Here is a 67,993-nt window from a genome sequence, read left to right as displayed (position 1 = left end):
GCGGTACCAGCGGAGCCCACGGTACTGCACTGGCATTGGTCTTCTGGCACTCCGGACAGGCAGCACACCATCTTTCTACCTCCTTTTTGATGCCTGGCCAGAAGAATCGGTCCATTATCCGGCTTAAGGTCTTGTCACGACACAGGTGACCTGCCCCAGCCAAATCAGATGAGAGCCTATGATCCTTAATATTAGATAGATAGTTTTCACTAGCGAACACCCGGCCGGGCGATGTCCAGGCTGCCCGCAACGTCACCGTGGTTTTTCCAGGGGACCACACACTGCCGGGGGAGAGAGAAAAAGAAGGAGCTAAGGAGGCAGATTTGTTTTTGGGACAGGCAAGGCGAGAAGGGGAAGTGGGTCGGGGAGAAACATGTTTAGGTGTGGTGTTTGGCAACATGCTGGTATCCAGGACAGTCGGGTCAGAGGGGGTCTTGGGAATGGAAGGGAGGGTGCCCGCCGTCGGGCATCAGAAGGTGGCATCGTCCCGGGCAATGATGGTTCTCTGCCAGCCTGGTGCCAGCCTTCGGGTTGGACGTGGGAGATGGCAGATGAACTGCTCCAAGGCCACCAGGTCGGCAACTTCTGTGGCTTGAGCCAGCGGTGGCAGGCACCGGGAGCCAGGTTCGAACCGGAGGCTTCTGAGCTTTCGGCGCTGGCCGTCCGACGTCAGACCGACCCGGTCCAGGACACTGTCCCTCAGTCTATTGTAGTCTAGGGCATCCTCGGGACGAAGCACTCGGGTGGCAGGGGAGCCAGGTGTACCGCCCACTCCGACTCCGGCCAGTCGCAACACCGGGCAGTGCGCTTGAAGATGGTAAGAAAAGCCTCCGGGTCATGAAGTGAGCACTGACTCCGGTGGTACACGATCCCACAACCTTTGAATGACCACTGCCCTTTTCACTAAAAGTCCAACGCGCTATCCATTGCGCCACAGAGGACGCCTAATGATGATGGGGCATCTCAGTGTGCTTGTACAAGTAGCATTTACAGATGTGTTTTTTTAATCGCTCTCTCTGATATAGAGACGAAAGGAAATGATGGGTTCTTCTTTTAGATAATACGACTCATGTTGACTTGACTGTGAGGGGAAGTTTTTGTCAGGCACACTGTCTGTGTCTGTCTGGCTGTCTGTGTGTGTCTGTGCTTGTGTGTGTGTGTCTCTGTGTGTGATGTGGGACAGTGCCCTGTCTGAGTGCCAAATATATTATATTCCCACCATTGTTGCAGCAAGATTGTGTAACCCATATATGAATTTAAGCTTTGTGTATGGCTCCGGAGAGGACAGGTACAGTAGTTCTGTGCAGGTGATTTTTAGAAAAACATTTTCATCCAAGGACATAGAAAGAACATAATGTAAGACACAGGAGACGTGTGTGTTAAAGTTTGAGGTACCTCATTACCATCATCTAGTTGCCCAGAAACCAAAGGGAGTCCTCTTGTATATGATAGCAAGTTCTTTAGAAAAACTTTAGATGTGTCTTGCCCAGTGACCATCTCCGGAGCGCTTCGTTGTAGCTCAATAAACTTTTTTGGTATTATTTCAGTTAAATCAGGTCCTGATTATTCCTTGTCCGCCTGTTTATTGAGGGAGTAAAATTTGTCCCTATTAGTGCGTCTGTGTCTGTGTCTCTGTGTGTGTGTGTCTGTGGAGGGTTGACATTTTTGATATCCATAACATCAGAGCAGATGAGCTGAAAATGTTTCTCATTATGCACACTGGGCACACTATATTGAATAGCGATAACACTACACACATATGAACACCAAATTATTGCTGAATCTTTAGTTATGCTAACTCTGAAAATGATAAAATGATCATCTGAAACACACAACAATAAAGCAACGAACATCATTCCACAAAGCAAAGCGAGCACATACAAGGATACTGTAAATTGTAACTGTACGCATACACTAATGTACAAGCACAATGACCATGAACTCAGACCCAATTCTTGGTGGGGGGGGTTTAAGACTAGAAAAATCACTGGTGCCATCACTGGTATACATTGATTACAGATCGGGCCCTTTGTTCAGTGTGGCCACTGCTACCTACCTACATACCAGATGAGGCTGGTGCATAGAGGTGCGAGAGAGCAGTTCTGGATCAAACACACCTGCTGCTGCGCTCTGCTCTCCAATGCGCACTGCAGGTCAGTCTCAGGACCAGACAGTGCGCAGTAAGTTGACCATTGAAATACTCTTGCTGTGCTGGATTTTATTTCTGCTATGACACTGACAATTTGATGAATGGTGATAGCTAGTTTAGGGTTACCATACATCAGAGGAGGCTGGTCCACAGAGGCAGAGGAGGTTGCTCCTCCTCTATCTTTGAGTGTTTAGCTGTTACTGTTTCTTCAGTTATATTTGTACTATATTACCTTGTTATAGTGTTAAAATGTATTTTCATTTAATAGTGTGGTTTTTCAAAGTAAATACTTTTTATATACATTAATCATATTAACTAAAACAAATATGATATTCTTTTTAGTAAAAATAATACTAATCGTTAATGTTATTTATTGTTTGTTATTGATTGTTAAAAAAATATGTTTTAGCTCACAAGTTTTTGTGTTCTTTTCTTGGTAAAGCATTTTAGCACCTTTTTGCCATGTATTGAACAAATAAGTGCTGTTTTTTATTTGACCTATTTGTATATATTTGCACAGTATATAATGTTACATAAGGGTCCAGGGATTGAATGTTACACTCTTAACATACAGTGTTAAAGATGCATTCTAGTGATGTTGGGGGGAGTTGTGTACCCATTCTCTCCAGTCAGGCATTTTCTTTATTTTTGCATATTAAGGGGACCCTATTTTGTTCACTAATACCATTCCCTCTTGCACTGAACACATGCTCAAGGAATGTGTCCATATTGAAGCACTTTTGGGGGTGAGGCGGGTGGAAAAGTTGTCTGTATTGTCTTGTGTTCATGGCAAGAAGGCATCACCGTTGTCTATTGTGTTCATTTTAAAATACATTTGTCACTAGCAAATGGTAGCAAATATGGTGGTACATTAATGCTGGATTGTTATGAATAGTCCAGCTTATCCTTGTAATTTGCTTCAATCTTGACTTACAAACTGAGTTTTTAAAACCAATTTTAAAAGCATGCCCCCAGACCCCCCTAGCAGACCTCTCTGTAATAATCATGGCCTCCTTATGGCCCCCGCCCCATTTTCAAAATCCTAGAATCAGTGAAATGATTTTTGTCCTGTTTTTCATGTTGTACAGAATTGATTTCTTATTATCATGGTTGTACAGTAAACTGTCCAATTTATTAATTCGGGACCGTTTAGCCTGGAGCTTAGGCTTACTCAAATCTTCCTCTTGAAAGTGGCGACTGCAGACGATAGTATGAGGGGTTATGCTGAACTGCTCACACCAAATATTTTGTATCCACTTTTTGAGAGTATCTTCCATGGTAGGGAAAGTATGAAAAGAAAGCTCAACACGCAGTTGAACTAGAGGAAGCCTCACGCAGCGGGACATCTGATACCCCACTCCCCCGCTGTTATTGTGAAAATGGTGCGGTCGAAACACTTGGCCAGTCAGATGTGCGGAACACACTGATGTGCATTTTGCAGCTCAGCAAAGCGGAAACTGACTAGCGAGTCAAAATGCCTCACCAAAGGCAAAAATCAGGGGACAGAGAGGAAAAGGAATCGAAAGAAGCAGAGAGGCAATGGCCACATTTCTTGCAAAGCATGAACACCAGGTATGATAGGCGAAGCTGAACATGGCAAAAGTGAGGAGCTGGTAGACTCGCAAATAAAACGTCAGCTAGAAAGCTTAACCTTTAAATAACGTTAGCACATTCACTTCACTAGATAAGACAAAAAAACACTGCTTCACTGGCCATGAGAAGGGCTGTGTACTAACCCGGTATTAAACGGGCCCCGGTGCTAAATGATTAAAGACTGTAGTATTGATGAGCTCCGACGTTACGGTTCTTTTGAACGTGTCGGTGTCATTGGAAATCACGCAGCTGCAGCCGCTGCTCTGCTCTGTCGGACTGACACACACACACACACACACACACACACACACTATGGCAGGGATGGCGAACCCGTAATGCAACGTCTGAATTTCAGTGTGAATACATACACAATAAAATAGCACCCTTCCCAGTAGCTAGAAATACCACGCATTAGGCTGCTATGGGTTAGATCATGGGTTTTCAAACCGGTCCTGGAGTACCCCCTGCCCTGCTGGTTTTTGTTCCAATTTAGGTTTTAATTACTTAATTGAATGGTATATTGCTTTGTTAGGTCAATTAAGGATTCAATTAAGCAATTTAAGACCTCAGTTGCAGTGAACATTTTGTCAGGGTTCACATCGCAAAAAGTGAGACAAATTCACCTCCATTTGCGATGTATTTTCTTCATCGATTCGCTGATTCTGCGATGCATTAAAATACGTTTTTCCGTCCCAAATCAAGCATCGAAAATGCGTATAAGCAATGCTGAGGTACCTCCCCTTTAAGATACGCGTATTTTTTTATTTTTATTGTGACGCCCGAGAGGCGGCCCGCACTCCGTGCCCTGTTACACGAATCCCGTCCCTCATTGGCCAGCGGGTCTGTCACTCATACAGGGCAGGGCTGTAGCTTTCCAATTACACCAGACACGCCCATATCCGAGTACTTGGCTGCGCTGCGGGTTTGTGTGAGAACAAATAATCACCACTTTTGATAATTGGTAGACCAATTTAAGTTGCTAATCAAGCAACTCGTGTTGCTAAGCAAAATTATATTTGATTAGCATAACTACTATGCAAATTTGAGACAACAAAATGTACGCTGCAGTTGGAACAAAAACCAGCAGGGCAGGGGGTACTCCAGGACCGGTTTGAAAACCACTGGGTTAGACGATTGCACTGACTCCTTTTTTCACACGCAAAATTACATCGAGAGCAACAGACATGGACGGTCACTACTACTGAGTTCAGGCAATAATTACTATGCATGCTATTTAAAGTCGTTCACATTGTCTGGCAAACCCAGCGGATTGTACATCACGCATCACACTCCCCTCACACAGACGCACACAAAGAAAGATATAGAGAGACACAGAGAGAGACAGATAGAGAGAGAGAGAGCGCTACAGTAATTAACGGAGCACAAGAGGTGGCCGCCGAGGCCACACAAAACACGACAAAGTCAGCACAGTTTCCAAATCGACCCTATTATTTAAAATATATTCAAACTCGGCATTTACGTTTTCAAAGGAGCACAATCTGCCGGTTGTCGTGGTTGGATCGATCCATAATAATGCTAACAATGTTCCAATTTCCCAACTTACATAGCTAGCTAGCGTTAACTAATTTGACTCAGATCAGTGTAATGTGTGATGCGCTGCATCACTACACTGCATGCTCACGCAGCAATGACGCAGTGACACAAATGGAACTGGCTGGCACTTATTCTGCTCGGTGATATTCTTGGTTGTTCCATGGTGGTGCTAAAGTGGGGCTGTAGCCTAACCAAGCCATACCCCGCCGCCACCCCTGACGCTGTGCAAGATTTCTATGAGGGCAATTATTGCTGTGAGTGACCTAGACAGATGTCATCATGGGCAGACTCTCTCTATATATATTTTTTTTCACAATAATTCATATTGTCTTGTGCATCATAATAATTGTAACCAGGTGGCTGATGTGTACACTCTACCCTTGGCTAAATTACTGACCATGCCACTCGTTTCGCCCAAATAGTTTTAGATATAATGCGCACAACTCAGGTTTCCCCCTACAAGATCTTTTTAATCAAATAAAAGTAAGCAGAGACCGGAATAAATTGTACAAAATGTTTAACAGTTTATTACAAGCAAAAATCCAAGAATAAAAGCAGGATATGCAATAAACGATTCAATAATTATTCATCTTAAATGCCACAGGCGAACTGGGGTTAGTGAAGTAAAATAAACAAATAAACCACACTACAAACCAAACTCTAAATGTGAAAACAAATCGTGATCATTGTAACAACTCAACTCCAAAAAAGAAACCATTCAAATAAGAAACCCCAACTACCCGTTCACCAAGTGGCAATTAGACAGATGACTTTTAAAACTATTGTACGTTACAAATCATAATATAACAATAGTTTAAAGATGGATAAAAACAAAGAAAAAAATACATAAAATCCATTGTCAGCATGATTAAACAAAAGTTACCTAAAATGCAGTTTAAATCCAGTTACCTCGGGGAGGACAGGTATGCAGAGCAGCTTCCTTCATCCAAATCCTGTCACAGAAAGTTAGATGCGTTGGGAGCTGTGAACACAGGTGGGACTTGATAGGGGTGGGACACTTTCCTGGTTTTCTTCTATTTTTACCCCTGTCAGAGATCCCAGTTTAATACTAATGTCTAATCAGATTAATCTGTGTCCCAGTCTCCCTCTTTCATATGATATGCAAGTATTACTGATGTAACAAATATCATTTTATTTTCTAGAAAGGGGTGAGGTGACACATTAGCTGACTAAAGTAGGTAGAAACTTTTTTTTTTTAATCTATGTACTATTTGTCAATAGTGAAGTCATGCTGGATTCCAAGACGTGTCTCAGGCTGCCCTCTGACAGAGAAGGACCTTATTAAGGGCATGTGTTGTGTGCAGGGTATTGTTATTGTTGTATTGCTATGACCAGCAGTACATATTGTGATATTGTGGAGCAGTGTAGCACAGTCACTCAGAGATGGCTCACACTCTGGGCCCTCATTCACCACAGCCCAACACTATAATGGGGATCCCAGACTGACGGGTAGTGGCAAAATAAATCAGTTTTCTGTTGGTCTCAGTGTAGGATGTTGTTAATATACACTGCACTGCTGGGTTTACAGGTCACAGTGAGTGTCTCTCCTGGCTGAACAGATTTCACTGATGGAGTCTGAGTCACAGTATACTGTCCGCTGGATTCTGGAAACGAAGAATACAAATAATGCTTACATATATATGTAATATACATGAAAACAATCTGATTTGGTCTATGAGTTTGATGTGTGCCTGTTTAGATATTACAAAGAAATACATACAAAATGGAAATAATAAAATCAAAATAATTCCCACCCTGAGTGCAGAGTGTCCAGATGAACATGGTGATGAAAGTCATTGTTGATGTGTATTGTGTTGGCATGAAGGGCAGCTGTCGGTCATGAAGTGTTAAACTCACAGGCTGTAAACACTCCCAGAGCACTGAAGCATGTGCTGCCGGTGCCAAGTGTCTCGTTGTCGGACCTGCTGCATGGATTCCCCAGATCACCGCTACCTGTCACCCCTGTCTCAAGTTTTGTGGTTTCCCTTCTAATAATTTCATTCTTTTCTTTCTTCAAATGTACTTAAACCAAGGAGTACAGTTTTTGAACCATTCAAGACGATTTTATTAATTTTCCTTTTTAAAAAAAAACTGGTGGTTCAGTTAATTTGCTACAGAAATTCGATACCCTCTCAGTAATGTTGTGTAGATTGCTAAATGGAGAGTCTTTGACAGCATAAACATATTAACTGTGTAGTGGTGCACCTCAACAGCTTAACAAGCTTTCCATTTCCATTTTCAAAATAAGAAGCAGAATGTGCTCACAGGGCTCCCCAATTATTGACATTTGAGGCCAGAGGAGTAAATTGATGCACATTGAATGTCATATTTTTTTCTCCATAAAGGATCTGAACACAAATTACAAATTCTACAAGGATAAGGGCAGCAAAATGAGTATCCCGCGTATCAATTTCACTTTCTAACAATATATGCATTGGTTGCACAAGCAGAGCAAATTGAGCATTATTTAAGAAGCATCTTTCAATCACAAAGGCAACATGTTCCCTATGACCCACTGGGCTTTGGAAAGCTGTTCCTCTGCTCTATATCAGACCTCCGGATCATTTGTTTGTTGCTAATTGATTGGTTTAAGCCCCAGGTGTGTACAATCCCCCAGGAAATTATATACTAGGCTGCAATTTAGTGCGTATCCTCCACTTGTGTTGCAATCTGACCCAAAGGGCAACACCTTTGAGTTACTAACTTAATCCTGTACCAATGTTTACATATTAGATAACTTTCACCATCTGCTGTCAGAGAAACAATGCACTATGTTTGGCAAAGCACTACGCTATGTACAGAACACACTTATTCCTGGGTAGCTGCTGCCATGCTGGAACAGGCTGGCACACAAAATCAGGCGCCTGCAAAACAGTTTATATGTTATTGCTCAACTGTCATAAATTGTAGAATACATGATCTCGATAAAAGCTCAGACATTTATCACACAGGGCAAGCCAGCTAAGCGATGAAAGGAACCATAACCATTTAATGTGCCTTTTCACAATTGCTGGCGCTCTGTGCCACGATCAGCCGTGTTCAGCCAGCATTAATGACACAGGCCGCTTGTCTAGAACGGCAACATGAATTGAGCACCATCAGAGTAAACAGACAGTCGCAGTGCGGGGGCTTCTGTAGACTTTCACAATTATCCGAATTTACTTTTCTCACTTGAATTCTGTGCTCTCTATATTATCGCTGGATCCAGGGGACTGGGGACAGTGCTGGCTCAGTACCGGTACACTGTGTGTGTGTGTGTGTGTGTGTGTGTGTGTGTGTGTGTGTGTGGGGTGGCGGGGGGGGCGTGCTGGGCATCCCAGGTGCTGCTGTCTTAGACCGAGGTGGAGCCCGAGTGGTAGTCTGACGTCACCTTCTCTGTGGCACTCGTCACTTCCTTAGTTATTGTCATCATCGCCGCTGCTGGGGAAACTCTCCACTTTAAAAGTGTCATTGTCCTCACCATACCTGGAGAAATAAAATAAAACGGTTCAGAATGGTTACTGGAAATCAGGGTGTGTGCCCTGCGCTGAAACCAAACACAAGAAAGGACGAGAGTGAAAAGGAAGAAAGGGAAATAAGGAGAGAGAAACGCTCACCTGCACCACAGCTCACCAGGGTCGACCCATAGTGAGCGCCCAACAAACCAAATGGCCCATCCCTAGCTCCATAATATCACTATCTATATCATATATGTTTGCTTATATATTGACTTAAATACGGTGTTGCTTATTTATGGTGTATGCAACTGTGTTAAAGGATTTATGTACAAGGTTTCTTCAGTTTAATCCAGTACCCCCCCCCCTATACCAAATGGCCCGTCCCTAACTGCACAATATCACTCTATACGTTTACTTGTATTTTAACGTAGCTTATTTATGGTCTATGCAACTGTATTTAAGGATTGATACACACGTTTTCTTGTCTTTTGGCTTTGTTTTAGGATTATACTCACGTTTAATGATGCTCTGGTCACTCCACAGACTGCCTCTGTTGTCTGCTGCAAGTGGTACATTCGATTACATCTTGACGTGCGCTAGTAGCGATCGTTTCCAGTACATTTCTATATAAAATACTACCGGAGTTAGGCTGGAGGACACAAACCGAACGCAACCGCTGGCACATTGTCAGTTGCACGCATTCGTGAAACTAGCGCACCGAATAGCGCACCGAGGAAAAATCTGAGGATTTAAATCGTAACAGCTGTAAAACGTAAGATAATATGCACTAGCCACACGGACTAGTTCTAGAGAATCTGTACTGGCCCGCAGCGAGCTGCACTAGCCATTGGCAAGCGGGCTCGCGTTAAGATCGACCCCTGTAGTAGAACAGTGTGTCTCTATGGTTACCTATGTAGAAGCCCCAGTATAGACCAGTGTGTCTCTGGTCTATTAGATGGACTGTATTATAGAGTTAGACTTATAATTGTCACATTGTGCCAAATGTTGTGTCAAACGTAGTGAGAAGTCTGTTAATTATACAGTAGTCAAGCTGGCTTGCATTAGTCAGTCACTAGTCAGTGGGAACTGTTTCTCTTTGGGTCTAGTCCAGTATGGTCCTGCCTATGACTAGTCTATTGTTGAATGGATTGTTGTTTTAATGAGGGCTGAGATTCTAGTCCAGTTGATGTTCTACTCTCAGACTTTTGATTTTAAAATTTACTTTTCACGTTGTGCCTCAGAATGCTCAGGAGTATATGAATCAGATGTGAATTGATAATGAAACAATGATTGGTAAAAATCGATGAAGATCGATGGTTCCATGTTTATGAAATGTTTTGATTCTTGAAGGCAATGTCACTCAATGTGTGTGACTTCTTAATAATGAGTATTACAGTTCAGGCCAAATGGCAGCTGGAATTTGAATACTCTGTATTTCATGTGTTTTAAGTGGTATTGTTCAAATACAGCACATTTAGAAGCCTGAATGATGCAGCAAATTGACAAAACATTGAGTGACAGTGAGTGCAAATTAAATAAGAAATAACAAAGTTTGTTACAGTTTTAAATAATACAAATTGACAATATTTTCAACAATTTTCTTTTCCTGACACACTGGTCTATACTGGGTCTACTACATAGGTAACCATGGAGACACACTGGTCTATACTGGGGCTACTACATAGGTAACTATAGAGACACACTAGTCTATACTGGGGCTACTACATAGGTAACCATGGAGACACACTGGTCTATACTGGGGCCACTACATAGGTAACCATAGAGACACACTGGTCTATATGGGGCTACTACATAGGTAACCCAGGGCTCTACAGTGTGAGCGTTATGCTCGAATTTGTGAGTGAAAATAATGTTGTGCGAGTGTGAAATACAATTTGGGCGCACAGTGCGTATACAATATTTGAACTCTATAAGTAAATACTACATTGACAGGATTTTGATAATAATTATATCTTACACTAATCATTATTACGTTAGAAAATGTGGGAAATGTAGTTCGGTTGTGGATTGTCGCAATTAACCGAGAAGGCAATGAAAACTACAAGAACCGTGAATGACGTTCATGACCCAGTGCTGCAGCGGTACATTTGGTACGACATCCAATCACCTACCATCTGGCGTTAGCCGCCTCGTCATTAAAACACACTTACAGATACAGTAGTACTCAGCGACAGCGGGGCTGCCAATGACTTAGCGATAAAGTTGATTAAAATCGAATAAAATCTTAAAATGTAATTAATCGTCGATTACTTGGGTCTACCTGGGGCGCAGCTACTAGAAAAAACCTTGAGAGAGGCAACAGCTTCACCCGTGGAAAGTAAAGGAGCACTTTACATTGAATTTACACTGGAGAGTTTGCTGCAACATGTGCACGGGTGAACTCACACGGTGCGGGCACAATGACACAGAAAACTGAAGAGACGCACTGGAGCCGATGGCAGGATGGAGACATTCAGCTGGTACATTTCTGGACCGAAAACTTGTCCATTAAGGATGGCACAGTGGACCCGTTTAAACCATACAAGTACTCAACCTTTCTGTTACTTGAGTTACACCTAGTTTCTTTCTTACGGTGGCCCTGAAGTGCAACTGCTGAAAAAATAAAACAGCAGCTGCGAGATTTGCAGTGGCTGTGAGATTTGGAAGTGCTGAAAAATGTATTTTGTAATAATTATCTGAATCTCAGCCAATGAGTTCCTCATCCACCTAACAGACACTCATACAAGACAGTGTCCTAGTCCTGCGCTCTTGTTGGGAAGGATATATCACAAGAACCATCTTAAATTACCCACTGTTCTAAAACTTACTATATAAGGACCTACCTCGCTCTCCTTGTTTGTTGGGTAGAAAGATTGTGGTGGTTTTGACTGTGTTAATATATATATATATTTTAAGGATTGCTTGCGTTTTTGATTTGGACTCTTACTGAGAACCCTAATTTTGTGATTGAACCTGGACTGGCTGAGGACCCACTGCCTACTGATTTGGACAAACACTTTCACAATGTCAGAGAAGCCTTTGTGTTTGATCACTTTGTAAACTTAAGTGATGGTAACAAAGAAGGAAACCTGGACCCCACCGGACCTCACTTTCGCAGCCCCCCAGCTCCCCCGGACCTCACTTCATCAGCATCAGGTCTATACTGGGGCTTCTACATAGGTAACCATATGTAACGAGGAGTTAGTAAATGTCCTGCTGTTGTAGGGGTTCTAAGCTAGATATCTTGGATGGATGAGAAACTAAAGGATCTAAGTTCGTGCCCCCAACACAGTTTGTCCCTATACCCCCCAAATTTGAGGTATGTGCCCATCCTGCGTTATATATTTTTTTACATACCGAAGTATAGCTGTGACCTAATTTGGCAAAGTAGGGTTCAAGATTTAAATTCACAATGGCTACCTGAACTAACAGTAATGGGGCACACAAAAAGTAAACAGAGAGGATAACTAAACTATTCCTACCCTCCCGAATCTTACAGGACAGGCGAGACACCCCTACACCAAGATACTTATACAATAGAAAAACTCAGGTGCAGGTGCACCCTGCGCTATCCTTTGCCCGAGCTTTGTCCAGGAAATCTCACTGTAGTCATCTTAGTTCAACACGGGCTCTCCTTAACTGCGTGTCACACGGGTCCAGTTCACTTTGCACCTAGAACAGTCTCTTCTAAAAAAAAACTTGAAAAGAAACACAATTCCAGGCCAGTGTTCAAAAACAAAGTTCATTGTTTTCATATAAAAAACATGTTTATTTCCTCTGCACACTACACAGCTCCAATTTGCACACTCAACTAATCATGGCGACTACTCTTCCCGAACTACAGCCCACCCTTTTTCTCGAGAAAGCTACATTCCGATTGGACAGCAGGTTAGGCGATTCAGTAATTCAGTTGGTTTGCGAAGCCATCCATTGCATTAGACCTCTCTGGTGTTCTTAATGTAACAATACCGTATTCTGAACAAAGTAGTATCCCTTACAGTATCCCCCCTGTTGAAAACCTGCAGAATTAATACAGGTTATATATCAAAACATTCAAGGCAATTTCAGGATACCTTTTAAGGGGTCTGTGATCTATAATGACAATACACTGCATATTTTTTGTAAATACCCATCTATTAAGCTTACTGGAAGTGTACCCTTGTTATATCTCTAGGAGCGTCTCACAACAGGGGAATCCTCCCTCTCTAGCTCTAGATCATCCAAGGGTTCTGGTTCCTGCCCATCTAGAATTCCCTCTGTGTGTTTGTGACTCTACACACAGAGACGCACTGTTCTGTACTGGGGCTTCTATATAGCTAACCATAGAGACACACTGGTCTATACTGGGATTAGGTAACCATAGAGACACACTGTTCTATACTGGGGCTTCTACATAGGTAACCATAGAGACACTGTTCTATACTGGGGCTTCTACATAGGTAACCATTAGTAATATTACGTATTAGTCCTTTTATTCCCTGGAAGATAGCACTTCACAGCATTTGATCATGCTTCTTGTGTTACTAATACTTGTATTATTGATTGATTTCCCCCTTGCTCCCTTTCCTGTGACCTTACATCTTGACAGCACTTAGCTTTTACGTTCCAGGATGTATGACCTCACTTACTGTACTTACCTGTGTAAATTGGAAGTTGTAAAATGTATTATATTTTGAATTGCTTTGTACAATGTACATTTGTATTTGTAATATTTGATGCCTTAACTGTATTCTTGCAATTTGTATAGCACTGGATAAGGGCATCTGCCAAGAAATAATAATAATAATAATAATAATAATAATAATAATAATAATAATAATAATAATAATAATAATAACAATAATAATAATAGCCATAGAGACACACTGGTCTGTACTGGGACAAGGTAACCATAGAGACACTGGTCTATACTGAACTGATGCTGGTCATGAAATGTACCCTGTGATGAGGTGTGCGTGATGGTAAAGCAGTAGCTCTTTTGGAGTATCAGGGCTCATAGTGTTGCATTTTTGCGGAGTTCTTCAACACAGGTTTGTATTTCACTATCATGTTTACTTTAAATAGCTCAGAGAAATGTCCTTTATTTAGAGCTTCTCTGAGACCCCTGATTGGAATTCACTGCTTTGTGCAGTACATCAGAATGTCAGTCACAGCTTTAATCACAATTCCTCTCAAATAAGCCTTCCTGGAATCCCGATTTAACCAATTAAAAATGTTTCTGTGTGGCTTTGTCTGTAACCTTCGGATGGACAGTACCAGTTGCTTGCTTCATGTTTTGAACGGCTCTGATTCAAATGCTTAAAATCTTTAAAACCATTTTTAGTGAATGTTTCTTCGGTGTGGGAATCAGAACGAATGCCTGCATATCTACAGATAATTGCATTTCTGGCTATGCTGTATTCCATCCAGCGATACTTCTCATACCACCGCTGTGATGAAAAACTTTGGGATTTAACACAAATTAAAGCAAATGCCTGCAATTTTGGCCGTGTAGGTGACTCATCTATTCCTTATAAATCCGAGGGACAGTAAAATGTTTCCTTACCGAATTCAACACTGGCCTGTGGATGCAAAGCAGTGCTTATATTGGTTTCTTCCGATGCAGTTGGTGATTTATCAGGTTGTGTAATGTGCTGTTCTGATAGTTCTCTTCTCGTCTTTTGAAATAATTCAACAAATAATTTTGTTTCACCATTTGTAGGAACTCCGTTCACAACTACATTTGTTCAGTTGTCATGGTGTGATGCACTACGTAAAAAAACATTTACCACAGCCAGTTATAACCTGCTTGTGCATAACTTAGCCAAAATGTAACCATTAGACTTGAAAAGAACCAGCCCCCATGCTTTGGAATAAAGCCTGTGATTTTCCGAAACACGTTATTGCTTCAGAATCTTGTATTTATAATGTTTTTTTAACACGCGGGAGAAATTTTACACTCTCTGATTGGGTGGACCTGAGAGGTAAGTAGGTGGGCCATGGCCCACCCAGGCCCACCCAGGCCCACCCATGGCTACGCTCCTGTTGTGGCCCAGTTGCTTATTTGACACCCAGACGTACGGCCCACTGATTAATTTAGGTTGCCTTTATTAAAGAGTCTAAAGACGGCTGTCCGGTTCTGAACTTGGACCTGAAGTATTGTGTATTATGAGTATCGCGTGTCTTCAAAGCATGCAGGGAAAATGTACAATGACTCGAGATCGTCACCCTTGAACTCCCTCACTACTTTTGTTCTCTGAAAGTAGCTGATAGAAACTTGCACACAACTAGTTATTCAGAGATAACATTACCACTTTAAACGATTTTTCAATTGGGCTATAGTGGCTGTTATAATGGGGTTTTAGATTTCCTAACATTGACTGGGAAAGCCCAGTTGAGACTACAGAAGCAGTAGTAGAAATGTTTTAGAGGGCAAACGACTGCTTTCTACCTCAATTAGTCAGGGAACCAACCAGAGAGAGCACATGCTATTTGATATTTTCAAACGACCAATGGTGAACTGCAGTCACAATATGGTTAGCTTTGAGGCATACTTTCACAAAACAAGGACCTACACTCAGTAGAGCCTATTACTAAAAATGAAGCCACATTTCTTAAAATCATAAATGTAACCGCTACACTGTAAAAATTATTTGTTGACGCAACGTGACTTAGTCAAGTCATCTTGTTGCTTTGACTCAGTTTAGCAAACATGAAGTGTTAAGTTCACTCACTGTTGAAATAACATGCAGTAAATTGAGCCAACGTACTCTATCAATTAATAAGCATTTAGAATTTTTAGTTAAGTCAACTGAAAAACATATTAATTGAACTTAATTTTTCAAGTTTTCACAACTATAAACCAAGTCTAATTGACAAAATAGTCATTCTTCCTCAACTTTCATTACTTACAGTGAGGGAAAAAAGTATTTGATCCCCTGCTGATTTTGTACGTTTGCCCACTGACAAAGAAATGATCAGTCTATAATTTTAATGGTAGGTGTATTTTAACAGTGAGAGACAGAATAACAACAAAAAAATCCAGAAAAACTCATTTCAAAAAAGTTATAAATTGATTTGCATGTTAATTAGGGAAAGAAGTATTTGATCTCCTATCAATCAGCAAGATTTCTGGCTCCCAGGTGTCTTTTATACAGGTAATGAGCTGACATTAGGAGCGCTCCTAAATCTCAGCTCGTTACCTGTATAAAAGACACCTGTCCACAGAAGCAATCAATCAATCAGATTCCAAACTCTCCACCATGGCCAAGACCAAAGAGCTGTCCAAGGATGTCAGGGACAAGATTGTAGACCTACACAAGGCTGGAATGGGCTACAAGACCATCGCCAAGCAGCTTGGTGAGAAGGTGACAACAGTTGGTGCGATTATTCGCAAATGGAAGAAACACAAAATAACTGTCAGTCTTCCTCGGTCTGGGGCTCCATGCAAGATCTCACCTCGTGGAGTTTCAATGATCATGAGAACGGTGAGGAATCAGCCCAGAACTACACGGGAGGATCTTGTTAATGATCTCAAGGCAGCTGGGACCATAGTCACCAAGAAAACAATTGGTAACACACTACGCCATGAAGGACTGAAATCCTGCAGCGCCCGCAAGGTCCCCCTTCTCAAGAAAGCACATGTACAGGCCCGTCTAAAGTTTGCCAATGAACATCTGAATGATTCAGAGGAGAACTGGGTGAAAGTGTTGTGGTCAGATGAGACCAAAATCGAGCTCTTTGGCATCAACTCAACTCGCCGTGTTTGGAGGAGGAGCAATGCTGCCTATGACCTCAAGAACACCATCCCCACCATCAAACATGGAGTTGGAAACATTATGCTTTGGGGGTGTTTTTCTGCTAAGGGGACAGGACAACTGCACCGCATCAAAGGGATAATGGACGGGGCCATGTACCGTCAAATCTTGGGTGAGAACCTCCTTCCCTCAGCCAGGGCATTGAAAATGGGTTGTGGATGGGTATTCCAGCATGACAATGACCCAAAACACACAGGAGTGGCTCAAAAAGAAGCACATTAAGGTCAAGGAGTGGCCTAGCCAGTCTCCAGACCTTAATCCCATAGAAAATCTGTGGAGGGAGCTGAAGGTTCGAGTTGCCAAACGTCAGCCTCGAAACCTTAATGACTTGGAGAGGATCTGCAAAGAGGAGTGGGACAAAATCCCTCCTGAGATGTGTGCAAACCTGGTGGCCAACTACAAGAAACGTCTGACCTCTGTGATTGCCAACAAGGGTTTTGCCACCAAGTACTAAGTCGAAGGGGTCAAATACTTATTTCCCTCATTAACATGCAAATCAATTTATAACTTTTGAAATGCATTTTTCTGGATTTTTTTGTTGTTATTCTGTCTCTCACTGCTAAAATACACCTACCATTAAAACTATAGACTGATCATTTATTTGTCAGTGGGCAAACGTACAAAATCAGCAGGGGATCAAATACTTTTTTCCCCCACTGTAAGTAATGAAAGTTGAGGAAGAATGACTATTAATTTCATTATTTGCAATCCACAAAGTCCATCTATAATCATTCAAACGCGGGCTACTTCATCTTTTCTTGCATGATCAGCAACTTTATCCCATGCTAATTAATACACAAAATGTCTCAACTCCGGTAAAGTAGTATGTCATCATGACGTGATGGTTTTGGCACATGCGCATTACACAAAACGTTCATAGAACATATGTTTTGTGGTTACCTGAGCACGTTATTTAAAGTTTTACAATTCTGTTCAAGTTGAGGTTGTTGTAACTCATCTTATTGTGTGGTGAGACACTGCAATTTCACAGAACATGATTTTACTTGTCCAATTTCCAAAACGAGCTCTCTTCAATCTCCGTTTCAAATCCATGTTGATTTGCGGGTAATCACTGTATCCACTCAATCTTACTACAGTTGTAAGAAAACACCTGTAATGCTGTACAAATGCATGTGTTTTTCAAGCACATGAAAGATTGTAGACAGGTAGAGATCGCCACTTGAGTGCCAGACTGACTCTATTGTAAAGGGAAGGCAGGATTATGTGTTATATTTGAGTTATTATGTATTTAAATGACCAGTCAAAATAACCCGATTTTGGCTATTCTAGGTAAATGTGTTTATAACTTATTTATTTTCATGTTTATGCAGCTAAAACGCTGTAGGCATGTTTAATACATATAGTTAGGAATAGTCACGAATGGGTATATGCGCAGTGTATTTTGGAACACAGTATAATTCAAATTTGAATAACCAAAACAAATTGACCGGCTCTGCGCTTGTAGTGTTAAATGTGGGTGTCATATCGTGGGCCGCACTTCCATGTGTGACGGGCCGCAGGTCGAGAACCACTGCCCTATTCAGAACAGGTTGGTCAGATAGGACCAGAACCAGTGCAGACCCAAAGAACAGAGGACGAGCGTTAGGCAGACAAACCCCAGGGCCCCAGGGCCACAGGTTAGTGCTTTCCTGGAGGTCTTTAGCTCCCCTGTATAATGGACCATTCCAGAGGGATTCCCCTTTGCAGTCAATATCATCAGCTCAGCAGTTTGCCAATACAGATCCCTGGGGAGGTGGGGGCTCAAATCCAGGACCAGGGTTAGCCACCCCTAGCATAAAGCAAAACATTACATGTGTTTAAATGGTTGAAGTCAATCCAGTGATTAATGAATTGATGTATTTATTGAGGTGGCTGTGACAGAGTGGCTATAGAGACTATTGCGCTCCTTCACAGCAGCGTCTCTGTTGCTTATATTAAGTTATACTAAGGTATGCTGAGCTGACGATATTGAGGTTTTTACTAAAGAAAAAACAGATAACATGCCACAGGTTAACAACCAGTCCAGTCAAACCCTAAGAGAGATCAGGATAAATGAGGAGGAGGTAGTAAAGGGACTAGCAGAATTAAAAACAAACAAATCACCTGGGCCAGATGGTATATTTCCAACAGTACGTAAAGAAATTATGGAAATGATTGTATTAATTATTTCTAAATAGCACTGGTTTCACTGTTTTTGAATGTTTTGATGTTTTTTTTATTTGTCAAATGCATTGACCGTTATTGTTCTTTTAAATGCATCAGATTGTTTTGATAGTTTTTTTTTGTTTGTTGTTTTTTACATTTCAGTTATTTTGACAATTTTTTCACCATTGCATAAATTAAATAGTCTAAAATGTGCTTTTTATTATTTTGTCTTGCTTTTCAAAGACAAAATCAATTACAAAACTACAATTAAAAAATATGTATTTAAGACTGAACATTAAACACTGTGCCAACAAAGCACAATAAATAAAATAAAATAAAATAGATAAATTTATATCTGGCCATCTTTGAGCCCCCCTTCTTGAATAGCCTACTGTGAAAGCCGGACACAAATAACGGGGAGAGAGAGAGGGAGAGTCTCCGGTTTCGGTTGTGTCCGGGCTTTATTTTGTTCAGGTATGTCAAAAAAGGGCGGAGATACAAAACAAAAACAAAATCAAAAGCAAAAGCAAAAAGTGTCCACAATCGGGGTGCTCCGGGCAGACAGGGGTAATAGACTCAGTCCACCTTCTTGTCGGTTAGCTGCTTCCGTCGGGGAGGGAGAGGGATTAAATAAACAGGGCACAGCCCACTTTATAGCGAGACACTCCTTTTCAATGGTGCTATATTTACGCTCCTGGGCGATAATTGTTTGCTTAGATAGAGGACGGGGTGTTCCTGACCCCCAACACTCTGGGACAGGACCGTGCCCACTCCAACTTCTCAGGCGTCGGTCTGTAGAATGAAAGGGAGAGAGAAGTCAAGGCATTTAAAAAAAGGGTGTTGGCAGAGGCGGTCCTTAATCGCCTGGAAAGCCACCTGGCACTGCTCCGTCCACTGGACCGTATCTGGAGCACCTTTTCGCATCAGTTCGGTCAGGGGGTAAGCCAGGGTGGCAAAGTCCGGCAGAAACTGGCGATAATACCCGGAAAACCCCAAAAACTGCCGAACTTCCTTTTTGGACTTAGGAGGCGGACAGGAGGCAATAGCGGTCACCTTGTCAACGACTGGCCGTACCTGCCCCCCTCCTAAGAGGTACCCCAGATACTTGGTCTCCCTCCTCCCAACTGTTCACTTGCCCGGGTTTTCCGTGAGCAGCGCCCAGCCGATCCAGCAACTCATCCACACGGGGCATCGGATAGGCATCAAACCTAGACACTGCATTGAGCTCCCTATAATCAACGCAGAATCTAGTGCTGCCGTCAGGCTTTGGCACCAAGACTATAGGGCTACACCATTCCGATTGTGACTTTTCAATGACTCCCAGCTCCAACATCTTCTGCACCTCTTCATTGACAGCCTACTTTTTGTAATAGGGGGTGCGATAGGGTTTGACACGCACGCAGTGGTCCAGTGCTGTGTGGATGTGGTGTTCAATGAGAGGTGTGAGCACGGGTCGGTGAGAAAAGACATGCTGGAAGCGGCACAATAAAGAGCAAACGTGCTGTTTCTGGGCGTTTGTTAAATGGGCGTTTGTTAAATTGAGTTCAGTGCGAACCTCAGAAACAGTGGCTTCAGACTCTTTATTGTGGGGGGAACTAAAAGCACCCAATGCTTCCTGCTCTCGCCACTTCTTCAGCATGTTCAGATGATAGATCTGCTTTTACCTCCGACGATCTGGGCGACACACCTCATAATCAACATCCCCTAAGCGGCGTGTGACCAAAAAGGGTCCCTGCCACTTAGCCAGCAGTTTAGATGTTGAATTTGGGAATAACACCAGTACCTTGTCCTTGGGTGAACGATCGTAACCGGGCTCTCCTGTTGTACATGCGCTGTTGTCGCTCCTGGGCCTGTAAAAGATGCAACTGTGCAAGTTTCCCCAGTGCCGATAGCCGATCTCTCAGGTCCAGGATGTGCTGTACCATAGAGGTCTGGGAGGGGGCGGTCGCCTCCCAGTCCTCCTTTATTAAGTCGAGGATGCCCCTCAGCCGCCTCCCGTACAGCAGCTCGAAGGGAGAGAAGCCAGTGGACGTCTGTGGCACCTTGCGTACAGCGAACAGCAGGGGTGGCAATAACTTGTCCCAGTCCCAAGCGTCTGTGCTCACAAACTTACAGATCATGTTCTTTAGGGTTTTATTAAAGAGCTCCACTAGGGCGTCTGTCTGGGGATGATAGATTGAGGTCCTGATGGACTTTATCCCCAGCAGCCTACAGAGGTCTCGCATCACGCGTGACATGAATGGAGAGCCCTGATCTGTCAGGATTTCCTTTGGGATCCCCACCCGAGTGAAGACCTTAAACAGCTCCTCGGCGATCCTAGTCGCTAACATTGTCCGTAGACGAATTGCCTCCAGGTACCGAGTGGCATAGTCTACTATGACCAGCACAAATTGATACCCCGCGGAGCTTTTCTCCAACGGACCGATCAAATCCATCCCAATGCGCTCAAATGGTATCTCCATGAGAGGCAGCGGTACCAGCGGAGCCCACGGTACTGCACTGGCATTGGTCTTCTGGCACTCCGGACAGGCAGCACACCATCTTTCTACCTCCTTTTTGATGCCTGGCCAGAAGAATCGGTCCATTATCCGGCTTAAGGTCTTGTCACGACACAGGTGACCTGCCCCAGCCAAATCAGATGAGAGCCTATGATCCTTAATATTAGATAGATAGTTTTCACTAGCGAACACCCGGCCGGGCGATGTCCAGGCTGCCCGCAACGTCACCGTGGTTTTTCCAGGGGACCACACACTGCCGGGGGAGAGAGAAAAAGAAGGAGCTAAGGAGGCAGATTTGTTTTTGGGACAGGCAAGGCGAGAAGGGGAAGTGGGTCGGGGAGAAACATGTTTAGGTGTGGTGTTTGGCAACATGCTGGTATCCAGGACAGTCGGGTCAGAGGGGGTCTTGGGAATGGAAGGGAGGGTGCCCGCCGTCGGGCATCAGAAGGTGGCATCGTCCCGGGCAATGATGGTTCTCTGCCAGCCTGGTGCCAGCCTTCAGGTTGGATGTGGGAGATGGCAGATGAACTGCTCCAAGGCCACCAGGTCGGCAACTTCCGTGGCTTGAGCCAGCGGTGGCAGGCACCGGGAGCCAGGTTCGAACCGGAGGCTTCTGAGCTTTCGGCGCTGGCCGTCCGACGTCAGACCGACCCGGTCCAGGACACTGTCCCTCAGACTTTTGTAGTCTAGGGCATCCTCGGGACGAAGCACTCGGGTGGCAGGGGAGCCAGGCGTACCGCCCACTCCGACTCCGGCCAGTCGCAACACCGGGCAGTGCGCTTGAAGATGGTAAGAAAAGCCTCCGGGTCATGAAGTGAGCACTGACTCCGGTGGTACTCGATCCCACAACCTTTGAATGACCACTGCCCTTTTCACTAAAAGTCCAACGCGCTATCCATTGCGCCACAGAGCATGCCTACTGATGATGGGGCATCTCAGCGTGCTTGTACAAGTAGCATTTACAGATGTGTTTTTTTAATCGCTCTCTCTGATATAGAGACGAAAGGAAATGATGGGTTCTTCTTTTAGATAATACGACTCATGTTGACTTGACTGTGAGGGAAAGTTTTTGTCAGGCACACTGTCTGTGTGTTTGTCTGTCTATCTGTGGCTGTCTGTGTGTCTGTGGCAGTCTGTGCTTGTGGCTGTCTGTGTGTGTGTCTGTGGCTGGACCGATGGGGCTGATTGGAAACATCATCGACCTGGGTTTCTCTTCATCACAGATACATCTTTCGCTGCCCACATGCCCAAATTGCTTTTCAGCTGGATCACAGCCTCGCCCCAGGTGGGCAAAACCTCCAAAAGTGGTACAAACTCATCCACGTATTCCAGTGTTTCCGAGAAAGCTTGGCATAGTGAGTGAGAAAGTCAACCCTGACAGTGTGGCGACAGATGAGAAGCCACGGAATTGATGCACTCTGTGATGTCATAGAAGTCAGCTGTGAGAGAGTTCTGAGATGTCATCGCTGAACTGGCAGTGAAGGGAGAGGGAGAGGAAGGCAAAGCATGTACATGGCTTCTCTCGCTGACTGGGCAAGATTGGATTAATGAGAGAGTGCAAGGACGGAAATGCAGTTGTTTTCTCGAAGAGTGTAGAAGAGTTTTCTGGTCTCCTGATGGAGGCGTGGGTTCAAATACCACTTCTGACAGACTGATTTATAGCATGACCAATGCTAGGAATTGCAAAAGTGTTCTTTTACTTTCTGACATTAAGCTGTTGGTCAGCTCGACTCGGTTGCATAAGTGTTGAAAGTCACGGATTCCCGCAATTCTGTGGCCGCATTCTCAAGGCTATCTTCTATAATACACCTCTCAAAAAAATAAGGGAACAAGTAATCATCACAGCATAACACCAAGTCAATTACACTTCAGGCATATCAATCTGTACAGTTAAGAATCCAAAGCGGTGGTGAATCACTCTCTCCTTTTTTGGTGCAAATTAAAGTGACAGCAGGTGCACCGGAGAGAGGCAACTGCAAGACAACCCCAAAAAGGGAATGTTTTTGCAGGTGGTGGCCACAGACGATTGCTCTCTCCTTATCCTTCCTGACTGATTCTTCTCTAGTTTTGCCTTTTGCTAGTGTCCTTGTCACTACTGGTATTATGAGGCGCTCCCTGCAGCCCATTCAGGTTGCACAGGTAGTCCAGCTCCTCCAGTATGGCACATCCAATCGTGCCGTCTGAAGAAAGTTTGCTGTGTCTCCCAGTACAGTCTCAAAAGCATGGAGGTGGGAGAGTTACGAATTATGCAATGTACGGTGAAGATCTTGAGGTTTCCTAGACTTCGATCACGGAGATCCGATGTGTGATTTAAGAGTTCCCGCAGTTTTCTTGATCAGTATATAATCTCCCGGTGGACATATACATCCTCTCAGAATGGCCGAGTGGTCTAATTTGCCAGACTTAAGGTGTTGTTCCCTTGAAGAGTGTAGAAGGGTTTTCTGGTCTCCTGATGGAGGCGTGGGTTCAAATCCCACTCCTGACAGATTGATTTATAGCATCACCAATGCTAGGAATTGCAAAAGTGTTCTTTTCACACTTGTGTCTAATGCATTTTGCAGACAAATTACATAAACATGAGGAAATGCCTGGCAGAGAGACTCCTTTTGATGGCCGGTTAGCTCAGTTGGTTAGAGCGTGGTGCTAATAACGCCAAGGTCTTGGGTTCGATCCCCACATCGGCCAAGACCGATCGTAGGTGCTCATCCGTCTAGTTCGAGTCCTGTTTTTTGAATGTTTGACATGAAACTCCCTGAAGGCAAGCGTAGTAGTGCACTTAAGCAGTGGTAGGATCCACAAGACTTCATCAAGCCGTGTCAAAGTCGGCCATCTACATGCACACGGGAAAATGTCCTTTCGCCGCTTTGCTTTTCTCAGAACACTTCATTTGCATTCTGTCCTCTGATAGTTTCAACTCGTGGGCTCCTGCCAATTCCTTATTACACAGACTTGGAGAGGGAAGCAATGCCAGTGGCTTCAAGAATCAACGCAAGTTTCATGAATGGCACATCTAAGCCATGGTGCCAACCAGACATTGAGCTGTTGGTCAGCTCGACTCGGTTGCATAAGTGTTGAAAGTCACGGATTCCCGCAATTCTGTGGCCGCATTCTCAAGGCTATCTTCTAAAATACACCTCTCAAAAAAATAAGGGAACAAGTAATCATCACAGCATAATACCAAGTCAGTTACAGTTCAGGCATATTAATCTGTACAGTTAGGAAGCCTAAGCGGTTGTGAATCACTGTCTCTTGTTTTGGTGCAAATGAAAGTGACAGCAGGTGCACCGGAGATAGGCAACAGCAAGACAACCCCAAAAAGGGAATGGTTTTGCAGGTGGTGGCCACAGACGATTGCTCTCTCCTTATCCTTCCTGACTGATTCTTCTCTAGTTTTGCCTTTTGCTAGTGTCCTTGTCACTACTGGAATTATGAGGTGCTCCCTGCAGCCCATTCAGGTTGCACAGGTAGTCCAGCTCCTCCAGTATGGCACATCCATACGTGCTGTCTGAAGAAAGTTTGCTGTGTCTCCCAGTACAGTCTCAAAAGCATGGAGGTGGGAGAGTTACGAATTATGCAATGTACGGTGAAGATCTTGAGGTTTCCTAGATTTTGATCACGGAGATCCGATGTGTGATTTAAGTGTTCCCGCAGTTTTCTTGATCAGTATATAATCTCGCGGTGGACGTATACATCCTCTCAGAATGGCCGAGTGGTCTAATTTGCCAGACTTAAGGTGTTGTTCCCTTGAAGAGTGTAGAAGGGTTTTCTGGTCTCCTGATGGAGGCGTGGGTTCAAATCCCACTCCTGACAGATAGATTTATAGCATCACCAATGCTAGGAATTGCAAAAGTGTTCTTTTCACACTTGTGTGTAATGCATTTTGCAGCCAAATTACATAAACATGAGGAAATGCCTGGCAGAGAGACTCCTTTTGATGGCCGGTTAGCTCAGTTGGTTAGAGCGTGGTGCTAATAACGCCAAGGTCTTGGGTTCGATCCCCACATCGGCCAAGACCGATCTTAGGTGCTCATCCGTCTAGTTCGAGTCCTGTTTTTTGAATGTTTGACATGAAACTCCCTGAAGGCAAGCGTAGTAGTGCACTTAAGCAGTGGTAGGATCCACAAGACTTCATCAAGCCGTGTCAAAGTCGGCCATCTACATGCACACGGGAAAATGTCCTTTCGCCGCTTTGCTTTTCTCAGAACACTTCATTTGCATTCTGTCCTCTGATAGTTTCAACTCGTGGGCTCCTGCCAATTCCTTATTACACAGACTTGGAGAGGGAAGCAATGCCAGTGGCTTCAAGAATCAACGCAAGTTTCATGAATGGCACATCTAAGCCATGGTGCCAACCAGACATTGAGCTGTTGGTCACCTCGACTCGGTTGCATAAGTGTTGAAAGTCACGGATTCCCGCAATTCTGTGGCCGCATTCTCAAGGCTATCTTCTATAATACACCTCTCAAAAAAATAAGGGAACAAGTAATCATCACAGCATAATACCAAGTCAGTTACAGTTCAGGCATATTAATCTGTACAGTTAGGAAGCCTAAGCGGTTGTGAATCACTGTCTCTTGTTTTGGTGCAAATGAAAGTGACAGCAGGTGCACCGGAGATAGGCAACAGCAAGACAACCCCAAAAAGGGAATGGTTTTGCAGGTGGTGGCCACAGACGATTGCTCTCTCCTTATCCTTCCTGACTGATTCTTCTCTAGTTTTGCCTTTTGCTAGTGTCCTTGTCACTACTGGAATTATGAGGTGCTCCCTGCAGCCCATTCAGGTTGCACAGGTAGTCCAGCTCCTCCAGTATGGCACATCCATACGTGCCGTCTGAAGAAAGTTTGCTGTGTCTCCCAGTACAGTCTCAAAAGCATGGAGGTGGGAGAGTTACGAATTATGCAATGTACGGTGAAGATCTTGAGGTTTCCTAGACTTCGATCACGGAGATCCGATGTGTGATTTAAGAGTTCCCGCAGTTTTCTTGATCAGTATATAATCTCCCGGTGGACGTATACATCCTCTCAGAATGGCCGAGTGGTCTAATTTGCCAGACTTAAGGTGTTGTTCCCTTGAATAGTGTAGAAGGGTTTTCTGGTCTCCTGATGGAGGCGTGGGTTCAAATCCCACTCCTGACAGATTGATTTATAGCATCACCAATGCTAGGAATTGCAAAAGTGTTCTTTTCACACTTGTGTGTAATGCATTTTGCAGCCAAATTACATAAACATGAGGAAATGCCTGGCAGAGAGACTCCTTTTGATGGCCGGTTAGCTCAGTTGGTTAGAGCGTGGTGCTAATAACGCCAAGGTCTTGGGTTCGATCCCCACATCGGCCAAGACCGATCGTAGGTGCTCATCCGTCTAGTTCGAGTCCTGTTTTTTGAATGTTTGACATGAAACTCCATGAAGGCAAGCGTAGTAGTGCACTTAAGCAGTGGTAGGATCCACAAGACTTCATAAAGCACTGTCAAAGTCGGCCATCTACATGCACACGGGAAAATGTCCTTTCGCCGCTTTGCTTTTCTCAGAACACTTCATTTCCATTCTGTCCTGTGATAGTTTCAACTCGTCGGCTCCTGCCAATTCCTTATTACACAGACTTGGAGAGGGAAGCAATGCCAGTGGCTTCAAGAATCAACGCAAGTTTCATGAATGGCACATCTAAGCCATGGTGCCAACCAGACATTGAGCTGTTGGTCAGCTCGACTCGGTTGCATAAGTGTTGAAAGTCACGGATTCCCGCAATTCTGTGGCCGCATTCTCAAGGCTATCTTCTATAATACACCTCTCAAAAAAATAAGGGAACAAGTAATCATCACAGCATAACACCAAGTCAATTACACTTCAGGCATATCAATCTGTACAGTTAAGAATCCAAAGCGGTGGTGAATCACTCTCTCCTTTTTTGGTGCAAATTAAAGTGACAGCAGGTGCACCGGAGAGAGGCAACTGCAAGACAACCCCAAAAAGGGAATGTTTTTGCAGGTGGTGGCCACAGACGATTGCTCTCTCCTTATCCTTCCTGACTGATTCTTCTCTAGTTTTGCCTTTTGCTAGTGTCCTTGTCACTACTGGTATTATGAGGCGCTCCCTGCAGCCCATTCAGGTTGCACAGGTAGTCCAGCTCCTCCAGTATGGCACATCCAATCGTGCCGTCTGAAGAAAGTTTGCTGTGTCTCCCAGTACAGTCTCAAAAGCATGGAGGTGGGAGAGTTACGAATTATGCAATGTACGGTGAAGATCTTGAGGTTTCCTAGACTTCGATCACGGAGATCCGATGTGTGATTTAAGAGTTCCCGCAGTTTTCTTGATCAGTATATAATCTCCCGGTGGACGTATACATCCTCTCAGAATGGCCGAGTGGTCTAATTTGCCAGACTTAAGGTGTTGTTCCCTTGAAGAGTGTAGAAGGGTTTTCTGGTCTCCTGATGGAGGCGTGGGTTCAAATCCCACTCCTGACAGATTGATTTATAGCATCACCAATGCTAGGAATTGCAAAAGTGTTCTTTTCACACTTGTGTCTAATGCATTTTGCAGACAAATTACATAAACATGAGGAAATGCCTGGCAGAGAGACTCCTTTTGATGGCCGGTTAGCTCAGTTGGTTAGAGCGTGGTGCTAATAACGCCAAGGTCTTGGGTTCGATCCCCACATCGGCCAAGACCGATCGTAGGTGCTCATCCGTCTAGTTCGAGTCCTGTTTTTTGAATGTTTGACATGAAACTCCCTGAAGGCAAGCGTAGTAGTGCACTTAAGCAGTGGTAGGATCCACAAGACTTCATCAAGCCGTGTCAAAGTCGGCCATCTACATGCACACGGGAAAATGTCCTTTCGCCGCTTTGCTTTTCTCAGAACACTTCATTTGCATTCTGTCCTCTGATAGTTTCAACTCGTGGGCTCCTGCCAATTCCTTATTACACAGACTTGGAGAGGGAAGCAATGCCAGTGGCTTCAAGAATCAACGCAAGTTTCATGAATGGCACATCTAAGCCATGGTGCCAACCAGACATTGAGCTGTTGGTCAGCTCGACTCGGTTGCATAAGTGTTGAAAGTCACGGATTCCCGCAATTCTGTGGCCGCATTCTCAAGGCTATCTTCTAAAATACACCTCTCAAAAAAATAAGGGAACAAGTAATCATCACAGCATAATACCAAGTCAGTTACAGTTCAGGCATATTAATCTGTACAGTTAGGAAGCCTAAGCGGTTGTGAATCACTGTCTCTTGTTTTGGTGCAAATGAAAGTGACAGCAGGTGCACCGGAGATAGGCAACAGCAAGACAACCCCAAAAAGGGAATGGTTTTGCAGGTGGTGGCCACAGACGATTGCTCTCTCCTTATCCTTCCTGACTGATTCTTCTCTAGTTTTGCCTTTTGCTAGTGTCCTTGTCACTACTGGAATTATGAGGTGCTCCCTGCAGCCCATTCAGGTTGCACAGGTAGTCCAGCTCCTCCAGTATGGCACATCCATACGTGCTGTCTGAAGAAAGTTTGCTGTGTCTCCCAGTACAGTCTCAAAAGCATGGAGGTGGGAGAGTTACGAATTATGCAATGTACGGTGAAGATCTTGAGGTTTCCTAGATTTTGATCACGGAGATCCGATGTGTGATTTAAGTGTTCCCGCAGTTTTCTTGATCAGTATATAATCTCGCGGTGGACGTATACATCCTCTCAGAATGGCCGAGTGGTCTAATTTGCCAGACTTAAGGTGTTGTTCCCTTGAAGAGTGTAGAAGGGTTTTCTGGTCTCCTGATGGAGGCGTGGGTTCAAATCCCACTCCTGACAGATAGATTTATAGCATCACCAATGCTAGGAATTGCAAAAGTGTTCTTTTCACACTTGTGTGTAATGCATTTTGCAGCCAAATTACATAAACATGAGGAAATGCCTGGCAGAGAGACTCCTTTTGATGGCCGGTTAGCTCAGTTGGTTAGAGCGTGGTGCTAATAACGCCAAGGTCTTGGGTTCGATCCCCACATCGGCCAAGACCGATCTTAGGTGCTCATCCGTCTAGTTCGAGTCCTGTTTTTTGAATGTTTGACATGAAACTCCCTGAAGGCAAGCGTAGTAGTGCACTTAAGCAGTGGTAGGATCCACAAGACTTCATCAAGCCGTGTCAAAGTCGGCCATCTACATGCACACGGGAAAATGTCCTTTCCCCGCTTTGCTTTTCTCAGAACACTTCATTTGCATTCTGTCCTCTGATAGTTTCAACTCGTGGGCTCCTGCCAATTCCTTATTACACAGACTTGGAGAGGGAAGCAATGCCAGTGGCTTCAAGAATCAACGCAAGTTTCATGAATGGCACATCTAAGCCATGGTGCCAACCAGACATTGAGCTGTTGGTCACCTCGACTCGGTTGCATAAGTGTTGAAAGTCACGGATTCCCGCAATTCTGTGGCCGCATTCTCAAGGCTATCTTCTATAATACACCTCTCAAAAAAATAAGGGAACAAGTAATCATCACAGCATAATACCAAGTCAGTTACAGTTCAGGCATATTAATCTGTACAGTTAGGAAGCCTAAGCGGTTGTGAATCACTGTCTCTTGTTTTGGTGCAAATGAAAGTGACAGCAGGTGCACCGGAGATAGGCAACAGCAAGACAACCCCAAAAAGGGAATGGTTTTGCAGGTAGTGGCCACAGACGATTGCTCTCTCCTTATCCTTCCTGACTGATTCTTCTCTAGTTTTGCCTTTTGCTAGTGTCCTTGTCACTACTGGAATTATGAGGTGCTCCTTGCAGCCCATTCAGGTTGCACAGGTAGTCCAGCTCCTCCAGTATGGCACATCCATACGTGCTGTCTGAAGAAAGTTTGCTGTGTCTCCCAGTACAGTCTCAAAAGCATGGAGGTGGGAGAGTTACGAATTATGCAATGTACGGTGAAGATCTTGAGGTTTCCTAGATTTTGATCACGGAGATCCGATGTGTGATTTAAGTGTTCCCGCAGTTTTCTTGATCAGTATATAATCTCGCGGTGGACGTATACATCCTCTCAGAATGGCCGAGTGGTCTAATTTGCCAGACTTAAGGTGTTGTTCCCTTGAAGAGTGTAGAAGGGTTTTCTGGTCTCCTGATGGAGGCGTGGGTTCAAATCCCACTCCTGACAGATAGATTTATAGCATCACCAATGCTAGGAATTGCAAAAGTGTTCTTTTCACACTTGTGTGTAATGCATTTTGCAGCCAAATTACATAAACATGAGGAAATGCCTGGCAGAGAGACTCCTTTTGATGGCCGGTTAGCTCAGTTGGTTAGAGCGTGGTGCTAATAACGCCAAGGTCTTGGGTTCGATCCCCACATCGGCCAAGACCGATCGTAGGTGCTCATCCGTCTAGTTCGAGTCCTGTTTTTTGAATGTTTGACATGAAACTCCCTGAAGGCAAGCGTAGTAGTGCACTTAAGCAGTGGTAGGATCCACAAGACTTCATCAAGCCGTGTCAAAGTCGGCCATCTACATGCACACGGGAAAATGTCCTTTCGCCGCTTTGCTTTTCTCAGAACACTTCATTTGCATTCTGTCCTCTGATAGTTTCAACTCGTGGGCTCCTGCCAATTCCTTATTACACAGACTTGGAGAGGGAAGCAATGCCAGTGGCTTCAAGAATCAACGCAAGTTTCATGAATGGCACATCTAAGCCATGGTGCCAACCAGACATTGAGCTGTTGGTCACCTCGACTCGGTTGCATAAGTGTTGAAAGTCACGGATTCCCGCAATTCTGTGGCCGCATTCTCAAGGCTATCTTCTATAATACACCTCTCAAAAAAATAAGGGAACAAGTAATCATCACAGCATAATACCAAGTCAGTTACAGTTCAGGCATATTAATCTGTACAGTTAGGAAGCCTAAGCGGTTGTGAATCACTGTCTCTTGTTTTGGTGCAAATGAAAGTGACAGCAGGTGCACCGGAGATAGGCAACAGCAAGACAACCCCAAAAAGGGAATGGTTTTGCAGGTAGTGGCCACAGACGATTGCTCTCTCCTTATGCTTCCTGACTGATTCTTCTCTAGTTTTGCCTTTTGCTAGTGTCCTTGTCACTACTGGAATTATGAGGTGCTCCTTGCAGCCCATTCAGGTTGCACAGGTAGTCCAGCTCCTCCAGTATGGCACATTCATCCGTGCTATCAGAAGAACCAGAAGGACCAGTATCTGCTTTTTTGTGCGAGGAGGAACAGGAGGAGCATTGCCTGAGCCCTCCAAAATGACCTCCAGCAGTCTACTGGTGTGCATGTTTCTGACTAAACTGTCAGAAACAGACTCTATGAGGGTGGCACGAGGGCCCGTCATCCTCTAGTGGGACCTGTGCTCACAGCCCAGCACCGTGCAGCTCGATTGGTATTCGTGAAAGAGTGTGGAGGCACCGTGGTGAACGTTATTCTGTCTGCAACATCATCCAGCATGATCGGTTTGGCTGCTGGTTTGGAGAGAAACACAAAGTGCCCTCTGTGTATTCACTATGCAACCATCAACAACTCTGACCTGGTCATATATATGTCCCAGGGCATCATCCTGTGTCTGGTCCATAGCGAAATCGGAAACCCGGTTGAAGGCGGGATCCAGTGCCGGGCCTTCCACTGGAAGAAGGAGAGAGGAGGTGAGTCCCAGAACTCGTTCCTTCCCCTGGGTCCAACAGGGTACTGTTGGCTGCTACACGACTGGAGTCAGAGGGAAGGCTGTCCCTGCCCCTCTCATCACCTGCAGTCACTAATGGTGATCGGTCCCCAGAGACATGTCCCAATTGTGCCCCAGCCAAATCAGACAATGAGAGCCTAGGATCTTTAATATTGGACAGAAATTCAGAGCCTCTGGGTCGTCCTCCGGTCCCATCTTTGGAATCTGCAGACCTGCCCAAGCCGGGTTTGCTGCGGTAAACAGCAGGGTTAGGTGCAGGAGCTGGTACTTGAAGTTGCTGGACAAGCGTCTCGAGAGTTTATTGTTTTTGAGCCTGCAGCTTCACCACTGGGGCCAACAACTGTTCCACTGGAGACGCCTCCATAGCTGTCCTTCCGGGTACAGAGTTCAGGGTAAGTATGTCACAAAGCTTCCCCACATTGGCCACCAAATGTAAATGCCGGACACAATAAACGGAGAGAGTCTCGGGTTCCGGCGGTGTCCGAGCTTTATTGGGGTTCACAATAGTCCAACAGAAAAAAACACAAAAAGGGGAAAACAAGGCAAAACCAGCACACAAAACATCCACACAAACAGGGTGCTCCGGGCAGTCACAATAAAGTCTCCCTCGGGGAAGGAGAGGGATTAAATAGATGAAGCACACCTGCCAATGACGTCACAGTCGCCTCAGTGATCATTGCCTGCAGCCGTGAGCTCACAAGCTGTCTGCGAAGCAGCGGACAACACGGCTGCAACACATGAGCACCTAATTAGTGTGCGTCATCAGCAGCCATGCCGTGACAGACAGCGTCCTGCCAAAATCACAATAAGATGTATAAAAGTACAGAAAAACAAAATGTAATAAACTAAAAATGATCTTTAATACATAGAATTAAAGAAAATAGGTTTAGTGTTTACAGATTCCTTTTTGGAAATACAATGACATGCATTACAAATGAGTATTTACATTTTATTTACAGCTGGTGCTCATGTGTCACTGTGCCCCTCAGGCTGTGGCAGCCGGTGACATATTGGGCAGCCAGGGAGGCTGTGTGTCCCTCCTCCAGGAGGACTGACCATTTTTATTTTTTCTCAGTTTTGTCAAAGGTAGGGTGGCATTCATTATTTTGTTAAGGAATGTGTCCCTTATTTTGGGCATATTTATTGCATTGCAGGAGGAAGTGCAACTCTCTCTCTCTGTCTCTTTCTCTCTCTGTGTGCGTCCGTCTGTCACTGGAGGCGTTTGTCGTCCCCGTCCAGTGACACCCTCTTAACTCCCCCGGCCCCCTGGAGCGTGACCTACAGCCGAAGGGAGCGCCTGAGGGCTGGTTGGAAGCATCTTGGACTCGGGTTCCTCTTCATCACCAGAAGGGGGAGCCGGAGTAGATTCCTGCAGAGATTGACACTTGTTTTTTTGTTTCAGCAGAAACAGTGCGGAGGCGACCCAAATCCTGCTGGGGGGAGGTGTTTAAAAAAAAAAAGTTTTATCTTCTTCATAATGACATTATCCTTCAAGAAAAGACAAAGGGCATCAGATGATCAATACGTTAATACATCTCTTATAATCTCTCTTTAAAATACCAACTATTACAATGTTAACCATACATAAACAAAACAACCTATGCTTTTGTTTTTAATGTTGCTAGATCTCACAGTGATAAAATAAGGAAGATATGGTTTAACCAAAAAAGTTGATAAAACATTTCTTGGCAGAGCGCAAACAGAGGACATGTAAATAGGCTGACATTAAATTAAAGATAAGATTCTAAATAAGCTATCTTTTCTCTTCAGTCATGATGAGGAAAAAATGATAACTTGAATAATTTCATTCAGAATGACAAAGTTGCTCAATGTAAGCGCATTTTTCAGAGTAACGTTAGCACAGCTTCCTACAAATTGTCTGATAGATAAGATTAAAAAAGAAATCAGCTATCGGCTATGTTACAAATGAGAATTATACTATTAATATTGTACATTTATGATCATTATGTTTGTAGTTTGGATATGTCGATAATATATTTGACAGTAAATGGGTTTTATACGGTGTGTCCAAAAAAACTAAACAAAAACCCATCCCAATTTGCGTTACGTGATCGGGACCACTCCGTGGACCACAGTGCCGAGGTCCGGACCACTCAGTCGCTGTGGTCCAGACCTTGGACCAAAAAATGTTACAACCCCTACTGCTCCGCTGTGTCAGTTGTTTCTGTAACTGAATCACAAAACTGGGTTTTGATGTGCTCCCCACGTGCGTGTTTACAACGTCACTGAAGAAAAAAAACATCGAATCTGGAACACTGACGAGAATTGGAAGAAGCCGTGGCTGTGGCTAACTGTCTGTGAGTAGTATAGATGGCAGCATCACTTATTTTGAGAGCCGGAAGTCCCGCCCTCCCTATGTACCTTTGAACTGGAACTCCTCTCTCCTTCCCAGCACCCCCCTGGGTTACTCTTTGACCCTCCCTCCTTATGTACCATTGAACCGGAACTCCTCTCTCCTTCCCAGCACCCCCCTGGGTTTTGTAAGGTCATAGGTCATCTGGTAAGATGGTAGCCATTTTGTTAGGGTGACATCCATCATGGTGAATGTCCAAGGGCACCTCACACTGCTGGTGTGGAGGTGTAATGTTTAATAGCATAAACTGTGTTTTTAAGGTTATATTGTTTTATGATACTGTTTAAGTAAATAAAAAGAGAATAAGAAAAGTTTTAAATACATATATATATTTAAAGTTATATTGTTTTATGCTACTATTTTAGTAAATAAAAAGAGAATAAAAGTTTTAAATACAGATATATATATATAATCAATAGGTTATATTGTTTTATGATACTGTTTTAGTAAATAAAAAGAGTATAAGAAAAGAAAAGTTTTATATTTTATTTTAGGTTATAATGTTTTATGATTTGTTTTAGTAAATTAAAAAATAAGAAAAATAAAAGTTGTATATACACTCACCTAAAGGATTATTAGGAACACCATACTAATACTGTGTTTGACTCCCTTTCGCCTTCAGAACTGCCTTAATTCTATGTGGCATTGATTCAACAAGGTGCTGAAAGCATTCATTAGAAATGTTGGCCCATATTGATAGGATAGCATCTTGCAGTTGATGGAGATTTGTGGGATGCACATCCAGGGCACGAAGCTCCCGTTCCACCACATCCCAAAGATGCTCTATTGGGTTGAGATCTGGTGACTGTGGGGGCCAGTTTAGTACAGTGAACTCATTGTCATGTTCAAGAAACCAATTTGAAATGATTCAACCTTTGTGACATGGTGCATTATCCTGCTGGAAGTAGCCATCAGAGGATGGGTACATGGTGGTCATAAAGGGATGGACATGGTCAGAAACAATGCTCAGGTAGGCCGTGGCATTTAAACGATGCCCAATTGGCACTAAGGGGCCTAAAGTGTGCCAAGAAAACATCCCCCACACCATTACACCACCACCAGCAGCCTGCACAGTGGTAACAAGGCATGATGGATCCATGTTCTCATTCTGTTTACGCCAAATTCTGACTCTACCATCTGAATGTCTCAACAGAAATCGAGACTCATCAGACCAGGCAACATTTTTCCAGTCTTCAACTGTCCAATTTTGGTGAGCTTGTGCAAATTGTAGCCTCTTTTTCCTATTTGTAGTGGAGATGAGTGGTACCCGGTGGGGTCTTCTGCTGTTGTAGCCCATCCGCCTCAAGGTTGTACGTGTTGTGGCTTCACAAATGCTTTGCTGCATACCTCGGTTGTAACGAGTGGTTATTTCAGTCAAAGTTGCTCTTCTATCAGCTTGAATCAGCCCATTCTCCTCTGACCTCTAGCATCAACAAGGCATTTTCGCCCCCACAGGACTGCCGCATACTGGATGTTTTTCCCTTTTCACACCATTCTTTGTAAACCCTAGAAATGGTTGTGCGTGAAAATCCCAGTAACTGAGCAGATTGTGAAATACTCAGACCGGCCCGTCTGGCACCAACAACCATGCCACGCTCAAAATTGCTTAAATCACCTTTCTTTCCCATTCAGACATTCAGTTTGGAGTTCAGGAGATTGTCTTGACCAGGACCACACCCCTAAATGCATTGAAGCAACTGCCATGTGATTGGTTGGTTAGATAATTGCATTAATGAGAAATTGAACAGGTGTTCCTAATAATCCTTTAGGTGAGTGTATATATATATATATATATATACAAGGTTATATTGTATACATTTGAGAAAAATAAAAGTTGTAAATACACATATATATTTTATTTTAGATTATGTTTGATTATACTGTTTTAGTAAATTAAAAAATAAGAAAAATAAACGTTTTATATATATTTAAGGTTACACTGTTTTATGATACTGTTTTAGTAAATTAAAAAGAAAAATTAATATTTACCCAGAGTGGGATTTGAACCCACATGTGTTTTTAGTTTATATGTTTTATGATTAGGGTTAGGATGATACTGTGTTTGCAAAATAAAAAGGTAAGAAAAAATCGATTAAGAAATGTATAGACTTACATATATTGCATGTCATTACATATATATTTAAGCAAACACAGATAAACACACATACCTATATCTCTTTAGTTTATATTTATCAATAGACAATAGAGAACAACAGTGAAATATATAGAATTATATCTGTTCATTTTGACCAGCACTGTACTTATTATATTTGTTACATTAGTGAATGCTCAAACGTAGCCTTAACATGTATCATATTTAAGAATATACTGCATTTCATTCCATTACACACACACACACACACAAACATATATATATCTTGTTAGGTTTTATTTATCAATAGACACTAAAGACATGCACACCACTTTTCTTAGAGAGACACAGTGAAGCACTATTTGTGAATACTCATATGTAATAAATAATATATGTATATATGATTTGTTTGTGCTCAAATGTATAGAATTAATAAAATACACACACACACACACACAATGGTGACTTTTATTGTGGCAAACAAGCATTTTACAACATGGAACATAGTCAGAAGTAGAAAAAGATACTCCATGAAATGTTGTATAGATACTTGTAATCATTAATTTCTGGTTCACAACACCAACATTGGACAGAAACAAACACGGACCTGTACGGAGTAATGTCATTTCCAGCATATTCCATATATATTCTATTCAGTCTTTCACTCTTGGCTTCTTTTTCAAAGTTATACCAGGTTCTGGCGACAAAGTACATCAGGTATCTATTGTAAATAAAGTGAGAAACACTTAAGTTTCTATTCCTTTGGAAATACCTTATTTTTCAAACCTACAAATACATGGTGACAACTGCAAGCATGACACACATACAAAACACAGAAATAGGGACCACACTGCAAGGATATAATAAGCACAAATGGTATTTTACTGCAAATTTTAAGTTTTGTAAAATTATTTATGTAACTTCTAGGAGTAATCTGCAAACTACATAGTGAAAATGCAGTCAGTCTTCAGGAAACACACACAGCAGACTGAAATAAGCACAACGTCATATTTATATGAACCAAAAGTGCATTCTACTAAACCCTGAAACTCTGAAAAATCACTACAAACTCTATGTTTTGTAAAATGGCTTATTTCACAGACACAGAAACAAATAGGCTCACCCTCAACATATTCCAACACTTACAAAAATTATGATGTAAACTTAAAGGTTTACCAGTAGTACAGGGGTATTATTAATCTATTCATGCAACTTTTAGACACTTGTCTAATACAGAGCTAACAACTGCATTGATAGCGGGTAGCAGGGCTTTGACAATGCTGTGCGGTGGGGTTTAAAATTACTTTGTAGGCCAGGGCTTTAAAACCTTACCCCATTGTAACATTTTCAAATTAGCCTCCAACCCCTAAAATACTAAGACATGTTTTTTGTATCATATGTATCATGTTGTTATACTATGTACATTAATGTGGTTTATAATTTTGATTTAATTTGACATAATTTTATCATATTTTTAATTACAAATTCATATATATAAATAACAAATACTATATAGTAATAATAATGCAAAAACATATTAAGCAATCATATTTTTACTTACAGAATAATATATTTAAAATAACAATATAATAATGTAATAATAATAATAATAATAATAATAATAATAATAATAATAATAATAATAATAATAATTTAAAAACATATTAAACAAAACTCACCCTGACTTTGTCACAACCTCAGGATGGGGAACCTCTGCTGTAGACCCTCATCCACTCTGTCAACAGTTTGTAGGTGACATGTGCAGAAACATGAAAACTCAGTCTTGGTGGGGTGTTTCTGTCCAGTGGTCTGATCTGATACAACTTTCTACTACATTTCATATTCTATTAAAATATAACAAATTAGTAGTTCATAAAAAAGTGCTCCTGCTACTCTTATGAGTGTCTCTACAGCCCCTCATTGCTCCCTTGCATTACAGAGCATGACACGTGCTCTTCACATTGAAATTCACATTCATGTTGATGTAGGACTCGTCAACACAAAACTGTACAAAAATACATGAAATACATAAACAATACAAACATTAAGAACAGAAACCACTTTCAATCTGACATTTCACAGTATAGAAATTAAATAAGTTTGAATTACCTCATGGTTTTCCTCAGGCTCGGAGCCAGGCCCCATGTTGCCATCAGTGTCAGAAGCTGAGCGCTCTGTGTAAGATTCAGAATAACGTTCAGCTGTGTGCGGTGGAGAGGGGAAATGGAGATGCAGAGCAGGCAGAGTGTCTGTGAGACGGGTTTCTGTCCTGCTTGTCCTGCAGAGCCTCTCTTATCTGAAATGGCACTGGACACAACCAAAGCAGCAACGTCCCACAGGCAACAGGTCCTTAAGAGAGAACACTGTCAAATTTAACATTCAATAAAAGTCCACAGTTTTGACCATTTTCAGTTGAATTAATCCTCCGCATCAAATGCATTGAGACCATACACAGCTTTCAGATGCCTTGTACTTTAAGATATGTTGTATATTTAGGCTACCCTGTTATTGCTTGAATAAAATGTTATTTTATGAGAGCAGTAAGAAAAAGGGGGAACAAAGATATATAATTCAATTAATAATTTTAAGCACTCTTGCTATTAGAAATAACTAAGATGAAGGCCTAAACTGGCTATCTAGTAACTGTTTAAAAATAAATGGTTTTCCGTGAGTGTGCTAAAGAAATGAACTTCTCATTTCTGTCATTACAGTGAACTAACTGGAATACGTACAGCATACACCTAACAATTGCTAAGAATTAAATGCTTTTCTTTATGAAATGTAAGATTAGTGCTCAAAATAATTAGACATCTATATTTCTAACTGGGCTTGATTATGTTGACTGTTTATGGCTGTGCTTTGCCATTAATTCCAGTTTTCACCTTGTTCTCTATGGGTTGGTTTCAGAGCATGATTAGCACTAGTTTAAGTACATTACTCAGAATATGTCACTCACCATTGTTTGGTATACAAAATGATTTAGCCTGAAGGACAATAAAGCATTGGTATATAGTACTATACTAGGCTAGCAAAAGTAATTTACCCATGTACATAAACAACCTACAGTCTGAATTCAACCTTCTTGGCTCTGACTCACATGTACCAACTTTTAAAATCTCAATTTGACTTACTAGTAAAAGTTACAAAGTGAGAGGGATTTAACCATAGACAAAGAACGATAGGTTGCATATGCAACCCCGGTTATCTGAGAAAAGAAGGACTGCCCAAGGGGGAGGGGTTTTCAGCGTGCATCGCTGGAACGCATCGAAGACTTTTGTCTATCAAAGCTGCCATTGGCCCTTGTGCCCGTCACTCAAACAGGACCCTTCCACTTCCTGTTTGTATAAAAGGTGACGTCTGCACAAGGACTTCCTCTTTTTGCCGGGAGCTTGAACTCCCGCGCGAGCTTGCAACCCTTGGGCAGTGCTTGTTTTCTCAGATAACCGGGGTTTCATACGCAACCTATCGTTATCTTTCGAGTCAGAAGCACTGCCCAAGGGGGAGGTGTTACAGTATAACCAAACCGTCGCAAGGGAGGAGGCAGCGAGCTGGTAAGAGAGCCTGCCCCGAGGCGAACCTACTAGGAGCCGTACCAACTCTATGATAGAACCACAGGGGCCCCTTGGGCCACATCTGGGCTGCTCAGACGCGAAGACCACAGTCACGCTGAACTGGGAAGAAATAAGCAATGGTGTATCCACAGGCAACAAGACCTTGTGCCTACCATGAAGCCTAGTAATAGCAGTCTCCTGCTCTACTAGCAGGGCTAGGAGCAGGGCCAATACCCAGACCACACCATATAAGCACAGGTCGCAGTCCGTTGAGCCCGTGCTCAACATACAGCGGGCTACCCAGACTAGATAGCCACTGCTGGATAGTTCAATTACGAATAATGGAACTATATACACAGTGGACCAACAAGAACCAACTCAAGTGCCTTCCGCTGGACACCGCAGCAGTGGCCTCAGCACTAGCATAGCTAGGGCGGGGCCACAGACTGCTGGCAAAGGAACTATATACATAGCGAAGCACGAGTGCCCTCGCTAACAACAGGAGCAGTTGTCCATTCTAAACTTAATAAGGAGCGGACAAGCTCAACTGTATATTCTAAAGAACTATATACACTGCGGGGCGCAGGAGCCAGTTCATGCACCACACACATGACACAGGAGCAGGATACCCACTGCGGAAGCTAGCGGCAACAGATGCTCTAATGATGTCAATAAATGAACTATATACACAGCGGGGCACAAGAGCAAACTCAAAGCCTACTGCTGAATACAGCAGCAGCGGCCCTCAGCACAGCTAGTATAGCTAGGGAGGGGCCAAGGCCTGCTGACAAAGGAACTATGTACAATGGCGGGGTACACGTGTAAAAAACACATGCACTCCCACCTATAGAATGAACTGTATACAAGTCACAGTCCGGTAGGAAGGGATAACGGTTCTGCATTGCTTTTCCCAAGCATGCTCAACAGGGGCAGACAGGGATAGAAAAGCCAGGAGCCAGTGCCTAACAGGCTACTGCGACTCAGCTGAAGCCAACACCGGATTCCCAATAGAAGGAACTGGGCCCGTCACGTCCAGCCTGTACAACCGAACAAAGGTGTGCGGCAAGACCCAACTCGCAGCCGCACAGATGTCTGCCAGTGGGGCGCCTTGGAAAAAGGGCCCACGACGTGGCTACACCTTGAGTCGAGTAGGCCACCAGGTGTTCAGGCACTGGGGCTCCAGTTGACTCATAAGCCGTGGTAATGGTGTCCACAATCCAGTGCGAGAGGCACTGCTTTGAAAGCGCCCGGCCACAAACAATTGGTCCGAACATCGAATGTCCTTGGTGCGCTTCAAATAGCACCTGAGAGCCCGCAGCAGGTCAACAGGTGTAGCCTACTCTCCTCCTCCGAAGAGAAGGGTGGAGGATGGAAAGCCATCAACTCAATAGGCCTGTTGATATGGAAAGGAGACAGCACCTTCGGGAGGAATGCAGGATTAGGTCAAAGTGTAACCCTGGAACCATCTCCTGCAAAACGGACACACACAGGGTGAACAGACAGGGCATGTGACTCGCTGACGTGATTGCCAGCAAAAATGCCGTCTTCAGTGACGCAAACCTTAAGTCATATGACTGCAAGGGCTCAAATGGGGCCTTAGAAAGCGTGTCCAGCACTACATTAAGGCGCCATGCGGGCAAAGAAGGAGCGTGGGTAGGCCTCTGCCTACGTGCACCTTTCAGAAACTGCGCTGCTAAAAAATGAGGGTCCGGAGGCTCGCCATCAATCCTGACATGACATGAGGAGAGGGCGGCTAAATAAACCTTGAGCAGCCAGTAGGGCACAGATCTGGTCCATCTTGGTGCAGCATCTCGCCCCCTGTCTTTCAGGACGTGACTAGGACCCCGCGGGTCCGGTCCCTGACAGAGGGGGCAGATCACGTCACCACTCCAAGCCGGTAGCATGCGGTGGCCACACGTGGCACAGCAGCGGGGACGGGAGGAGGAGGAACGGGGTCTCTCCATACCGTCAATACCACGCTCGATATTGTTATTTTATATATATTATTTTGTAAGTAAAAATATGATTGCTTAATATGTTTTTGCATTATTATGACTATTATTATATAGTATTTGTTATTTATATATATGAATTTGTAATTAAAAATATGATAAAATTATGTCAAATTAAATCAAAATTATAAACCACATTAATGTACATAGTAATACAACATGATACATATGATACAAAAAAACATGTCTTAGTATTTTAGGGGTTGGAGGCTAATTTGAAAATGTTAAAATGGGGTAAGGTTTTGAAGCCCTGGCCTACAAAGTCATTTTAAACCCCACCGCACAGCATTGTCAAAGCCCTGCTACCCGCTATCAATGCAGTTGTTAGCTCTGTAGTAGACAAGTGTCTAAAAGTTGCATGAATAGATTAATAATACCCCTGTACTACTGGTAAACCTTTAAGTTTACATCATAACAAGTGTTGGAATATGTTGAGGGTGAGCCTATTTGTTTCTGTGTCTGTGAAATAAGCCATTTTACAAAACACAGAGTTTGTAGTGATTTTTCAGAGTTTCAGGGTTTAGTAGAATGCAGTTTTGGTTCATATAAATATGACGTTGTGCTTATTTCAGTCTGCTGTGAGTGTTTCCTGAAGACTGATTGCATTTTCACTATGTAGTTTGCAGATTACTCCTAGAAGTTATATAAATAATTTTACAAAACTTAAAATTTGCAGTAAAATACTATTTGTGCTTATTATATCCTTGCAATGTGGTCCCTATTTCTGTGTTTTGTAATGTGTGTCATGCTTGCAGTTGTCACCATGTATTTGTAGGTTTGAAAAATAAGGTATTTCCAAAGGAATAGAAACTTAAGTGTTTCTCACTTTATTTACAATAGATACCTGATGTACTTTGTCACCAGAACCTGGTATAACTTTGAAAAAGAAGCCAAGAGTGAAAGACTGAATAGAATATATATGGAATATGCTGGAAATGACATTACTCTGTACAGGTCAGTGTTTCTTTCTGTCCAATGTTGGTGTTGTGAACAAGAAATTAATGATTACAAGTATCTATAAAACATTTCATGGAGTATCTTTTTCTACTTCTGACTATGTTCCATGTTGTAAAATGCTTGTTTGTCACAATAAAAGTCACCATTGTGTGTGTGTGTGTGTGTGTGTGTATTTTATTAATTCTATACATTAAAGCACAAACAAATCATATATACATATATTATTTATTACATATGAGTATTCACAAATAGTGCTTCACTGTGTCTCTCTAAGAAAAGTGGTGTGCATGTCTTTAGTGTCTATTGATAAATAAAACCTAACAAGATATATATATATGTTTGTGTGTGTGTGTGTGTGTGTGTAATGGAATGAAATGCAGTATATTCTTAAATATGATACATGTTAAGGCTACGTTTGAGCATTCACTAATGTAACAAATATAATAAGTACAGTGCTGGTCAAAATGTACAGATATAATTCTATACATTTCACTGTTGTTCTCTATTGTCTATTGATAAATATAAACTAAAGAGATATAGGTATGTGTGTTTATCTGTGTTTGCTTAAATATATATGTAATGACATGCAATATATGTAAGTCTATACATTTCTTAATTGATTTTTTCTTACCTTTTTATTTTGCAAACACAGTATCATCCTAAGCCTAATCATAAAACATATAAACTAAAAACACATGTGGGTTCAAATCCCACTCTGAGTAAATATTCATATTTCTTTTTAATTTACTAAAACAGTATCATAAAACATTGTAACCTTAAATATATATAAAACGTTTATTTTTCTTATTTTTTAATTTACTAAAACAGTATAATCAAACATAATCTAAAATAAAATATATATGTGTATTTACAACTTTTATTTTTCTTAAATGTATACAATATAATCTTGTATATATATAAAACTTTTATTTTTCTTATTTTTTAATTTACTAAAACAAATCATAAAACATTTTAACCTAAAATAAAATATAAAACTTGTATTATCTTATTCTCTATATAACCTTAAATATATATATATTTAAAACTTTTCTTATTTTTTAATTTACTAAAACAGTTTCATAAAACAATATAACCTAATATATATATATATAACTTTTCTTATTCTTTTTATTTACTAAAACAGTATCATAAAACAATATAATCTTATATATATATATATATATATATATATATATATATGTATTTAAAACTTCTATTTTCTTATTCTCTATATAAACTTATATATATATATATATATATATATATATATATATATTTAAAATGTTTCTTATTTTTTAATTTACCAAAACAGTTTCATAAAACAATATAACCTATATATATATATATATATAACTTTTCTTATACTTTTTATTTACTTAAACAGTATCATAAAACATTATAACCTAAAATATATAAAACTTTTATTTTCTTATTTCTTAATTTTCCAACACAGTATCATGAAAACAATATAACCTTAAAAACACAGTTTACGCTATTAAACGTTACATCTCCACACCAGCAGGGTGAGGTGCACTTGGACACTCACCATGATGGATGTCACCCTAACAAAATGGCTACCATCTTACCAGATGACCTATGACCTTACAAATGGCCGATATCAGCCAAGATGGCTGACATCCAAAATAGCCGATATCATCCAAGATGGCTGACAAGGGAGGGTCAAATGGTAACCCAAGGGGGGTGCTGGGAAGGAGAGAGGAGTTCCCGTTCAAAGGTTCATAGGGAGGGCGGGACTTCCAGCTCTCAAAATAAGTCATGCCGCCATCTATACTACTTCTGTGGCTGTCTGTGGCTGGACCGGAGGGTTGGACCTGGGTTTCTCTTCATTACGAATACATCTTTCGCTGCCCAGGTGCCCACATGCCTGACCTGCTTTTCAGCTGGATCACAGCTCCGCCCCAGCAGGGTAGAGCATCCAAAAATGGTACAAACTCATCCACGTATTGCAGTGTTTCCGGGAGAGCTGGCATACTGAGCGAGAAAGTCAACACTGACAGTGTGGCGAGAGACATAATGTATGTGCTCTGTAATGTCATTGCTGTCAGGTGAGAGATTTCTATGATGTCATCGCTGATATAGCAGTGAAGTGAGAGGAAGAGGAAGGGATAGCACGTGTGTGGGCTCACTGGCTGCCTCAGCTAGAATGGGTGAATGAGAGAGTGCAGGAACGGAATGCAGGAAATATACAATTGTATGTGACAGGCCGCTGTCTGTCACGGCACGGCTGCTGCTGACGTCTGCTGATGAGGTGCTCATGTGCCACAGCTGTGTTGTCACTCCCTCGCTAACAGGCTGTGGACTCACGGTTGCGGGCAATGAGCACCGAGGCGATTGTGACGTCAGTGGCAGCTGTGCCTTCTCTATTTAATCCCTCTCCTTCCCAGATGGAGGCAGCTAACCCGCTGAGAAGGAGTACTGACACTCCCAACCCTGACTGCCCGGAGCACCCTGTTTTGTGTGGATGTTTCGTTTTGGTTGTTTTTACCCCTTGTATTTTGTCCCGTTTACCCTGTGAACCACAATAAAGCCCGGACACCAACGGAACCAGAGATTCTCTCCATCCCTGTGTCTGGCTTTTACATTGTATTATGCATATTCTGAATCGATTTGTAATGTATATTCATGATTTATTGATTGAAAGAGTTCTGTTTCTTCTGGCTAAACTTGTTTGCACATTGAATATTGAATTGTAGTGTCTGTGTGTGTGTGTGTGTGTGTGTGTGTGTCACTAGAAGTCCAGCACACTATCCATTGTGGCACAGAACCACAAAACTGTACGACAAAGATACTCTTCTGCATGCCTGCAGATGACCGGGCGTCTCAGCGTGATTTGACAAGTAGCATTTACAGTTGTGTTTTTTAAATCCCTGTCTCGCTGATTTTGAGACGGATGGAAATGATGGGTTCTTCTATTTGGTAAAATGGCTTTGCTCATTCGAGAGGCAGCCAGGTTAAGCGGGCAATAATGCACAAGTAGCTCTGTCTTGCGAATCTTGGAACTGTCCATTGGACGTACACGGCGTCAGTCGTCAAGAAATGTCAAACAAGGAATGCCCACAACGATGGTGGGATAGAAAGCCACGGGTGCAAAATACAACGGCTTAGTAGTCCATGGCCTTAAGTACAAGGCCACCTGATCCAGCTGTTCCCGGAGATGCAACTGACACGGAGGGGGACTGGTACAGTGACAGTGGCTAGGAAAAGAAGCAGCGTATGAGGTCTTGATAGTCAAGCAAGGATTTGGGACAAAGTTGGCATTCCAGAAAAGTAAAAAGTGAAGGCATCAGCGAGGCACTTGACTGCAAGATACCTCTGGCTGTCACGAGGAAGCCCAGCAAGCTCTAAGTTTCATGAAGTGAGCACTGACTCTGGTGGGACTTGAACCCACAACCTTTGAATGACCACTGCCCTTTTCACTAGAAGTCCAACGCGCTATCCATTGCGCCACAGAGCCACACAAGACATTTGTCACCATACTGTTCTGCACGCCTACTGATGACGGGGCATCTCAGCGTGCTTGTAGAAGTAGCATTTTCAGATGTGTTTTTTAATCCCTGTCTCGCTGATATTGACACAAAAGGAAATGATGGGTTCTTCTTTTAGATAATGCGGCTCATGTTGACTTGACTGTGAGGGGAAGTATTTGTCAAGCACACTGTCTGTGTCTGTCTGGCTGTCTGTGTGTGTCTGTGCTTGTGTGTGTGTGTCTCTGTGTGTGATGTGGGACAGTGCCCTGTCTGAGTGCCAAATATATTATATTCCCACCATTGTTGCAGCAAGATTGTGTAACCCATATATGAATTTAAGCTTTGTGTATGGCTCCGGAGAGGACAGGTACAGTAGTTCTGTGCAGGTGATTTTTAGAAAAACATTTTCATCCAAGGACATAGAAAGAACATAATGTAAGACACAGGAGACGTGTGTGTTAAAGTTTGAGGTACCTCATTACCATCATCTAGTTGCCCAGAAACCAAAGGGAGTCCTCTTGTATATGATAGCAAGTTCTTTAGAAAAACTTTAGATGTGTCTTGCCCAGTGACCATCTCCGGAGCGCTTCGTTGTAGCTCAATAAACTTTTTTGGTATTATTTCAGTTAAATCAGGTCCTGATTATTCCTTGTCCGCCTGTTTATTGAGGGAGTAAAATTTGTCCCTATTAGTGCGTCTGTGTCTGTGTCTCTGTGTGTGTGTGTCTGTGGAGGGTTGACATTTTTGATATCCATAACATCAGAGCAGATGAGCTGAACATGTTTCTCATTATGCACACTGGGCACACTATATTGAATAGCGATAACACTACACACATATGAACACCAAATTATTGCTGAATCTATAGTTATGTTAACTCTGAAAATGATAAAATGATCATCTGAAACACACAACAATAAAGCAACGAACATCATTCCACAAAGCAAAGCGAGCACATACAAGGATACTGTAAATTGTAACTGTACGCATACACTAATGTACAAGCACAATGACCATGAACTCAGACCCAATTCTTGGTGGGGGGGGTTTAAGACTAGAAAAGTCACTGGTGCCATCACTGGTATACATTGATTACAGATCGGGCCCTGTGTTCAGTGTGGCCACTGCTACCTACCTACATACCAGAGGAGGCTGGTGCATAGAGGTGCGAGAGAGCAGTTCTGGATCAAACACACCTGCTGCTGCGCTCTGCTCTCCAATGCGCACTGCAGGTCAGTCTCAGGACCAGACAGTGCGCAGTAAGTTGACCATTGAAATACTCTTGCTGTGCTGGATTTTATTTCTGCTATGACACTGACAATTTGATGAATGGTGATAGCTAGTTTAGGGTTACCATACATCAGAGGATGCTGGTCCACAGAGGCAGAGGAGGTTGCTCCTCCTCTATCTTTGAGTGTTTAGCTGTTACTGTTTCTTCAGTTATATTTGTACTATATTACCTTGTTATAGTGTTAAAATGTATTTTCATTTAATAGTGTGGTTTTTCAAAGTAAATACTTTTTATATACATTAATCATATTAACTAAAACAAATATGATTTTCTTTTTAGTAAAAATAATACTAATCGTTAATGTTATTTATTGTTTGTTATTGATTGTTAAAAAAATATGTTTTAGCTCACAAGTTTTTGTGTTCTTTTCTTGGTAAATCATTTTAGCACCTTTTTGCCATGTATTGAACAAATAAGTGCTGTTTTTTATTTGACCTATTTGTATATATTTGCACAGTATATAATGTTACATAAGGGTCCAGGGATTGAATGTTACACTCATAACTTATTGTTCAGACATTAATACATAGATTTTGTTTTGCATGTAAATACTTGTTTGACGTCATAACACTTTGTTGTAAAAGGTACTTCTTAACATACAGTGTTAAAGATGCATTCTAGTGATGTTGGGGGGAGTTGTGTACCCATTCTCTCCAGTCAGGCATTTTCTTTATTTTTGCATATTAAGGGGACCCTATTTTGTTCACTAATACCATTCCCTCTTGCACTGAACACATGCTCAAGGAATGTGTCCATATTGAAGCACTTTTGGGGGTGAGGCGGGTGGAAAAGTTGTCTGTATTGTCTTGTGTTCATGGCAAGAAGGCATCACCGTTGTCTATTGTGTTCATTTTAAAATACATTTGTCACTAGCAAATGGTAGCAAATATGGTGGTACATTAATGCTGGATTGTTATGAATAGCCCAGCTTATCCTTGTAATTTGCTTCAATCTTGACTTACAAACTGAGTTTTTAAAACCAATTTTAAAAGCATGCCCCCAGACCCCCCTAGCAGACCTCTCTGTAATAATCATGGCCTCCTTATGGCCCCCGCCCCATTTTCAAAATCCTAGAATCAGTGAAATGATTTTTGTCCTGTTTTTCATGTTGTACAGAATTGATTTCTTATTATCATGGTTGTACAGTAAACTGTCCAATTTATTAATTCGGGACCGTTTAGCCTGGAGCTTAGGCTCACTCATATCTTCTTCTTGAAAGTGGCGACTGCAGACGATAGTATGAGGGGTTATGCTGAACTGCTCACACCAAATATTTTGTATCCACTTTTTGAGAGTATCTTCCATGGTAGGGAAAGTATGAAAAGAAAGCTCAACACGCAGTTGAACTAGAGGAAGCCTCACGCAGCGGGACATCTGATACCCCACTCCCCCGCTGTTATTGTGAAAATGGTGCGGTCGAAACACTTGGCCAGTCAGATGTGCGGAACACACTGATGTGCATTTTGCAGCTCAGCAATGCGGAAACTGACTAGCGAGTCAAAATGCCTCACCAAAGGCAAAAATCAGGGGACAGAGAGGAAAAGGAATCGAAAGAAGCAGAGAGGCAATGGCCACATTTCTTGCAAAGCATGAACACCAGGTATGATAGGCGAAGCTGAACATGGCAAAAGTGAGGAGCTGGTAGACTCGCAAATAAAACGTCAGCTAGAAAGCTTAACCTTTAAATAACGTTAGCACATTCACTTCACTAGATAAGACAAAAAAACACTGCTTCACTGGCCATGAGAAGGGCTGTGTACTAACCCGGTATTAAACGGGCCCCGGTGCTAAATGATTAAAGACTGTAGTATTGATGAGCTCCGACGTTACGGTTCTTTTGAACGTGTCGGTGTCATTGGAAATCACGCAGCTGCAGCCGCTGCTCTGCTCTGTCGGACTGACACACACACACACACACACACACACACACACACACACACTATGGCAGGGATGGCGAACCCGTAATGCAACGTCTGAATTTCAGTGTGAATACATACACAATAAAATAGCACCCTTCCCAGTAGCTCGAAATACCACGCATTAGGCTGCTATGGGTTAGATCATGGGTTTTCAAACCGGTCCTGGAGTACCCCCTGCCCTGCTGGTTTTTGTTCCAATTTAGGTTTTAATTACTTAATTGAATGGTATATTGCTTTGTTAGGTCAATTAAGGATTCAATTAAGCAATTTAAGACCTCAGTTGCTGTGAACATTTTGTCAGGGTTCACATCGCAAAAAGTGAGACAAATTCACCTCCATTTGCGATGTATTTTCTTCATCGATTCGCTGATTCTGCGATGCATTAAAATACGTTTTTCCGTCCCAAATCAAGCATCGAAAATGCGTATAAGCAATGCTGAGGTACCTCCCCTTTAAGATACGCGTATTTTTTTATTTTTATTGTGACGCCCGAGAGGCGGCCCGCACTCCGTGCCCTGTTACCCGAAACCCGTCCCTCATTGGCCAGCGGGTCTGTCACTCATACAGGGCAGGGCTGTAGCTTTCCAATTACACCAGACACGCCCATATCCGAGTACTTGGCTGCGCTGCGGGTTTGTGTGAGAACAAATAATCACCACTTTTGATAATTGGTAGACCAATTTAAGTTGCTAATCAAGCAACTCGTGTTGCTAAGCAAAATTATATTTGATTAGCATAACTACTATGCAAATTTGAGACAACAAAATGTACGCTGCAGTTGGAACAAAAACCAGCAGGGCAGGGGGTACTCCAGGACCGGTTTGAAAACCACTGGGTTAGACGATTGCACTGACTCCTTTTTTCACACGCAAAATTACATCGAGAGCAACAGACATGGACGGTCACTACTACTGAGTTCAGGCAATAATTACTATGCATGCTATTTAAAGTCGTTCACATTGTCTGGCAAACCCAGCGGATTGTACATCACGCATCACACTCCCCTCACACAGACGCACACAAAGAAAGATATAGAGAGACACAGAGAGAGACAGATAGAGAGAGAGAGCGCTACAGTAATTAACGGAGCACAAGAGGTGGCCGCCGAGGCCACACAAAACACGACAAAGTCAGCACAGTTTCCAAATCAACCCTATTATTTAAAATATATTCAAACTCGGCATTTACGTTTTCAAAGGAAAACAATCTGCCGGTTGTCGTGGTTGGATCGATCCATAATAATGCTAACAATGTTCCAATTTCCCAACTTACATAGCTAGCTAGCGTTAACTAATTTGACTCAGATCAGTGTAATGTGTGATGCGCTGCATCACTACACTGCATGCTCACGCAGCAATGACGCAGTGACACAAATGGAACTGGCTGGCACTTATTCTGCTCGGTGATATTCTTGGTTGTTCCATGGTGGTGCTAAAGTGGGGCTGTAGCCTAACCAAGCCATACCCCGCCGCCACCCCTGACGCTGTGCAAGATTTCTATGAGGGCAATTATTGCTGTGAGTGACCTAGACAGATGTCATCATGGGCAGACTCTCTCTATATATATTTTTTTTCACAATAATTCATATTGTCTTGTGCATCATAATAATTGTAACCAGGTGGCTGATGTGTACACTCTACCCTTGGCTAAATTACTGACCATGCCACTCGTTTCGCCCAAATAGTTTTAGATATAATGCGCACAACTCAGGTTTCCCCCTACAAGATCTTTTTAATCAAATAAAAGTAAGCAGAGACCGGAATAAATTGTACAAAATGTTTAACAGTTTATTACAAGCAAAAATCCAAGAATAAAAGCAGGATATGCAATAAACGATTCAATAATTATTCATCTTAAATGCCACAGGCGAACTGGGGTTAGTGAAGTAAAATAAACAAATAAACCACACTACAAACCAAACTCTAAATGTGAAAACAAATCGTGATCATTGTAACAACTCAACTCCAAAAAAGAAACCATTCAAATAAGAAACCCCAACTACCCGTTCACCAAGTGGCAATTAGACAGATGACTTTTAAAACTATTGTACGTTACAAATCATAATATAACAATAGTTTAAAGATGGATAAAAACAAAGAAAAAAATACATAAAATCCATTGTCAGCATGATTAAACAAAAGTTACCTAAAATGCAGTTTAAATCCAGTTACCTCGGGGAGGACAGGTATGCAGAGCAGCTTCCTTCATCCAAATCCTGTCACAGAGTTAGATGAGTTGGGAGCTGTGAACACAGGTGGGACTTGATAGGGGTGGGACACTTTCCTGGTTTTCTTCTATTTTTACCCCTGTCAGAGATCCCAGTTTAATACTAATGTCTAATCAGATTAATCTGTGTCCCAGTCTCCCTCTTTCATATGATATGCAAGTATTACTGATGTAACAAATATCATTTTATTTTCTAGAAAGGGGTGAGGTGACACATTAGCTGACTAAAGTAGGTAGAAACTTTTTTTTTTTAATCTATGTACTATTTGTCAATAGTGAAGTCATGCTGGATTCCAAGACGTGTCTCAGGCTGCCCTCTGACACAGAAGGACCTTATTAAGGGCATGTGTTGTGTGCAGGGTATTGTTATTGTTGTATTGCTATGACCAGCAGTACATATTGTGATATTGTGGAGCAGTGTAGCACAGTCACTCAGAGATGGCTCACACTCTGGGCCCTCATTCACCACAGCCCAACACTATAATGGGGATCCCAGACTGACGGGTAGTGGCAAAATAAATCAGTTTTCTGTTGGTCTCAGTGTAGGATGTTGTTAATATACACTGCACTGCTGGGTTTACAGGTCACAGTGAGTGTCTCTCCTGGCTGAACAGATTTCACTGATGGAGTCTGAGTCACAGTATACTGTCCGCTGGATTCTGGAAACGAAGAATACAAATAATGCTTACATATATATGTAATATACATGAAAACAATCTGATTTGGTCTATGAGTTTGATGTGTGCCTGTTTAGATATTACAAAGAAATACATACAAAATGGAAATAATAAAATCAAAATAATTCCCACCCTGAGTGCAGAGTGTCCAGATGAACATGGTGATGAAAGTCATTGTTGATGTGTATTGTGTTGGCATGAAGGGCAGCTGTCGGTCATGAAGTGTTAAACTCACAGGCTGTAAACACTCCCAGAGCACTGAAGCATGTGCTGCCGGTGCCAAGTGTCTCGTTGTCGGACCTGCTGCATGGATTCCCCAGATCACCGCTACCTGTCACCCCTGTCTCAAGTTTTGTGGTTTCCCTTCTAATAATTTCATTCTTTTCTTTCTTCAAATGTACTTAAACCAAGGAGTACAGTTTTTGAACCATTCAAGACGATTTTATTAATTTTCCTTTTTTAAAAAAAACTGGTGGTTCAGTTAATTTGCTACAGAAATTCGATACCCTCTCAGTAATGTTGTGTAGATTGCTAAATGGAGAGTCTTTGACAGCATAAACATATTAACTGTGTAGTGGTGCACCTCAACAGCTTAACAAGCTTTCCATTTCCATTTTCAAAATAAGAAGCAGAATGTGCTCACAGGGCTCCCCAATTATTGACATTTGAGGCCAGAGGAGTAAATTGATGCACATTGAATGTCATATTTTTTTCTCCATAAAGGATCTGAACACAAATTACAAATTCTACAAGGATAAGGGCAGCAAAATGAGTATCCCGCGTATCAATTTCACTTTCTAACAATATATGCATTGGTTGCACAAGCAGAGCAAATTGAGCATTATTTAAGAAGCATCTTTCAATCACAAAGGCAACATGTTCCCTATGACCCACTGGGCTTTGGAAAGCTGTTCCTCTGCTCTATATCAGACCTCCGGATCATTTGTTTGTTGCTAATTGATTGGTTTAAGCCCCAGGTGTGTACAATCCCCCAGGAAATTATATACTAGGCTGCAATTTAGTGCGTATCCTCCACTTGTGTTGCAATCTGACCCAAAGGGCAACACCTTTGAGTTACTAACTTAATCCTGTACCAATGTTTACATATTAGATAACTTTCACCATCTGCTGTCAGAGAAACAATGCACTATGTTTGGCAAAGCACTACGCTATGTACAGAACACACTTATTCCTGGGTAGCTGCTGCCATGCTGGAACAGGCTGGCACACAAAATCAGGCGCCTGCAAAACAGTTTATATGTTATTGCTCAACTGTCATAAATTGTAGAATACATGATCTCGATAAAAGCTCTGACATTTATCACACAGGGCAAGCCAGCTAAGCGATGAAAGGAACCATAACCATTTAATGTGCCTTTTCACAATTGCTGGCGCTCTGTGCCACGATCAGCCGTGTTCAGCCAGCATTAATGACACAGGCCGCTTGTCTAGAACGGCAACATGAATTGAGCACCATCAGAGTAAACAGACAGTCGCAGTGCGGGGGCTTCTGTAGACTTTCACAATTATCCGAATTTACTTTTCTCACTTGAATTCTGTGCTCTCTATATTATCGCTGGATCCAGGGGACTGGGGACAGTGCTGGCTCAGTACCGGTACACTGTGTGTGTGTGTGTGTGTGTGTGTGTGTGTGTGTGTGTGTGTGTGTGTGTGTGTGTGTGTGGGTGGCGGGGGGGGCGTGCTGGGCATCCCAGGTGCTGCTGTCTTAGACCGAGGTGGAGCCCGAGTGGTAGTCTGACGTCACCTTCTCTGTGGCACTCGTCACTTCCTTAGTTATTGTCATCATCGCCGCTGCTGGGGAAACTCTCCACTTTAAAAGTGTCATTGTCCTCACCATACCTGGAGAAATAAAATAAAACGGTTCAGAATGGTTACTGGAAATCAGGGTGTGTGCCCTGCGCTGAAACCAAACACAAGAAAGGACGAGAGTGAAAAGGAAGAAAGGGAAATAAGGAGAGAGAAACGTTCACCTGCACCACAGCTCACCAGGGTCGACCCATAGTGAGCGCCCAACAAACCAAATGGCCCATCCCTAGCTCCATAATATCACTATCTATATCATATATGTTTGCTTATATATTGACTTAAATACGGTGTTGCTTATTTATGGTGTATGCAACTGTGTTAAAGGATTTATGTACAAGGTTTCTTCAGTTTAATCCAGTACCCCCCCCCCTATACCAAATGGCCCGTCCCTAACTGCACAATATCACTCTATACGTTTACTTGTATTTTAACGTAGCTTATTTATGGTCTATGCAACTGTATTTAAGGATTGATACACACGTTTTCTTGTCTTTTGGCTTTGTTTTAGGATTATACTCACGTTTAATGATGCTCTGGTCACTCCACAGACTGCCTCTGTTGTCTGCTGCAAGTGGTACATTCGATTACATCTTGACGTGCGCTAGTAGCGATCGTTTCCAGTACATTTCTATATAAAATACTACCGGAGTTAGGCTGGAGGACACAAACCGAACGCAACCGCTGGCACATTGTCAGTTGCACGCATTCGTGAAACTAGCGCACCGAATAGCGCACCGAGGAAAAATCTGAGGATTTAAATCGTAACAGCTGTAAAACGTAAGATAATATGCACTAGCCACACGGACTAGTTCTAGAGAATCTGTACTGGCCCGCAGCGAGCTGCACTAGCCATTGGCAAGCGGGCTCGCGTTAAGATCGACCCCTGTAGTAGAACAGTGTGTCTCTATGGTTACCTATGTAGAAGCCCCAGTATAGACCAGTGTGTCTCTGGTCTATTAGATGGACTGTATTATAGAGTTAGACTTATAATTGTCACATTGTGCCAAATGTTGTGTCAAACGTAGTGAGAAGTCTGTTAATTATACAGTAGTCAAGCTGGCTTGCATTAGTCAGTCACTAGTCAGTGGGAACTGTTTCTCTTTGGGTCTAGTCCAGTATGGTCCTGCCTATGACTAGCCTATTGTTGAATGGATTGTTGTTTTAATGAGGGCTGAGATTCTAGTCCAGTTGATGTTCTACTCTCAGACTTTTGATTTTAAAATTTACTTTTCACGTTGTGCCTCAGAATGCTCAGGAGTATATGAATCAGATGTGAATTGATAATGAAACAATGATTGGTAAAAATCGATGAAGATCGATGGTTCCATGTTTATGAAATGTTTTGATTCTTGAAGGCAATGTCACTCAATGTGTGTGACTTCTTAATAATGAGTATTACAGTTCAGGCCAAATGGCAGCTGGAATTTGAATACTCTGTATTTCATGTGTTTTAAGTGGTATTGTTCAAATACAGCACATTTAGAAGCCTGAATGATGCAGCAAATTGACAAAACATTGAGTGACAGTGAGTGCAAATTAAATAAGAAATAACAAAGTTTGTTACAGTTTTAAATAATACAAATTGACAATATTTTCAACAATTTTCTTTTCCTGACACACTGGTCTATACTGGGTCTACTACATAGGTAACCATGGAGACACACTGGTCTATACTGGGGCTACTACATAGGTAAACATAGAGACACACTGGTCTATACTGGGGCTACTACATAGGTAACTATAGAGACACACTAGTCTATACTGGGGCTACTACATAGGTAACCATGGAGACACACTGGTCTATACTGGGGCCACTACATAGGTAACCATAGAGACACACTGGTCTATATGGGGCTACTACATAGGTAACCCAGGGCTCTACAGTGTGAGCGTTATGCTCGAATTTGTGAGTGAAAATAATGTTGTGCGAGTGTGAAATACAATTTGGGCGCACAGTGCATATACAATATTTGAACTCTATAAGTAAACACTACATTGACAGGATTTTGATAATAATTATATTTTACACTAATCATTATTACGTTAGAAAATGTGGGAAATGTAGTTCGGTTGTGGATTGTCGCAATTAACCGAGAAGGCAATGAAAACTACAAGAACCGTGAATGACGTTCATGACCCAGTGCTGCAGCGGTACATTTGGTACGACATCCAATCACCTACCATCTGGCGTTAGCCGCCTCGTCATTAAAACACACTTACAGATACAGTAGTACTCAGCGACAGCGGGGCTGCCAACGACTTAGCGATAAAGTTGATTAAAATCGAATAAAATCTTAAAATGTAATTAATCGTCGATTACTTGGGTCTACCTGGGGCGCAGCTACTAGAAAAAACCTTGAGAGAGGCAACAGCTTCACCCGTGGAAAGTAAAGGAGCACTTTACATTGAATTTACACTGGAGAGTTTGCTGCAACATGTGCACGGGTGAACTCACACGGTGCGGGCACAATGACACAGAAAACTGAAGAGACGCACTGGAGCCGATGGCAGGATGGAGACATTCAGCTGGTACATTTCTGGACCGAAAACTTGTCCATTAAGGATGGCACAGTGGACCCGTTTAAACCATACAAGTACTCAACCTTTCTGTTACTTGAGTTACACCTAGTTTCTTTCTTACGGTGGCCCTGAAGTGCAACTGCTGAAAAAATAAAACAGCAGCTGCGAGATTTGCAGTGGCTGTGAGATTTGGAAGTGCTGAAAAATTTATTTTGTAATAATTATCTGAATCTCAGCCAATGAGTTCCTCATCCACCTAACAGACACTCATACAAGACAGTGTCCTAGTCCTGCGCTCTTGTTGGGAAGGATATATCACAAGAACCATCTTAAATTACCCACTGTTCTAAAACTTACTATATAAGGACCTACCTCGCTCTCCTTGTTTGTTGGGTAGAAAGATTGTGGTGGTTTTGACTGTGTTAATATATATATATATTTTAAGGATTGCTTGCGTTTTTGATTTGGACTCTTACTGAGAACCCTAATTTTGTGATTGAACCTGGACTGGCTGAGGACCCACTGCCTACTGATTTGGACAAACACTTTCACAATGTCAGAGAAGCCTTTGTGTTTGATCACTTTGTAAACTTAAGTGATGGTAACAAAGAAGGAAACCTGGACCCCACCGGACCTCACTTTCGCAGCCCCCCAGCTCCCCCGGACCTCACTTCATCAGCATCAGGTCTATACTGGGGCTTCTACATAGGTAACCATATGTAACGAGGAGTTAGTAAATGTCCTGCTGTTGTAGGGGTTCTAAGCTAGATATCTTGGATGGATGAGAAACTAAAGGATCTAAGTCCGCGCCCCCAACACAGTTTGTCCCTATACCCCCCAAATTTGAGGTATGTGCCCATCCTGCGTTATATATTTTTTTACATACCGAAGTATAGCTGTGACCTAATTTGGCAAAGTAGGGTTCAAGATTTAAATTCACAATGGCTACCTGAACTAACAGTAATGGGGCACACAAAAAGTAAACAGAGAGGATAACTAAACTATTCCTACCCTCCCGAATCTTACAGGACAGGCGAGACACCCCTACACCAAGATACTTATACAATAGAAAAACTATGGTCATGCTATGCTTCAAAGAAAGAAAATGCTATTGCTGCTTACTTGCGTTTTTCCCTTTTTACCTTCTCTGATCACAATGCTTTTTGACAAAAACTCAGGTGCAGGTGCACCCTGCGCTATCCTTTGCCCGAGCTTTGTCCAGGAAATCTCACTGTAGTCATCTTAGTTCAACGCGGGCTCTCCTTAACTGCGTGTCACACGGGTCCCGTTCACTTTGCACCTAGAACAGTCTCTTCTAAAAAAAAACTTGAAAAGATACACAATTCCAGGCCAGTGTTCAAAAACAAAGTTCATTGTTTTCATATAAAAAACATGTTTATTTCCTCTGCACACTACACAGCTCCAATTTGCACACTCAACTAATCATGGCGACTACTCTTCCCGAACTACAGCCCACCCTTTTTCTCGAGAAAGCTACATTCCGATTGGACAGCAGGTTAGGCGATTCAGTAATTCAGTTGGTTTGCGAAGCCATCCATTACATTAGACCTCTCTGGTGTTCTTAATGTAACAATACCGTATTCTGAACAAAGTAGTATCCCTTACAGTATCCCCCCTGTTGAAAACCTGCTGAATTAATACAGGTTATATATCAAAACATTCAAGGCAATTTCAGGATACCTTTTAAGGGGTCTGTGATCTATAATGACAATACACTGCATATTTTTTGTAAATACCCTTCTATTAAGCTTACTGGAAGTGTACCCTTGTTATATCTCTAGGAGCGTCTCACAACAGGGGAATCCTCCCTCTCTTGCTCTAAATCATCCAAGGGTTCTGGTTCCTGCCCATCTAGAATTCCCTCTGTGTGTTTGTGACTCTACACACAGAGACGCACTGTTCTGTACTGGGGCTTCTATATAGCTAACCATAGAGACACACTGGTCTATACTGGGATTAGGTAACCATAGAGACACACTGTTCTATACTGGGGCTTCTACATAGGTAACCATAGAGACACTGTTCTATACTGGGGCTTCTACATAGGTAACCATTAGTAATTTTACGTATTAGTCCTTTTATTCCCTGGAAGATAGCACTTCACAGCATTTGATCATGCTTCTTGTGTTACTAATACTTGTATTATTGATTGATTTCCCCCTTGCTCCCTTTCCCGTAACCCTTGACTGTGACCTTACATCTTGAGAGCACTTAGCTTTTACGTTCCAGGATGTATGACCTAACTTACTGTACTTACCTGTGTAAATTGGAAGTTGTAAAATGTATTATATTTTGAATTGCTTTGTACAATGTAAATTTGTATTTGTAATATTTGATGCCTTAACTGTATTCTTGCAATTTGTATAGCACTGGATAAGGGCATCTGCCAAGAAATAATAATAATAATAATAATAATAATAATAATAATAATAATAATAGCCATAGAGACACACTTGTCTGTACTGGGACAAGGTAACCATAGAGACACTGGTCTATACTGAACTGATGCTGGTCATGAAATGTACCCTGTGATGAGGTGTGCGTGATGGTAAAGCAGTAGCTCTTTTGGAGTATCAGGGCTCATAGTGTTGCATTTTTGCGGAGTTCTTCAACACAGGTTTGTATTTCACTATCATGTTTACTTTAAATAGCTCAGAGAAATGTCCTTTATTTAGAGCTTCTCTGAGACCCCTGATTGGAATTCACTGCTTTGTGCAGTACATCAGAATGTCAGTCACAGCTTTAATCACAATTCCTCTCAAATAAGCCTTCCTGGAATCCCGATTTAACCGATTAAAAATGTTTCTGTGTGGCTTTGTCTGTAACCTTCGGATGGACAGTACCAATTGCTTGCTTCATGTTTTGAACGGCTCTGATTCAAATGCTTAAAATCTTTAAAACCATTTTTAGTGAATGTTTCTTCGGTGTGGGAATCAGAACAAATGCCTGCATATCTACAGATAATTGCATTTCTGGCTATGCTGTATTCCATCCAGCGATACTTCTCATACCACCGCTGTGATGAAAAACTTTGGGATTTAACACAAATTAAAGCAAATGCCTGCAATTTTGGCCGTGTAGGTGACTCATCTATTCCTTATAAATCCGAGGGACAGTAAAATGTTTCCTTACCGAATTCAACACTGGCCTGTGGATGCAAAGCAGTGCTTATATTGGTTTCTTCCGATGCAGTTGGTGATTTATCAGGTTGTGTAATGTGCTGTTCTGATAGTTCTCTTCTCGTCTTTTGAAATAATTCAACAAATAATTTTGTTTCACCATTTGTAGGAACTCCGTTCACAACTACATTTGTTCAGTTGTCATGGTGTGATGCACTACGTAAAAAAACATTTACCACAGCCAGTTATAACCTGCTTGTGCATAACTTAGCCAAAATGTAACCATTAGACTTGAAAAGAACCAGCCCCCATGCTTTGGAATAAAGCCTGTGATTTTCCGAAACACGTTATTGCTTCAGAATCTTGTATTTATAATGTTTTTTTAACACGCGGGAGAAATTTTACACTCTCTGATTGGGTGGACCTGAGAGGTAAGTAGGTGGGCCATGGCCCAACCAGGCCCACCCAGGCCCACCCATGGCTACGCTCCTGTTGTGGCCCAGGTGCTTATTTGACACCCAGACTTACGGCCCACTGATTAATTTAGGTTGCCTTTATTAAAGAGTCTAAAGACGGCTGTCCGGTTCTGAACTTGGACCTGAAGTATTGTGTAGTATAAGTATCGCGTGTCTTCAAAGCATGCAGGGAAAATGTACAATGACTCGAGATCGTCACCCTTGAACTCCCTCACTACTTTTGTTCTCTGAAAGTAGCTGATAGAAACTTGCACACAACTAGTTATTCAGAGATAACATTACCACTTTAAACGATTTTTCAATTGGGCTATAGTGGCTGTTATAATGGGGTTTTAGATTTCCTAACATTGACTGGGAAAGCCCAGTTGAGACTACAGAAGCAGTAGTAGAAATGTTTTAGAGGGCAAACGACTGCTTTCTACCTCAATTAGTCAGGGAACCAACCAGAGAGAGCACATGCTATTTGATATTTTCAAACGACCAATGGTGAACTGCAGTCACAATATGGTTAGCTTTGAGGCATACTTTCACAAAACAAGGACCTACACTCAGTTGAGCCTCTTACTAAAAATGAAGCCACATTTCTTCAAATCATAAATGTAACCGCTACACTGTAAAAATTATTTGTTGACGCAACGTGACTTAGTCAAGTCATCTTGTTGCTTTGACTCAGTTTAGCAAACATGAAGTGTTAAGTTCACTCACTGTTGAAATAACATGCAGTTAATTGAGCCAACGTACTCTATCAATTAATAAGCATTTAGAATTTTTAGTTAAGTCAACTGAAAAACATATTAATTGAACTTAATTTTTCAAGTTTTCACAACTATAAACCAAGTCTAATTGACAAAATAGTCATTCTTCCTCAACTTTCATTACTTACAGTGAGGGAAAAAAGTATTTGATCCCCTGCTGATTTTGTACGTTTGCCCACTGACAAAGAAATGATCAGTCTATAATTTTAATGGTAGGTGTATTTTAACAGTGAGAGACAGAATAATAACAAAAAAATCCTGAAAAACTCATTTCAAAAAAGTTATAAATTGATTTGCATGTTAATTAGGGAAAGAAGTATTTGATCTCCTATCAATCAGCAAGATTTCTGGCTCCCAGGTGTCTTTTATACAGGTAATGAGCTGACATTAGGAGCGCTCCTAAATCTCAGCTCGTTACCTGTATAAAAGACACCTGTCCACAGAAGCAATCAATCAATCAGATTCCAAACTCTCCACCATGGCAAAGACCAAAGAGCTGTCCAAGGATGTCAGGGACAAGATTGTAGACCTACACAAGGCTGGAATGGGCTACAAGACCATCGCCAAGCAGCTTGGTGAGAAGGTGACAACAGTTGGTGCGATTATTCGCAAATGGAAGAAACACAAAATAACTGTCAGTCTTCCTCGGTCTGGGGCTCCATGCAAGATCTCACCTCGTGGAGTTTCAATGATCATGAGAACGTTGAGGAATCAGCCCAGAACTACACGGGAGGATCTTGTTAATGATCTCAAGGCAGCTGGGACCATAGTCACCAAGAAAACAATTGGTAACACACTACGCCATGAAGGACTGAAATCCTGCAGCGCCCACAAGGTCCCCCTTCTCAAGAAAGCACATGTACAGGCCCATCTAAAGTTTGCCAATGAACATCTGAATGATTCAGAGGAGAACTGGGTGAAAGTGTTGTGGTCAGATGAGACCAAAATCGAGCTCTTTGGCATCAACTCAACTCGCCGTGTTTGGAGGAGGAGCAATGCTGCCTATGACCTCAAGAACACCATCCCCACCATCAAACATGGAGGTGGAAACATTATGCTTTGGGGGTGTTTTTCTGCTAAGGGGACAGGACAACTGCACCGCATCAAAGGGATAATGGACGGGGCCATGTACCGTCAAATCTTGGGTGAGAACCTCCTTCCCTCAGCCAGGGCATTGAAAATGGGTCGTGGATGGGTATTCCAGCATGACAATGACCCAAAACACACAGGAGTGGCTCAAAAAGAAGCACATTAAGGTCAAGGAGTGGCCTAGCCAGTCTCCAGACCTTAATCCCATAGAAAATCTGTGGAGGGAGCTGAAGGTTCGAGTTGCCAAACGTCAGCCTCGAAACCTTAATGACTTGGAGAGGATCTGCAAAGAGGAGTGGGACAAAATCCCTCCTGAGATGTGTGCAAACCTGGTGGCCAACTACAAGAAACGTCTGACCTCTGTGATTGCCAACAAGGGTTTTGCCACCAAGTACTAAGTCGAAGGGGTCAAATACTTATTTCCCTCATTAACATGCAAATCAATTTATAACTTTTGAAATGCATTTTTCTGGATTTTTTTGTTGTTATTCTGTCTCTCACTGCTAAAATACACCTACCATTAAAACTATAGACTGATCATTTATTTGTCAGTGGGCAAACGTACAAAATCAGCAGGGGATCAAATACTTTTTTCCCCCACTGTAAGTAATGAAAGTTGAGGAAGAATGACTATTAATTTCATTATTTGCAATCCACAAAGTCCATCTATAATCATTCAAACGCGGGCTACTTCATCTTTTCTTGCATGATCAGCAACTTTATCCCATGCTAATTAATACAAAAAAATTTTCAACTCCGGTAAAGTAGTATGTCATCATGACGTGATGGTTTTGGCACATGCGCATTACACAAAACGTTCATAGAACATATGTTTTGTGGTTACCTGAGCACGTTATTTAAAGTTTTACAATTCTGTTCAAGTTGAGGTTGTTGTAACTCATCTTATTGTGTGGTGAGACACTGCAATTTCACAGAACATGATTTTACTTGTCCAATTTCCAAAACGAGCTCTCTTCAATCTCCGTTTCAAATCCATGTTGATTTGCGGGTAATCACTGTATCCACTCAATCTTACTACAGTTGTAAGAAAACACCTGTAATGCTGTACAAATGCATGTGTTTTTCAAGCACATGAAAGATTGTAGACAGGTAGAGATCGCCACTTGAGTGCCAGACTGACTCTATTGTAAAGGGAAGGCAGGATTATGTGTTATATTTGAGTTATTATGTATTTAAATGACCAGTCAAAATAACCCGATTTTGGCTATTCTAGGTAAATGTGTTTATAACTTATTTATTTTCATGTTTATGCAGCTAAAACGCTGTAGGCATGTTTAATACATATAGTTAGGAATAGTCACGAATGGGTATATGCGCAGTGTATTTTGGAACACAGTATAATTCAAATTTGAATAACCAAAACAAATTGACCGGCTCTGCGCTTGTAGTGTTAAATGTGGGTGTCATATCGTGGGCCGCACTTCCATGTGTGACGGGCCGCAGGTCGAGAACCACTGCCCTATTCAGAACAGGTTGGTCAGATAGGACCAGAACCAGTGCAGACCCAAAGAACAGAGGACGAGCGTTAGGCAGACAAACCCCAGGGCCCCAGGGCCACAGGTTAGTGCTTTCCTGGAGGTCTTTAGCTCCCCTGTATAATGGACCATTCCAGAGAGATTCCCCTTTGCAGTCAATATCATCAGCTCAGCAGTTTGCCAATACAGATCCCTGGGGAGGTGGGGGCTCAAATCCAGGACCAGGGTTAGCCACCCCTAGCATAAAGCAAAACATTACATGTGTTTAAATGGTTGAAGTCAATCCAGTGATTAATGAATTGATGTATTTATTGAGGTGGCTGTGACAGAGTGGCTATAGAGACTATTGCGCTCCTTCACAGCAGCGTCTCTGTTGCTTATATTAAGTTATACTAAGGTATGCTGAGCTGACGATATTGAGGTTTTTACTAAAGAAAAAACAGATAACATGCCACAGGTTAACAACCAGTCCAGTCAAACCCTAAGAGAGATCAGGATAAATGAGGAGGAGGTAGTAAAGGGACTAGCAGAATTAAAAACAAACAAATCACCTGGGCCAGATGGTATATTTCCAACAGTACGTAAAGAAATTATGGAAATGATTGTATTAATTATTTCTAAATAGCACTGGTTTCACTGTTTTTGAATGTTTTGATGTTTTTTTTATTTGTCAAATGCATTGACCGTTATTGTTCTTTTAAATGCATCAGATTGTTTTGATAGTTTTTTTTGTTTGTTGTTTTTTACATTTCAGTTAATTTGACAATTTTTTCACCATTGCATAAATTAAATAATCTAAAATGTGCTTTTTATTATTTTGTCTTGCTTTTCAAAGACAAAATCAATTACAAAACTACAATTAAAAAATATGTATTTAAGACTGAACATTAAACACTGTGCCAACAAAGCACAATAAATAAAATAAAATAAAATAGATAAATTTATATCTGGCCATCTTTGAGCCCCCCTTCTTGAATAGCCTACTGTGAAAGCCGGACACAAATAACGGGGAGAGAGAGAGGGAGAGTCTCCGGTTTCGGTGTGTCCGGGCTTTATTTTTTTCAGGTATGTCAAAAAAGGGCGGAGATACAAAACAAAAACAAAATCAAAAGCAAAAGCAAAAAGTGTCCACAATCGGGGTGCTCCGGGCAGACAGGGGTAATAGACTCAGTCCACCTTCTTGTCGGTTAGCTGCTTCCGTCGGGGAGGGAGAGGGATTAAATAAACAGGGCACAGCCCACTTTATAGCGAGACACTCCTTTTCAATGGTGCTATATTTACGCTCCTGGGCGATAATTGTTTGCTTAGATAGAGGACGGGGTGTTCCTGACCCCCAACACTCTGGGACAGGACCGTGCCCACTCCAACTTCTCAGGCGTCGGTCTGTAGAATGAAAGGGAGAGAGAAGTCAAGGCATTTAAAAAAAGGGTGTTGGCAGAGGCGGTCCTTAATCGCCTGGAAAGCCACCTGGCACTGCTCCGTCCACTGGACCGTATCTGGAGCACCTTTTCGCATCAGTTCGGTCAGGGGGTAAGCCAGGGTGGCAAAGTCCGGCAGAAACTGGCGATAATACCCGGAAAACCCCAAAAACTGCCGAACTTCCTTTTTGGACTTAGGAGGCGGACAGGAGGCAATAGCGGTCACCTTGTCAACGACTGGCCGTACCTGCCCCCCTCCTAAGAGGTACCCCAGATACTTGGTCTCCCTCCTCCCAACTGTTCACTTGCCCGGGTTTTCCGTGAGCAGCGCCCAGCCGATCCAGCAACTCATCCACACGGGGCATCGGATAGGCATCAAACCTAGACACTGCATTGAGCTCCCTATAATCAACGCAGAATCTAGTGCTGCCGTCAGGCTTTGGCACCAAGACTATAGGGCTACACCATTCCGATTGTGACTTTTCAATGACTCCCAGCTCCAACATCTTCTGCACCTCTTCATTGACAGCCTACTTTTTGTAATAGGGGGTGCGATAGGGTTTGACACGCACGCAGTGGTCCAGTGCTGTGTGGATGTGGTGTTCAATGAGAGGTGTGAGCACGGGTCGGTGAGAAAAGACATGCTGGAAGCGGCACAATAAAGAGCAAACGTGCTGTTTCTGGGCGTTTGTTAAATGGGCGTTTGTTAAATTGAGTTCAGTGCGAACCTCAGAAACAGCGGCTTCAGACTCTTTATTGTGGGGGAACTAAAAGCACCCAATGCTTCCTGCTCTCGCCACTTCTTCAGCATGTTCAGATGATAGATCTGCTTTTACCTCCGACGATCTGGGCGACACACCTCATAATCAACATCCCCTAAGCGGCGTGTGACCAAAAAGGGTCCCTGCCACTTAGCCAGCAGTTTAGATGTTGAATTTGGGAATAACACCAGTACCTTGTCCTTGGGTGAATGATCGTAACCGGGCTCTCCTGTTGTACATGCGCTGTTGTCGCTCCTGGGCCTGTAAGAGATGCAACTGTGCAAGTTTCCCCAGTGCCGATAGCCGATCTCTCAGGTCCAGGATGTGCTGTACCATAGAGGTCTGGGAGGGGGCGGTCGCCTCCCAGTCCTCCTTTATTAAGTCGAGGATGCCCCTCAGCCGCCTCCCGTACAGCAGCTCGAAGGGAGAGAAGCCAGTGGACGTCTGGGGCACCTCGCGTACAGCGAACAGCAGGGGTGGCAATAACTTGTCCCAGTCCCAAGCGTCTGTGCTCACAAACTTACAGATCATGTTCTTTAGGGTTTTATTAAAGAGCTCCACTAGGGCGTCTGTCTGGGGATGATAGATTGAGGTCCTGATGGACTTTATCCCCAGCAGCCTACAGAGGTCTCGCATCACGCGTGACATGAATGGAGAGCCCTGATCTGTCAGGATTTCCTTTGGGATCCCCACCCGAGTGAAGACCTTAAACAGCTCCTCGGCGATCCTAGTCGCTGACATTGTCCGTAGACGAATTGCCTCCAGGTACCGAGTGGCATAGTCTACTATGACCAGCACAAATTGATACCCCGCAGAGCTTTTCTCCAACGGACCGATCAAATCCATCCCAATGCGCTCAAATGGTATCTCCATGAGAGGCAGCGGTACCAGCGGAGCCCACGGTACTGCACTGGCATTGGTCTTCTGGCACTCCGGACAGGCAGCACACCATCTTTCTACCTCCTTTTTGATGCCTGGCCAGAAGAATCGGTCCATTATCCGGCTTAAGGTCTTGTCACGACACAGGTGACCTGCCCCAGCCAAATCAGATGAGAGCCTATGATCCTTAATATTAGATAGATAGTTTTCACTAGCGAGCACCCGGCCGGGCGATGTCCAGGCTGCCCGCAACGTCACCGTGGTTTTTCCAGGGGACCACACACTGCCGGGGGAGAGAGAAAAAGAAGGAGCTAAGGAGGCAGATTTGTTTTTGGGACAGGCAAGGCGAGAAGGGGAAGTGGGTCGGGGAGAAACATGTTTAGGTGTGGTGTTTGGCAACATGCTGGTATCCAGGACAGTCGGGTCAGAGGGGGTCTTGGGAATGGAAGGGAGGGTGCCCGCCGTCGGGCATCAGAAGGTGGCATCGTCCCGGGCAATGATGGTTCTCTGCCAGCCTGGTGCCAGCCTTCAGGTTGGACGTGGGAGATGGCAGATGAACTGCTCCAAGGCCACCAGGTCGGCAACTTCCGTGGCTTGAGCCAGCGGTGGCAGGCACCGGGAGCCAGGTTCGAACCGGAGGCTTCTGAGCTTTCGGCGCTGGCCGTCCGACGTCAGACCGACCCGGTCCAGGACACTGTCCCTCAGACTTTTGTAGTCTAGGGCATCCTCGGGACGAAGCACTCGGGTGGCAGGGGAGCCAGGCGTACCGCCCACTCCGACTCCGGCCAGTCGCAACACCGGGCAGTGCGCTTGAAGATGGCAAGAAAAGCCTCCGGGTCATGAAGTGAGCACTGACTCCGGTGGTACTCGATCCCACAACCATTGAATGACCACTGCCCTTTTCACTAAAAGTCCAACGCGCTATCCATTGCGCCACAGAGCATGCCTACTGATGATGGGGCATCTCAGCGTGCTTGTACAAGTAGCATTTACAGATGTGTTTTTTTAATCGCTCTCTCTGATATAGAGATGAAAGGAAATGATGGGTTCTTCTTTTAGATAATACGACTCATGTTGACTTGACTGTGAGGGAAAGTTTTTGTCAGGCACACTGTCTGTGTGTTTGTCTGTCTATCTGTGGCTGTCTGTGTGTCTGTGGCAGTCTGTGCTTGTGGCTGTCTGTGTGTGTGTCTGTGGCTGGACCGATGGGGCTGA

The 67,993-nt window shown here is 42.7% G+C and overlaps 7 non-coding genes across 7 annotated transcripts; 6 read left to right on the top strand and 1 right to left on the bottom strand.

Moving 5' to 3' along the window:
• Nucleotides 1-23,804: 23,804 nt before the first annotated feature.
• trnai-aau (transfer RNA isoleucine (anticodon AAU)) lies at nt 23,805-23,878 on the top strand. Its single transcript has one exon. It is a non-coding gene; the product is annotated as a tRNA-Ile (tRNA).
• A 1,251-nt stretch (nt 23,879-25,129) lies between these two features.
• Nucleotides 25,130-25,203, top strand: trnai-aau (transfer RNA isoleucine (anticodon AAU)). The gene has a single exon. It is a non-coding gene; the product is annotated as a tRNA-Ile (tRNA).
• A 1,251-nt stretch (nt 25,204-26,454) lies between these two features.
• Nucleotides 26,455-26,528, top strand: trnai-aau (transfer RNA isoleucine (anticodon AAU)). The gene has a single exon. It is a non-coding gene; the product is annotated as a tRNA-Ile (tRNA).
• Nucleotides 26,529-27,779: 1,251 nt separating this feature from the next.
• On the top strand, nt 27,780-27,853 carry trnai-aau (transfer RNA isoleucine (anticodon AAU)). The gene has a single exon. It is a non-coding gene; the product is annotated as a tRNA-Ile (tRNA).
• A 1,251-nt stretch (nt 27,854-29,104) lies between these two features.
• trnai-aau (transfer RNA isoleucine (anticodon AAU)) lies at nt 29,105-29,178 on the top strand. Its single transcript has one exon. It is a non-coding gene; the product is annotated as a tRNA-Ile (tRNA).
• A 1,251-nt stretch (nt 29,179-30,429) lies between these two features.
• On the top strand, nt 30,430-30,503 carry trnai-aau (transfer RNA isoleucine (anticodon AAU)). Its single transcript has one exon. It is a non-coding gene; the product is annotated as a tRNA-Ile (tRNA).
• Nucleotides 30,504-46,200: 15,697 nt separating this feature from the next.
• trnar-ucu (transfer RNA arginine (anticodon UCU)) lies at nt 46,201-46,291 on the bottom strand. Its single transcript is given in 2 exon segments — nt 46,201-46,236; nt 46,255-46,291. It is a non-coding gene; the product is annotated as a tRNA-Arg (tRNA).
• Nucleotides 46,292-67,993: the final 21,702 nt, after the last annotated feature.

The sequence above is a fragment of the Amia ocellicauda genome, chromosome 12 (assembly GCF_036373705.1).
Source record: "Amia ocellicauda isolate fAmiCal2 chromosome 12, fAmiCal2.hap1, whole genome shotgun sequence".
In the NCBI taxonomy this organism is placed as follows: domain Eukaryota; kingdom Metazoa; phylum Chordata; class Actinopteri; order Amiiformes; family Amiidae; genus Amia; species Amia ocellicauda.
The sequence above is the reverse complement of the archived record's forward strand: the minus strand, read 5'-3'. Positions and strand labels throughout refer to the sequence as shown.